Source organism: Mastigoproctus giganteus, chromosome 4 (assembly GCF_048544385.1).
Source record: "Mastigoproctus giganteus isolate SK-2022 chromosome 4, ASM4854438v1, whole genome shotgun sequence".
In the NCBI taxonomy this organism is placed as follows: Eukaryota; Metazoa; Arthropoda; class Arachnida; order Uropygi; family Thelyphonidae; genus Mastigoproctus; species Mastigoproctus giganteus.
Window position 1 is genome coordinate 135988702 of NC_143578.1, and position 72089 is coordinate 136060790.

The following is a 72089-nucleotide window of genomic DNA, read 5'->3' on the forward strand; positions in this document are numbered from 1 at the left end:
AGCGTCTGCTTTCTTCACCCTGTCCGTCCGCATGTAACAATGAGACTCTCAGCAGGCGGATTTTCATGAAATTTTATATTTACTTCTTTTAGGAAAGTTTGTCGAGCCATTCGAAATTTCCTAAAAGTCGTACAAATAGAAATCCGGCAATTGTTATCAGAAGAGGAAGAAACTTTAAAAAAACAATTATATAAAGTATAAATAATAAATATTATACAGGTTGTAATTAAACTGACCGGCTAAATTTAGTGGATGTAAGACTATAGAGTTTTATTAAGTGTTCTACAAAATTATAATCTTAATTTAAACGCGTGGGGACATTGCCTAACCAATATTATAACTGTAACAACATTTACATTATTTGCTACTATTTGTAATTTCTTGCCTCTAGTCCCAGCAAAGTTATATAGAGCTGGTCTCGTGAAGCATTTCAGATTTAAGGAACCAAAAGAACGCAAGTTTTATCGTATAAAGAAAAAAATTGAATGAGGGGCACACGTGAGGGGACTGTGTTTCAAAATAGCAGACGTTTATGAAGAGACATGGAGACGGAAAAACAGCAAAAACGTTTTACCAATACATGACTCTGCCTTGGCTATCATTCGCCCTAGGACAGAAAAGACAGGAAAATTGATATGGAAATCTTGAAATATTCGGTGTGACTGCGCCAAATACGGCAATAGTCGTGGTGTAGGGTGTCTTCGGTCACATCTGTCATGTGCTGTCGTTTTTCGCATCACTTCAGAATGCCGCGCCCTCTTTTGACAAAAATATGCTGCATCCTCTTCCCGCTAATCTCTACCCATCGTATAAACATTAAATTTTAATGGTGTTAAATTAGGCTACTGAGCTTGGATAATGGACATTCTTTATTGTCCATCAACAAAGGTGCTTGTTTCGCCTGTTAAAAGAGTAGGGGTTTCTTTAGACAATCCATCTTCGCCTCATTCTGCTTGTCTAAGATTGAGAGTGTAGTGGTTTTGTCACTTCTCACTCGTTTGGGGTGGTCCGGGTCCGATTCCCATATATGACTTGAGGAATTGCTCAAGTCTTCTTTAACAGATGCTGTAGTAAGCGATCTCAGGCAGGAGTGGGAGGTCCAACCCCCCTTGAGCTAATCCGGATGTTTTCCTGCCCGCGCAACATGCAAATTGGCACTTGAATACACACATACAGACATACCACACAACGGTGCAATATGGTCAAAATCACTGTTGTGCCTAAAATCCCACAGCAACTAATAGTTTGATTTTCTACAGTACAGAAAATATATTGATTAATTTCTTGTGCTTCCGTTCTAGGCTGCTCGGAAAAAATAACAGAATAAAACTTTTTTTCATGAATATTTGATAGAATAGGCATCCTGGCATGCGCATGTATGCATGGATTTTCATTCCGCTTTTCTAGGCGTTTTTTTTTTTTTTTTTTTTTATTTCATCTGGAGACAACGAGGAATGCGGTACCATCCTTCCAACATTAGAGAAAGGGACATTGATGATGGAGGCGGTGTTCTCGTGTGGGCAGAATAATGATTAATGGCCGTACTTCTCTTAGTTTTTGATAGTGGTATCCTAACTGCGTAGAAGTACCGAGAACAGATCCTCGAACCCTGTGTGACTTTTTAGGGGTGTAGTTGGCCCAGATTTTCTTTTTATGCACGGCAACATCACTGCACATGGAGCTCAAGTAGAGGAATATCCAGCGACTGCCGTGGCCAGCAGGATCAGCAGGCTTGAATCCGATCGAATGTGTGTGTGGTCGAAGCCCTTAGGCATTGCATTCCACACCGATAGCCAACTCCTCGGTCACTTGTTGAGCTAAGGTCTCCGCTGATAGAAGAATTGGATTTGTTGCCACAGAATCTTATTAACACCCTAATATCGAGCGTAATTCACCGCTGTTAGGCCTATATAGGGATCATACGCCATGCCGATGTCATGTGACCATATTTTCGAGACCATATATCGACCTTGTGTATTGTGAACTTTTTTGGTAATTATTATACAACCCCTAAAACTGTCCCTTTTACCTGTCTGACGTTTCTTGCTATCGCCTCATATCATCGTTGTTTTATGGTACATCGCCATACCATATTTTGTCCTACTTCATGGCAAGCTGCACGAATTTCACCACGTGTTCTGTTAATTTTGTCCAGCAGTGTACTACTTAAAAGGACTATTCCTGTTACTCCCCAGCATAGTCGTAATATGAGTTGTTTCCGAATTAGTTTAGGTGTTTCTTTGGTGGACATTTCCAGAGGATTTTAACGCTATGATATCATAGTTCATCCAGATCCATAGTCAGGGGATATAAACTTTGTTTAGACATGAGAAATGCTATAAGCCTGTCAACTCAGGCTTATAGCACTTGTAGCCACCGAATTATTTGCTAGACATTATACAAGTATTTTACACTACTGAATAGTTGTATAAGCCAAACTGGTATCCAATCTAATTATATTTTCTTAACACTGTTTTGCCTTTCTATCTTAAATCAGTGACTTATCCCACCTAAACCCCAACGTTGTTCTGGTAGCAATTTTGGCGTTTGAAGTTGAGTTAATGGATCACATAAAATTTCGCTCAGAATTTCGCTAAAACTTTAAAAGAACATCAAATAAGTTGCAGGAATTACATTTGGAAGTCTTCTTAGAATTTTGTAGCCAGTTCGATATTACAGGAATGGTGTGATTAGATCTGTTGTTGCTGTCCTGAAAAGAAATGAGTGTTCAATTGATCTCTGGATATCCTGTTGTCCAGAGAAGCAGGACCTATTTTTCCCCAGGTGCAAAGAAAAGAACCTGGGGCGAAAACCTGCCAACTGTTTGTTGCTAGAATTTCCAAGCAGTAGAATTTCTCCAGAGGTTGACATATTTAAATGAACGCAGTGATTGGAAATCGGTGAAGAAAGATTCAATCAAACACGTCGTTCTGAAAGCGCTCCAGAACTTTTCTGCGAGATTTAACTCTATAGAATAGCGCGACGAACAATTACAATCATTCAAAAAGAAGCTGCATTTCATTTAGTAGGAGTGGAATAGCTTATTTTCTCTGCTTGTATTGAAATTCGATTTAACCGTTGGCCCTCATAATCGAGTATATTTGGAACTATTTGTTTATTGTTGTACAATTTCAAACAACATCATTTGAAAACACAGCGCATCTACATCTGTCCACAAATGAGGAATTTTGCAGGAAAGAGGAGAACAGAAGCTTATTAAACTCCAACAGGTAGCTGAATGATTTTGTAATAACTGAGTGAAAAGCGGAGGAGAAATTGTTGAAGTTAAACATAGGAAAGACACCTGGGGTGGATGGGATCTATCCAGTTATATTAAAAGAGGCGGAAAAGGAAGTAAGCAAACCCTTAGCTATAATTATGAGAGCATCGTTGGACTTAGGGGAGGTCCCCACTAACTGGAATATGCAATTTTATCTCCAATTCAAAAAGGGTGACACGAGTAATTGCAGACCTGTTAGTTTGACTTCTGTTTCCGGGAAATAGAGTCACTGATTAAAGAAGCATTGTTGGATCATGTAGACAAGACTGCAGTAATAATTCAGCCATGATCCAACCACAGCATGGGTTTGGTAAGGGAGGAGTCTTGTCTAACCAGTTTGATTGGATACTATGATGTGGTCACAAAGGACCTGGATAGAAAAAATAATTTCGATATCATATTTTAGGAAAGCTTTTGATATTGTTGCACATGGAAGACTACTGTACAAAATGGAGCGGTATGGCATTACGGGCAAGTTTCTACAATGGATAAAAGGATGGTTGGGGGGGGGGGAGACAGAGTCGTAATCAATGGACACCGCTCTTCGTGGACCAATGTTATTAGTGGAGTCTCCTAGGGTTCGGTGTTCTTTTCTATATTTATCAATGATATTGATGAAGGTATATCAGATTCAATGTCCAAGTTTGCAGATGATACAAAGGTTGACAGGGTTGTTAATGGCAGTAATGACAGTATGCTACCGCAACAGGATCTAGAAAAGTTGGGCAGATGAGCTGAGAAGTGGCAACTGAAGTTTAATATTGACAAATGCAAAGTACTCCATATAGGTAGAAGCAACCCCAGAGCAATGTACCAACTGGGCAGTCAGATATGAAGTTTTCTGAACAGTGCAGACAGGCTGCCAGAGAAGCTCATGGGATCTTGTCAATGATACACAGGAATTTTGCTAGCAGGGATAAGGAGGTGATTATCCCCTGGTATAAGGAAACGGTCAGACCACACTTTGAGTACTGTGTACAGGTACTGGAAGCCTCATTTTAGGAAGGATGTAGAGTTGCTAGAACGGTTACAGAGAAGGACAACAAGACTGGTGACGGGAACAAAACGGGGCTCTTACCAAGAATGGCTTAAGTTCTGCAAATTGCAATGTCTGGAGATTAGACACCTGTGAGGTGATCTGATTGAGGTGTATAAGGCCTTGAATGGTTCGAACAGTCTCAATGCTAATAGGATTCTTCCTCCTGCTCAGTTTACAAACATGAAAGGGCATAAATTCAAATTGAGGAAAGACAGCTGTAGAATAGGTGTGAGAAAATTTGCTTTTAGCCAGCGGGTAGTTGATTGGTGGAACAAACTTCCATCTGTCGTGGAAGTTGATAGCTTAAATAAATTCAAGGAAGAAGTGAACAAACGTTTGGAGCGAATAGATTGGAGAAATGGGATCTTTTTTGGCTGATAATGTATCAGCTTATTTTCTTGCATCATATGCCAGCTAATGCGAACAGGACTATTCATGTTACTGCCCAGCATATTCGTAATATGAGTTGTTTGCGATTAAGATTAGATGGAGTTTTCAAGTGAATTTTAACGCTACGATATCATAGTTCATCCAGATCTCAGGCGCATTATAGCCTTAGTTGCTAATGCGCCAATAAAATCCAAACCAACCAACCAATCCAGATCCCTAGTCTGGGGATATAAACTTTGTTTAGACCTGAGAAATGTCACACGCCTGTGACCTCAGTGTCTCTTCTGGGGTGATTCTAGCCATCGAATTTGCTAGGCATTATACAAGTATTTTACAATGCTTAATAGTCATATAAGCCAAGCTGACAACCAATCTAATTATATTTTCTTAACACTGTGTTGCCTTTCTGTCCCAAACCAAGGCTTTATCGGTAACTTAACTCACCTAAACCCCAATATTGTTCTGGTTTCAATTTTGGCGTTTGAGGTTGAGTTATTGTTATTATTAGCCATATGGTGCAAGGAAGCCTGAGGCTTATGCTGCACCAGTCAAAAAAAAATTCTGAGTTACCCTGAGGAGAGCGAGAGCGCAAGAGTCAGAGGTAGAAGGGAATCACCAAGAAAGAGAAAAATGATGATATCCAGCTCAGGACCCTGGGTGTGCCAAGTCCATACTCACTAGATGTGAGCCCCTGGGGTTAAATTTACTGGAATTTCGGTAAAACTTTAAAAGAACGTCTAATAAGCTACAGGCATTACATTTGGAAGTCTTCTGAGAATTTTGTAGCCAGTTCGATATTACAGGAATGGTGTGATTAGATCTATCGTTGCTGCCCTGAAAAGAAATGAGTGTTCAATTGATCTCTGGAGATCCTGCTATCCAGAGAAGGTAAGATCTAGTTTTCCCCAGGTGCAACGAAAAGCACCTGGGGAGAAATCTGTCAACTCTTTGTCGCTAGAATTTTAGCCCAGTAGAAATTCTCCAGCAGTTTGACATATTTAAATGCGCATAGTGATTGGAAATCGGTGACGAAAGGTTCGATCAAACACACCGTTCTGAAAGTGCTCCAGAACTTTTCTGCGAGATTTAACTCCAACAGAATAGCGTGACAAACAAATACAATCATTCAATCGGAAGCTACATTTCATTTAGTAGGAGTGTAACAGCTAATTTTCTCTGCTTGTATTAAAATTTGAATTAACCGTTGGCTCTCATAATCGAGTATATTTTAACCTCTTTGTTTCTTATTGTACAATTTCAAATGCCCATCTACATCTGCTCGTGTACATTCTGTCCAAGGTTCTGGGAAAGGCTAGTTACCAAATCAGGTGCTTAGCAATATAAAGAGTGAATGCCTCTACCTGTTTTCGTATTCCCTTTATGTATTCGGAATTTCCTGATAGAATTCGTCACAGTAAATGTCTACAGAGATGTCATTTTCCACTACATATGCACGAATTATATTTAATGTCATTTGGGTCATTATGTGCTCTCTAAGATTAGAAGACCACCTCTACACCGCGTTGTTTTCAACAACCAGGTAGCCTGAGGTAGCAGAAGGTCTGTTCGAACATGACCGAGTTCATTGCATCATGGTAAAAACTTCATGAAACGCATATGCTCTGTTTATAAAATCTGACTTCATCAGGAAAATTCTACATAAGTAATACACATAATCGAAATGTCTAATTCATTTTTATAATGTCTAATTCATTTTTATAATGTCTAATTCATTTTTATCTCCTTCAATTTAATTAGATAAAAATGTATTCAATAGTTGTTAGTCCAAATTATTTCTTGTGCGTCAAGTCGAATTTGGTCGATAAATTTTATTTGCAGTTATCGAGTATTCGTAGCGATCTATTTCGATGAAACAATTCAAAGCAGATTCCTTTTGAGATTTTTTTGGACAAAATGAAGAAAAGTGACAAAAATAATTCCAAATTTCCTTCATTGCTATAATCCCTTACATTGCTGACTATAGATTCCCTGCAACTGTGTTTCTGTGACATTTATTGCTTCCACCATTGCGAGACAAACATTTGCCTGGCACCACGCATTTTTATAGTATTGAGATCTAAAGCTATTTTAGCAAAGTAAACACGCAGTCACCCATAAGTAATTCCCTTGAGCTTCTAGCGATTCATTTTCGAACGAAATAAAATACGCTATCCTCTCACGATCCCAATAAGAATGTTAGTTTCTGCGTTGGATATTGATTTTAGGCTTACATTTAGCCCTGTCCTTTCGAACTTGGAAGATTGGTAATTATTATAAATTGTCCTCTAGCTAAACTAAAATCTTATTTTTATATTGGACACTATTTTGTTAGTTTTTGATAGGCATAACTAAGTTCTTTCAAATATCGCCAGGAATAATTTTAATAAACAGACATATCTCAAAGGAATTCTATTTTTTTGGTGCCAATGTAACCAAGGTTATGAAGCCTGTGCGTATTGTGTCTGTAATAAGCCCATGCAAACGCAGAGGATGTTAATAATATCATCACTAGATGGGAAGATATTCCCTGGACTGTAGACGAGCTAACGTCTCCTCAATACACGAAAGGCGAGAGGGGGCAACTGTAGACCAGTGAGTTTGATTTCAGTAGTGGATAAGATCATGGAGTTTCTGATTAAGCGTACAATCCAGGCCCATCTGGAGAGGAATGGTATCTTACTGGATCACAGCATAGATTCGTGAGGGGGAGTTAGGAGTCTTGCATGACCTTTCTAGTTAATTGTTATGACGAAGTCATAAAACAGTTGGATGTAAGAATTGACTTTAGTAAAGCTTTCGGTGCAGATTCCAGTGAAAGGCTGCTATATAAACTGAAGCAAATCGGGATTGATAGCAAGATCTTTTGTTGTATCAAAGCTAACTAAAAACATAGGAGATAGAAAGTAGTAATAAATAGACATACCTTTTAGTTACCACTTGCCACACTAGCGGACCAATATAGGAAGTGGAGTCCGTCAAAGATCGGTATTCGGGCCACTTCTGTTTTATCTTCTTTAATAACATTGATAAGTTGGGTGCAGTGGAAGTAGAGAGCTTTTGCTGATGATCTAAAGGTAGGACGGTGGTTAACGACCAGAATTTATGCCATTTTGCTTCAAAATTATTTAAGTCCGTTGCAAAAATTGCCTGAAAAATGGAAATTGAATTTAATGATTCTAAATGTTTGCTGTTTGAAAACAGAAATTTTGGAGGCAGTTACATGCTGGGGAAAGGAGTAGAATTAAAAGTGGTCTATGGCAAAGAAGGCCGTCGTGGGTAGGGCACTTGGTAGAATCGCCATCCTCCTCACATCGGGTGGAAAAGACTTGAGTTCGTGTCCCGTTCGATGACGTGAGGGATTTTTATGGGCTTGTCGGTCTCAGTCGAGGGAGGCACGGTTTTTCTCCCGAAACTGGGGGGGTTTCGTCCAGCAAACAGAAAATCCACTACAGAACACAAAATTTACAGAGAGTAATAGCCTTAGTTGCTGATGCTCCTAAAGCCCTGTTACATCAATAACAAACTGTTGAAAAAGACAGGGTTACGATTCAGTCAGACCTGAAATGATTTCTCATATTTCCATTAATTACGCATTTTACCCTTTGGGAAGATATTTATGGCAATTAGGTTTATCAGATGGAGTCTTTTTATTGGATTTCATTCACAGAACTATATATCCCATCTAACAAATGCATTTCGAACGTTTCTGCAACCCACAATGCAGTGCAAAACACATTATTTGCAAAATTCACAAGTGATGCAGTTTTTTTGTCCGCCATTCTACTTATATATGCCAACAGATTCACGAAATGTTCAGGGAAAGCCCGACAGTAGGTTAGGCACGGTTGCTAAATAGTACAGTGGACACATCTTAGTGTCTTGTGAGGAAGCGTGATTTACAATTTGACCTCTGCGGCTCACTGATGTGGAAATAAAAGGTTGTAGCAGCTTTAGGAATCGAGAAATGAAGCTTCGGCTTCCCTACTTACGTATGCAAGCACATTGAATGTCACGCAAACTCATTATTGGGTTGTCTCCCCGTTGTCTAAACACGAAATTGATCTCTGGAACTAGCTTAATGATCATCTGGATCAAGCAGCTAATTGATTTTAATAATCCATAAAGAAAATTCTCGTTGCGACTTAAGCAAACACAACTCGAATCTTTCCGTCGTTATGGACATGCTCTTATTAGGATTACAAAGGGGAAAGTCTAATTATATGTGCATTGAAACGATCACTTATTAAGCAGCAATCCACGACATTATACTGCGCTAAGACTGGTTGGTCTACGCGGACAAAAGTTTCTAGGCAAGCCATTCATTTCGCAGTTATGCGAACTCGCCGGGCGCGCAGGAGGGAAGGGAAGGGAGAGGATGTGGAAGAAACTCGATACGTTACTTTTAATGTCGAAGGGACTTCGGTACAAAATTATGACTTAATTAAGCTCTCACGAAATATTTCTTTCATTAATCAGCAACAGCAAGAAGCGTATCTTCTTTGTCCTTCTGCTTTGGTTACTTTGACATTAGGTTGCTTAACGAGTTCCTTGTTAGTTTTATTAATACAGATGCTCCAGCCTTTATTAAGGTAAACTTGAAAGTTATCAGAAGGAGAAAATTTCCGCCAATTGTATGGATTTCTGCCGCTGAGACTTCATCACCCTGCGTCAGATCTGAAGTCGTTACAACATAATGAAGCTATCGTTATTATTAGCCCCAGGTACTCGAGTCTTTTAAGAGAGGACTTAACGAGAGCGAACCTCATTTGAATGCTTATTAAGCTTACAGTAGGACGTGTTCCTGTTTATTGTGTTCTCCCTTGTCAACCAGACTAAGCCTCATTTGAATGCTTATTATTGTTACAGCAAGACATGTTCCGGTTTACTCTATCCGCCCTTTTCATATAATGGGCCTATAAATGAAGTTGTATCAAACTGAATCTTCTACCTCCATCTACAACAATACCCATTTGGTGCTGACTTTACTACTTTATGTGATTTCCTATTGTTTCCTCAGTTCTCGCTGGTTCCCTTGTCACATTTACCATCCAGCTCTAGGTGTGTAGTTGGGTGTCATTGTTAAACTTAATTGCGTACCTAACTCTGTCCGGCATCTTTATATATCTGTGACAGCTACCTTATGCGCACGTTTCCCTGAATAATTATACACATACAAAGCTACTCATAACTAGGAATTGTGTTATTCATATCGAGGCACAAAAGCTGCTCGGTATTTAAACGTCGAAGACCGAGAAGTGAATTCTTTACAATAAATTCTGAGTGTAGAGTTTAAAATTCTTTCTTGTGAGGTTTTTAATTAATCAGGGTATTTTAAGTGATTAAAAGTATCCAATTTTCCCGAGAATTAATTAATGAAATCTGCAGATGAAATTCTAAAACCTGCATTCTACTATTAAATAAAATCCAACAATGAAGCCTTGTGGGTAAAAGACTTGAGTTTTGAGTCCCGTCGATGATGTGAGGAATTTCTATGGATCTTTTAAACAACGTGGCTGAGTTAGTTGGTCTCAGGAGAGGGTAGCGTGGTTTTTTGACGTTAAAAACGTTTTTACCGGCGTTATTTGGAAAAAAAGTGTTACGTTACCTAGAAATCATCACGAAAACCCGATGCACATGCGTTGTACTTTTTGCTGCAGTGTCGCAACAAGTACAATTGAGTAGTGACGCGCTACGTTATACCGTTATATCAGCATAATCATTAGAACGCGAGTGACTGTGCCAAAATCTACAGCCCAGCGTTCGAAGGAATATCCTGAAAGAAAGAAAGAAAGAAGGAAGTTGGACAGAAATGTGAATCCAGATGAAATTCAACAAGAGTGTTTTGTTATGCCTGGGCGTTCTCAGACTGCACCAAAAAAAAAAAAAAAAAAAAACTCCAGCTGTAATAATGAAGGAATATCGTGAACGGAAGAAAAAGAAATTAGAAATTCAAACTATTCCGAATCATCATGAAATTCAGCCACAGAGTTCTACTATGCCTGATACTTATCAGGAATCTAAAACTCCAGCAGAACGAATGAAAGAATATCGCGCACGAAAAAAAGCGAAATTAGAAATGGCTAATAATGAGATTCTTGATTACATCCCTATAGTGTCTGCACGAGCTGACAGTGAGTTTGAATAACTAGTGTACAAAAAACCCATTTGGATTTAGTTGTAATGTTTATGATCGTCTATGGTTTCAATTAGATTTGAAACCATTTCCAAAAACTTCATATGAATTACTTCAAAATGAATTTCATTTACAAGATGTGAGTACTTTCATGACGTGTAATACATGCCATACTTCATTAAAAGAGGGACGGATACCAACTATGGCCACGTCAAATGGATTTATATATCCAACTCATTTGTAATAATTATCCTACTCGTTTGCCTCCACTGGATGTTGTAACTGAGCGTTTGATATCACCAGGATTACCCTTTATGCAAATTCGTCGTTTACGTTATGAACATGGACATTATGGGATCATTGGACAAATAATAAATGTACCAGTTATGGTAAATACGATGGTTCATCAATTACCTAGAGAATTAGACGACGGTTATGCCATTAATGTACATATAAAACGAAGACTTGTACATTAATCATCATATCTACAAGGATGTGTGCAGAAGAAAATATGGTTACGGTATTTGATAAATTCACCTTTGTATAAAGTCTATGGCATAAAAGTGAGTGACGATTTCTTTGGGACAAATGATGATAGTGAACAGGAATATTGAGATGAAATTGTGGAACCTGTCAACAATGATGATGAACTATCGATAATTCAATAACAAACATTATTATGGTCTGAAGATAAATATTTATGTATAGCACAGGGTCAGAAATCATCTCCAACAAGTTTCATATTTGATATACATGCAGAAGAACTTTCTTTTCCAGCTATATATTTGAGACATGCACGAAAATTTTAAAATCGATTGAAAATTATGATGGCATCGAGTGAAATTCGTAGATCTGATCGTCGTGGAGTAACTCCCCAACATTTGCTCTTTATGGCAATGAAAATTATGCGAAGGCGTACCGCAGAAATTTTGCTCGTTCTATAGTGGAATCTAAAGAATTTATAAACAAGTCATTAGAGATTGCTCCAGAATTATGGTATTCACTACAATTTCATGAATTAGTACAACTTGTTCGACAGTCCGATAGTACATTTTCTAAAATGGGCAATGGAGAAGCGTTATTACCAGATGAACTTAAAATTATAGAATCGAGATTTGTTACCAAAGAAGATGCTACTAATTTATGTCCGAAGCGATTCGACTATTTTTAAGAAATAGTGATTTAAATGGCTATAATACAGATGCTTTAGTTGCAGATGAAACCCATGAAGTGGTTGCCCAAGAGTTATACCACGAATATCATTCTGAAAAACAATTAGCAAGTATGCGAAATAAAATTCATAAAATGTCAGTGACTGAAACTTCAGGACTTCCGTACATTCAACCATTATTGATTTCTACATGATTTCTACAAATATATATGTGGTCGATGGATTGGTAAGCGGTGCAATCGGTACTTTTGTATATTTCGAATTTGAAGACAACAAAACAGTTAAACGAGAGATGAAATTTCCTGAGTCAAAAAATAGGACATAATTTTAAGTCTTTATAAACAATATGTGAAAGATAAACATTTACCCAGTCAATCTGTACCTATCATAAAACGATCAACTACGATTCCATTCAAGAACAATAGGAAATTAACATGTAGACGTACGCAATTTCTTTTAGTATGTGTTTGTGCTTTGACTGTACATAAATCTCGAGGAAGAACCTTCGACAAAGTTGTATATAATTATGAGAAAGATCATCAACAGCAACTTGTATACGTAGCGTTATCTCCAGTGACCTCATTGCAAGGTTTATATATTACAAATCCTCACGATGATTTCACCACTGCAAAGCTACTAGTAATATAGAACTTCGTGCTGAACTAGATCGCTTGAAAAATAATAAGTTACTCTCTCTACAGGATGAACTGCAAGATTTCATACAAAATGGTATATCTACATCGTCAATAAACGTACAAAGTTTACGAACCCATGCTCGAGATATCGAAACGGACGCAATCTTACAGCAATCCAAAATATTGACATTAAGTGAAACGTGGTTGGATAATGATGAACGTATATTACTTAAACCATTCCAGTGTGTGACTCAGTTTAAAAGGTTGGATGTTCGTAATGGTGGTGTTGCGATATACCAACGTGAAGGGTCAACTATCATCATATATACCACATATCTTTGCACAACATAATAGCAGCAATGCGACAGCGGTATCAGATGAAATTGGAGACATTTGGGGATCTTTGTGCGAATTCAATAGTGAATCTATTTTCATCGTTGCCATATACATCACTCCAGGGATGTCGTTAATATAATTCAAAAATTCATAAACAAGAATTTGATGCCGTATTCCATTAAAGGTAAAAAATTATTGGAAGAGCCACTGGATCGTATACCTATAGTTTTCGCTGGTGTTTCAATCTAGAATTAAATTCTGAGGCTGGAAAGAAGTTTTGTAAATTTATGAAAGATGTCTTCAATTAAATCTTCACTCGGGAATTAAAATCATTTGAGTGCCAAAATTATATATTTTATTTCAGTTACCATATACCAATAATTTTAGTGTTAATATAATATATTTTATACGAATTATTTCATTGTACCATGAGTAATAGCTACAATAATGCATTCATTTTAGTGTAGCTATTATGATGGTGCAAAATATTAGATATCCTGGTTAGCTAGCAGAGTACTTAAAATAAACTAGATGTAAAACATGGTGATACATTCACTCCCCACAACTGGTGTCATATTTTGTAGATACTACATGCATATTAACTTTTAAATACGATTTTTTAATTTAAATATATGAACAGTATTAATTTATGCACATAGTACTTTATTGACACTACTTGATTTTAAAATACATCGTAATTTATGTACTTACATTATTAGTTAGTTTAAAATGTATATAAATTCATATTAATTTTAATAATTAATGAATTTATATACATTTAAAATGTATATAAATTCATTAATTATTAAAATGTATTTATATACATTTTAATAATTATTAAAATGTATATAAATTCATTAATCTCGGAACATGCACTTCCAGCGATTTTGTTAGGACCATGATCTGATAGGACTGTGAATGATCTGAATCGTTGCTCTGCCACACCATAGACTGGGGAAAATATAAGAAGTGACAAGAGGAATATTGTACCATTCATGCAACAAAACTGTTCTCAATTCTTGTAGTGGCGCAGGCAGATAATATTGCTAAAAAAACATCTTTTCAATTCTTCCCACATATGCTCATTGAAACTGAGATCCGATAATTGGCCTAGCAAAGGCAGACGGATATCTGGATTCACCACAGTTTCAACCTTAGTTGTAGTCCACCTCCTCATGGCGGAGACAGCTACTAGGCAGGCTTTCCAGATTATCACCTTCCTGGTAGAAAAGCGAACAGAAACAGCTAAACAAAACATACGGCACAAACATAAAATTACACACATTTCTGGTTGTTTTACAGAGTCCTGTATCATCCCAATATACCATGGCGGAGTTGGACTAACGTTGGCGCCTCCCTACATAAGCTACTATACATGTCCACAAGCATGGCCAAGGCACTTGAATTCTTTCTCGTGTTCCTAAACCACTCTTTCACACATTTGGCCAGATGGATGGTGGCATGTCACCTTGAAAGCCACTGTCTATAGAGGTAACTATGCAATTTAACTCTATGCCTGTTCTCAACTCTGTGATTCCTGTTCTCACTGAGAGTACGTCAATCCCAGAGCATATTTAGATATGCTCTGGGATTGACGGTACCCTGAAGTGGGATCAGCGGGACCAAGAGTATACCACGAACACGTTGCCCTACAATGTTACGCCTCCTAGACTGTAGGCACACAACTGGATGGTTCCAGTTCCTCTTAAGAATTCCTCTGCACATATGCGCTTCTGTTGGTACTGCAAACTGTTGATTTGAGTCCATAGGACCACGTGACGCCTCCAATCCTCTTGTATCCTTCCTTTTGCTTTTCTGGCACCAACTGAAACATATCTTTCGGTTGGTACCCAAAATCAGTGACACGAAAGTCTCATACTAACATAATACATTCTTTGTAAGATTATACACATTATTCGAGTGCCTTGTGACGTTCTATCATTAAATGAGGTGGTAATTTTTCCATAATTGGATTATAAACCTCTTCAATGAGCGAGCTTTATAATTTACTCCAACCATTGAGTTCCTCTCTTCATCATCTACAAATTCGGCAGCACTTGCGTCCCTTGACGAAATTTTTCCATTGTTAAAGACTGGAATGACAATAGTGAACAAACGACAAGGGTAGCCCTCCTGTCTTGTAGCACCTAATTTGCATAGACGATCAAACCTCTTTGTGAGATCATGTCCATTCCTTGATTCAGTCCTACGGCTCTATAGGCTCTTTCCCACACATCTCACGCGATGTAACTTCAATTTACGTATTTCTGCATAGATCGTTGCCTATGACCTGAACTCCATAGTTTCAATAAGGTAGCTAGAAAGTGTATATCGTAAAGATCTCATGTCATACAGTCTTCTAAGTTATATTAGCAGCCTGATAGAACTGGATCTGCGATTCGGCATAAGAAACTACGGTGCTTACGTCAGGTGCATTCATCTTGGGTATGTTAATGTAGTGGTGTTTCTCAGTACCGCCTTAGTACTCGATATTTCAAGCCATAGAACTTATTTAGGTGGGAAAGAGGCGTCGATGACCAACTCTCAGCAGCACATAACACGATAGGCAACACCATCGATGATCTTCTTTAGCAGTGTTCTTGGTGTTTGAGATCCCGCTAAATCTGTCCAATTAAGCCTGGTGGTATTGAATGTCATCACCTATATTTATCCTTGGCATTCCTGAATTTTGATTATTTTGATAACCTCACCTTTGATGGATACTTTGTCAACGTTCGGTTGTTTTCCCCATGGTTATGTCGCTTGTCTCCACATAGTTTACTTCTCGAAGCGAGTTGACTTCACGTATACTTCCAAACTGAATATTTTCTGGGCTGTGCCATTGTTTATTACCATGATATGCCTGGATTTTTCTTTTCTGACTTAATTCCGTCAGCAGAAAAGACAAATCTAGGTTGGGAGCAAAGAAATAGCTCTGCAGGCGTTGAATAAAGGGTCAGATACAAGACTTCCTCCTATTTATGGCAAACCCTTCGTTACGCTGAAATACAATTTATATTCTTGGTGAATGGCTGTATGGTAGTTTTCTTGTGGAATAGATTTCAATTAGTGTAAACGACCTCAACATGAGAGTCAAAAATACCTAATCTATCTCATAGTGAATCAATATCTCATAAACGTAGAATGGCAAACAAATCTAGGTTTGACCTGATACTACCTTAGGACTTAAAAAGGAATAACCTTTAAAGGGCATCCAGCATCGTGAAAATGAAAACGCTCAGTCATGTGATCTTCCATAAGGAATTTGCTGGAATAGTTACCAGAGCCTTAATTAGTAGTTCAATATGTGTATCGGAACCTAATACCAATTCCTTTATGTATAGGAGATCTGGACATCTGTGCTCTGCTGCTTAGCAAAATAACTTTCTTAAGAGGTGGTTCAAAAAAGATTTGTATTCACCCAGTAGTAGTTTTGATAAAAGGTTGAAACAAACAGCGTGTATTACTTTTTCAACGTACAAAATGACGCATTTTTTCCACTTCCCAATACACTTCTTCAGGCCAGTTTTGTAGAAGTCCTCTGACTGTCCTTCAAACCAAGGCTCGGCAGCAGAAATCACTTCGTCATCAGTAGCAAAATGTTTTCCATGAAAAGGGGACTTCAAGGCAGGAAAGAAGAAGAAATCCTAGGGTGAAGGATGTGAGAATAAGCAGGATGCAGCAATATTTCAAATCCACATTTGTGGACACACCTCACCCTCACTGCAGCATGCGAGGAATGCGCACAGTTTTATCGTGGAGAAGGCACACACCTTTTTGAGTTTTTGTTGTATTTTTCCTTTTATAGCATCACGTAGCATTATGACCAGGTTGGAATAAAACTTCGCTGTCACAGTACAGCCGTTTTGAAGGTAATCTGTTGGTATTATACCATTCTGATCCCTAAAAACTGACAGAATCACCTTACCAGCACTTGGTTGCACTTTTGCCTTTTTTGGGGGTTGGTGCTTCCACATCTTCCATTATTTTGACATCTGTTTAGTTTCGAGATAGTAGTAATGAATCTACGTTTCATCCATGTTAAACCTAGCCGTGAAAAAACTCCTCTTGATTTTCCTTTCACATCCACAACATTTCATGTGCATATTGTTCCCGTTCCTCCTTCTGATAAGGAGTCAGAAGTCTGGGAACCTATCTAGCGGTCACTTTACACATATGCAACTATTGCGAGATGATGTTCTCCGCAGACCCAAACTAATTTGAAACTCCGCGTCTAGTTCTTTGGCGCTAATACCGCAATCTTCCACAATTAATGTGTCAGATTTTGTAACACTCTTCTGTTACAGAGGTTGCTGGTTCTTGGATTTGCTCATCATGTACAGTACTAAGGTTCTTCCATATTTGAACTGTTTATGCCGATATGCAACAACACTGTAATCTGGGCAGTTCTCTCCATAAACACCAACCATTTCTTCGTGGATTATTTTGGGTGTTTTCCCTTGGAGAAAGTGGAACCGAATCACTGATCTGTACAGTATTTCACTTTATCTATTGTGACACTCCGCTTTATTCAGCACTGAATTCAGAAAAGAAAAAATTGTCAAATCGAAACCAAAACGCACCATTAGGCATATGGTGCGTGGAAATCCGAGGAGCGTTCTGCACCAGTCTAAAATAAAAATTAATAAGTTCCTCAAGTAGATACTATCCAGTTGACCTTTTAACTACTCATGGAAGCAACTTATACCAGTAATTAATAACTCACTGGGTAAAATAAATCTTCCTGCTATCCAGTTTAAACCTCTTTATCGTAATTTGATTTTATGGCTCCTAGTTCTGGAATCATTTATAACAGTGAAAATTTAACCCTCATTTACTTTACTTGCGCTTCTTAACGTCTTATACAGCTGAATAAAATCTCCTTTAAGGTTCCAATTCCCAAGATCTTTAGCTTACATATTCGAAACCTTTCCTCGTATCGACACTCCTTTTGCCTAACTCCTAAACGAGTTGCCCGTTTTAGGAGCGGTCTCCATACTTGGATACAACATCTCCCAGGAGGAGTCTTAAATTTTTCTTACAAAATGTAATTATAATTTCCCTCTCTCTGCAAGAAAATGTTCGATATATTATCTATAGGAAACCATGGACCTTCCTTATCGCCTGTGTACACTGCTTGGTGAACTACATGTCTGACCACACCGTAACCCCTAAATCCTTCCTCCACTGCCTTTAGTTCAATCACACCAAGTGTATATGTGATTTTTTGGGGTTGCTCTTCCCCATTACTCAAGGGAACAGCAACCCCATTTTGCTGAATTGAAACATAACTGCCACTTTTCTGATCACTGAAGTCTAAGTCGTTCTGAAGAAGCGCTGTTTGGCACCAATCGATTCTACTATGCGATAAATATAATTGACACAGATGAGAGAGAAAATGTAGCTGAAAAATTTTGAAATAAAGGCTGTCCATATAAAAAGAAGCGGATAAACAGGAAAAGAAGCAAAACACCAAAAATCAGTGGAATGGCACTTCTTGCAGGCTTAAAGGTTTCCAAAAATGAAAAACAAGAGTAAGTGGAAGATCAGTCACATTTCCTGACTGGTCTGTGTCGGCAGAAATATTTCTCGAATTTTAAAAGTGCCATTCGATAAAATTTAAAAGCCATTACAATTTACTCTACCGACTTTGATATTATCTGCAAATTTTGACTTTATGATCTGTGCTCCTTATCCTATGCCGTTTTAGAAAATCAAAAGCAACAGCGGTACCAGTATTGTTCCTTGAGGTTCCCCAAAACGATACTGGTACCACATTGTTAGTCCAACGTGAAGAGTAACCATTAATCACAATCCTCTGCTTCCTAGCCTGCAGGAGGCAGGGATTGTGATTAATGGTCGAAATCGCTGGAAAAATCCTTAGATGGATCGCAAGATCCATCTAAGGATTTTTCCTGCGATTTCAACATGTTCCAGCTTATACAAGCCCCTCTCTTGCTGGACTGAATTAAATTGGTTGCTGAAATCGAAATAAACAGAGTTTATATTATTTTTCTAACAATTGGGTCTTGAGATGGCGCAACAGGTTGTAGGGTAATCCCTTCACCATCTCAAGTAGAATTCTATGGCAACTGTAGTTTGTAGACAGAAGCACTCGTCTGCTGACATCACTGCTTATGCGAAAAATGGGCGCATTTGAGTTTGACAGGTGATTTCTCGACCTCAGTCCACCTGGAGGGACTGAATAGAACTCCCATACTGCAGCTCCGGTTTTTGGATGCAAAACATCGCATTCTTAATATGGAAAACATCAGAAAATAATATAATTCCGTATGTTTTTCGGAAAATATTATTGAGATATTCAACAGATTGAAAATTAATTTATACCGTTAGGACCTACCTGTAACACCGGTGACATCGTGCTAGGATGCGACTTCAATAGAAGAGGAATGACCTACCGACACTTGAAAAATTGAAATTAAGGGGATGAATGCAAACAGTACCGGTAGGACTCGGTTGATGAAACCGCTCATTGATTTCAATTTAATTGCGTTGTAATGAACTGGTCAAACATTTAATTCGATTTCCCATGTCCAAACAATGGAGAACATGCTGTTGAAGTTGGGAGTACGGCTTGCGAGCTGAAGTTTCCGGTTTAGTGTCTTTTGTGAAGCGGATAATAAAACTAAAATTGCGAAAATGGTAGTATATATTGCAAATATTCTAGATCGAATATTTGCGTCCGTTACTTTGGGCTGTATTTTGGGTGGCCACTTAAGTGAAGGAATGCGGCATTCGGACGAAGAATAAGAATTGTGAAAAGATGCAGAAATAAAGAAGGGGAAATGGTCACAATATAGGGGGATGAAAAGCACTTTTCAACATTCTTGTGAATCAGTTAGAATTCCCATACTTATTTGTGTATGCTGCTTTATCCTTGTACCGCAGATACTTAAATGAAATGCAATGAATTGGATTTCTGTTCATAACTGAAAACTCTTGACCTTTCATCGAGTAGTTCATTACTATTTCAGCAAAGACTTAAGAGGCGCTCAGAGCAACAGCGGGACTTGGAGTGGGAGAGAGACGTATGGCGGTCGGATTAGCATCACTGCACTTTTGCTCATTTTGGTCACGTTTCAAATGAAGGTTAGTGACTGTCATAACTTTCACGACCGACTTACGATTCCTCACGTGTTTTTCGAAGCATTCAGCTGCACTCTTCCGAAGGGACACTCTTGGGGCACGTTCTCAGCTTGCCGACTTTAGGGAACAGTACTCGATCACATCCTACTTTGACAAAAATCCCTCGCAAAAAGGGCAGTTTCAAGAAGCTGGTAGCACATCTTTCTTAGCAAGGTTTCCAGTAATTTCTTTAACATTCAGAACTTCTTATATGAAGCTGGCCCAACAATTAGCTGAACTGATGAAGTTCCAAACTTTAAATTCACTAATATATTAGATAAACCGATCAATAAATCTAAAATAACCTGATACAAATGAGCTAGTTAATAAATATATCTCAGAGGAGACGGCACAGGAGTCTCATTATTTATAACGGATAATGCATTGCCATGCTTATGAAATAATTCGCCCACTGAGGTACATATTGAATTACCATGGCCATTTGCCAACATTGGTAAAATAGTAAATATTAATAATTTATATCCTGTGTAATTTTATAAGTTTTTAATCAACTGACCTTCATTACTAATTTATTAAATCAATTTCTTGAGGATTTTTAGCGCAGTACATTTTATTTAATGGCAATTTTTGCCTTTTTTTAATATTTGAAGTTATGCTGGAAAACGATATTTGTTTTATGGGAGTGTGTCTCTGTGTAAGTCAGATAAAAGGGGCGTATTTAATGATCTCTCTCTATACAGACAAAAAAATAAGAAAAAAAAGTTCCTACAAACATAATATCGAAATCAAATTCTAGATGGAAAACATCTACATATTCAGTGACATCCGTTTTGTTCAGTGCAGCATTTAGAACAACCAATCCATGATTTCCCTGGCAAGTTTTATGATTTTAGTGCCAATCTTAGTGGTTTCAACAGGTTCCAGACAATCTACGATTTCGCAGGTTGTCTAAGAAGATGCTAAAATAGATGGACGATAGATGTAGTAGAAGATGCTAAAATAGATGGACGATAGATGTAGTAGAAGATGCTAAAATAGATGGACGATACTGCAGTTCGCATCTTAAGGACTGATTGAAATGTGCAAAATATGATTAAAGTTGAGAAACGATTGACAGTTGACTGCTCGGTAGTTTGCAGAAGAATAGAGAAGCAATTAGATTGCTTTTGATCAAGATCTGAATTTTAAGAAACCTTTTTGGAAGGATCATGTCGAGAAACCTCAGCATTTAGCCAAAAGGTCCATACCAAAGTTGAAAGACTCTTAATTGCAAGAAGTCTTTCAATCTCTATCAAGACTCAGTTTTATACAATTTAGGACATTCATAATAACTGCATATCAATCTAGTTACATTATTGTCACTTCGTATAAAGCTAACGATGAAATCGCGACTGTCTGATATGTTTCTTTGCTGTAAAGGACTACAGATTATTAAAATTAAAAAATTATCTGTAATAGCTAGCGAAATAGATGAAATTGAATGTCAACAGTTATCTTCCATTAAAAAAACTTGGTTAGAGGTTTATGAAATGAAAGCGATTGTTGAACTAAAATATTATTCATTTTAAAATCTTCAATGACTTGGACGATAACGGCTCACGAATGTAATCCTTTATAATTCCCAATGGTAGCTATAAAATTGTAAATTGAAACGTATATATTAATTCCCAGTGCCTGTGAAACCCTTTGCGTCGAATTACACTTCACTTGCATGAAACCAAATCGATGTTTGGCGAGATACTTTCTTTACTTAAGGATAGAAAAAAATGTAACTTTGTCACGAATTTCTTTAAATAACTTATTTATTCATCGTATTTCTTATACGTACGTACAGTATATTTCTGCACCAAGATAGAATTTTCTTCATAAGTGCAGAATAAATGATAGTAGCAAATGAAAAGGTTGAATCTCTGGACTTCGGTATTTCTGTCGTATAAGGACATGAATATAAAATGCTATTCTTTTCTTTGCTTAAAGTATGAGTCAGGGGGTACCATTATTCCTACTTTTTATATATATAGAAAGCTTTCGTTCGGGTTTCTTCTTAAGCTATCTCAACGTCTTAGTTCCATCCGGCAGTACGAGACGAGGTGTTTCCGAAGTGGCATCTGCATTTCAAATGTCGAAATAGGCAAGAGCACGCCATTCTTCATCTCCCACATAAATAGTGTAGGCAGTATTTCATGACCTGTCATCATACGGTACAGTGTCGGCCGTCACTGCCACATTCATGTTCCCCCGTCTCGGTTTCAGGTTCCTGCTGCAGTCAGGAAAAATAAATAAGGAGGGCGAGATGGCGCTCGCTCTTCCATCGTGTGATCTTTCGATTTCAGCCAGCAAACACAATGATGCTTCTTGGGTGGGCGACCTCCTAATCTCACAGGTGGCTTTAGATTTCTTGATGCCGTTTCTGCTGATAAGGCGTGTAATAGATATTTGACATAAGGTATTTTTCAAAGGAGAGAAGCGAATCAATCGTCCATTCGCCAACGTACTCCCAAGAAACGTATATTGCTTACAATTCCATCTGGCAGGTACCTACAAAACTCAGTTATTGAATCCACCTGACATATAGCTGAACTAAATCCATAGTATAGAAGTTTATTGCGCTTTGGTACTTACCAATCGGGCTTTAACTCCGTTTCAATCAGAGATCGTTCATTTGGGAGTTTCATTAAGTTAGATGAAAGACTTGGAGAATAAACGTAATTCAACCTTAAATTAATTAATCTGTGATCAATTTTTGATGTGTTTACGCATCTCTCACTCTGAACATTAAGGCAGTTCTTTTTGTTCCTTTTAAAGTGGTAATAGATAAGAAAAATCGCCTTCCTTATCTATATCGTAGATATAAAATTGCAGATACTTACAACTCAGATTATCTGCCTACACAACATACTGGCGATCGATCACCTTTAAGCTGTACCGTGCGGATTAAAAGATTTAAGAAGACGAGTGGGAAACAAAATAGCTTACGAGGAGAGAAAGGCATTAGACAAATGACCATTTCTCCCAATATCAATTACATTACACGGCCTTTACAAATAGTTGTTAATGGTTTTGTCCCTTCTTTCTTCGCTATCTCGAAGAGAGTGTGTGTCCATTCTTGCCTATCATTACCTCTCCAGTTCATTTTTTCCCGAGCAAATAATCCCTATTATCGCACACTTTCCAGATGTATTTTCAACTTATCTTCGCTGCCGACTGAAAAGAGGAGATGATAGTGCCATTCTTATCCGATTCCACATTATCCCTTGGGTATATGTACCTTCTGTAATTGCTGCGCAGCTAAATTAACCGTAAAAACTGTTAGCTTTCTTTCCGAATGTGGTAGCCCATTCGTGGTAATCAGGTATCTCGCTTCAAGGAAAACGAAAGCCAAATTACACTGTTCGAATCCCTTCAGACAATCACCTCACTGTTTATTCATGGTTGTGGGCTTCAGAGATATGATCTCGACCGATTGCAGCTCATTACTTATTACAAGGATGCAGGCATTTTCATTTGTATGGTGGGTTACCTAACATCTGTAATTTCTTCTTTTTTTTTTACATTTTACAGAGGTGCACTGCGAGCAATTATTGTGGTAACAATCCGATTATCTTCAATTATATACCTCTTTACCAGGAGTGCCACTTTGTTGAAAGTATGGAGAGGGATGTTTTTCATTCGCCACAGTGGTAGCGGCACTAATTTTATCCTTTTTATTGGACTCTATCTGATATCACATTTCTCAACTGTATTTGGTCCTCAGTTTCGTAAGGGCTTCAGGGTTCATTCACCTGGAAACTGAGAAAATTTCATCTGAAGAAACAGAGAAACCTCCCATAGAATACTACAATTTATAGACAGGGTGTATTGACGGTTTATTGTCTTAGTGTTCCTTGGCGCGCAGCACTAAACATTCTTTAGTGTAACTACCAATGAATTTTACTTTTCTTTCGGTATCAAACAGTTACAACGTAAAACTTTCAAATAACGTTTTCGTCTAGTTCTGAAGAGTCAGTGAAAACTATACTCATTCATTTGTCCATCAACACTTGCAATGTGTGATTATACGAGGAGGTCGAAAAATCTACTTAACGTGGGTGTTCAAAGGCATCTTTTTCTGCCCTATATCTGCACAAAGAAGTGTGGATGAAAGAAGCCAGTTTACTAGGAATACAAAATTGTCTGTTCGGGTGGTTCTTTCATAAATTTTGACTCCACTGCAAACTATGATACCTCGCAAAACTGGTTTTGTACAGTGATCGCGATTACTGTGCAAACAGGTAGTCAGCAAATTTTACAAAGGAGTGGTTTGCATTATTTGTTTCGTTCTCTTAGCAATAGGCCCTCGTGGATATCACAATTGTTATAAATGTTGTCCTCCCCGCACCGAGTGTAAAAGACCTGAGTCTCGTAGATGACGCGAGGAATTTTTATGGACCTTTTTCACAACGTGGCAGAGCAATCGGTCTCAGACGAAGTTAGTATGGTATTCCTCCCAGAAACTTCATCCAACAAGCAGAAAATCGATCACAGAACACCCGCAATTTACAGACATATATGGCGCAATATGGCCTTAAGTTGCTGATGTACCTAAAACCCGACAACAAACCCTACAATAGAAAAAGTGGGATGCAATGTTCCCTCACTGGTGCGGATTAGGGACACAGGGTAAGGGGATATACTAAGAACTCTACGAATTAGACATCTCCTCCAATTTAGTTATCCTTATGCAAATTATTGGTATATCCGTGTACTTCAAACTTTGGAAGGTAGCGCTATCCGATCATGGATGAGCAATATGTGCCCACGCGTCATAAACTAGATAGGGTCTAGAACCTTTGGTAGTATTGGCATCTTGGTCAAGAAAGTTCATAGTTGTAGAGGGTGGGAAGTACCCTGCATTTGATAAAGTGTGAAATATATCCGAGTAGACAAACGTGAGTATACAGTAGTACAAACGTTTGGAATTACCGTATTTCAAGCTCATTACGCTGCTGAAAAAGGCGATGTCTTGAATTCACTAGGTTTGTGACTCTTTTGACCCATTTGTGTCCATCCTGGGATGTAAACGGGAAATTTACTTTATTTAACTGGCTAAGCGGTGGAAAAGTACTGCACTGGATGATAAACTTAAAGAAAGGTAATCTATTTTGTGCTTTAATTCAGTTAGAAATTAAACCTGATGTGCGAGTGATGTTATTTATGATTACATAACTATTATACCTTACTGATTCTGCAAAAATAATTAATCCCAGCTCAAGGCGGGGGAGGGGATTGTTAGTATTAGTAGAGAGGCAAGGAATAGTCTGTCTCCTGTGAGTATATAGTGGATTCAAAACTTGTCACTCATTTGAGAGGCCTGGGTTCCTATAGAGCCATATAGACACGACACATGATGATTCAAATAATATGGCGCACTGTGATCAAATTAATTAAAACTAAAAACCATCAACGTAACGTGCCATTAAGGACCGAACAGAGCTGCCTTTTTTAAAGAGATTTGACCATCGTACAATGAAGAATTCAAAAATTTGAAGATGTAAAATGTATACAGTGGTTCATAAGTTATTATGTCGCTAAATTAATAGGTAGGGTATTAATTGAAATAATGAATGAGGTATTAAAATATCGCGTTCAACTTAAAAGAAATAGGAACTTATAATGAAGAAACATTCATATATCAATTTATCTATCAGGGCTAAAAGGCCAAGGGATTTTACATGCAATTCAAAAAACGGAAATGACATGGAGTAGGATTAGAGAGGGCATAATAATAATAACACTAAGTAAACAATATGATTATTATTTTAGCCCAATTGGGGTTTAATATTTCTGAGCAGTGACTGGAATTAAAAGAAAGAAACAATCTCTGATTGTAAACGCTTCTCTTTAACAAGACAAACTAAAATTCACCCAGACTGAGACAAAAGTTTCAGTAGGACTAATTTTCACACCACCATCTCTCGATACATCACTTGCACGGGTTCTTTTGATAGCATTATATACACAAGATCACTAGAATAGAATAAAGTGAAGCAGCAGAAGCAAGACGAATATCAAGATGGGGTATTCTCTATTATCACTGCTGGTTAAGTTATTGCAAACAGCGTTTTTGATAAGCGCATTGGCTACGATTAGAACCCGTACTCTGCCGCGAAAAATGCACAGCCCTGATAGATTTGTCAGAGCCACACTTGGCTCTGACAAATCTATCTGCCTTTACTTCAATTTTGTGTATAGTCACAATGCATATTCAAATTCTTCTGACTTTATCAGTAATAAATGAAAATTCATAATTTATATAATTCTGTATATGTTTCTCTGTTTTTATGTAAACAAAATGATAAATTTTAAAGCAAATTTTGTGTATCCCTTACGACTTTTAATTGTCACCAGAGATAAGCGTGTACCCTCTTGGCAACCGCAGGCCTAATTTATTTTAATTCTCATAATTATCATTTTCCTATTATTGCATTTCCAATAAGAGAATATCATAAAAAACGAATGAAAAGTAATTACAGTGTATTTTTTCATCATTTTATACGAAAAACAGATCAGGCTTGAGGCATCCATCATTAAAATTGGCAAGTTTATCAGATCCCCCACTCCCTAAAAAATTCTATAGCAACGATTCACAATTATCCCAATTATTAGAATATTCTAATCGTTAATGGATGTCACGAAATTTGGAAAACCCCATTTTGATTAAGCCTAACTACTGTTATAAGGTGCTGCTAATATTCACTCAGAATCAAAGGATGCTTCGAGTGGATTACATTTGAGAAACACGGGTTCCTAATCGCAGCTCAAGATATTTGCATAAGTTTCATTGTTTATGCAGAACAGGTTTCGTTAAACCACAGAAAAGAGGACGGAGAACCACAATCAGTTTTCCATTAACTGCAATTTGGAGTTGCAGTTAATGGAAAAAGATGCTGATATATAAAAGGCAAATAGAGAAACAAGAACTGAACATTTTATTCCTCCAGGATCATCTGTTGTGAATCTGAAGATCTGTGGCCATTGAATGGCCACAGATAAAACTGGCCAATCAGGTGAAAAGGAAGAAGAGAGTCATAGGAGACCAAGAGGGCAGCTTTAAAATATTGAGAACGACAAGTGAATAGTTGGGTTTTATAGAGACGAGAACCGTAGGTTTGTTTTTATTGGGATGTCAACAAAATTGTAACTAATGAAAGTCAGAGTCTTCATAGCCAGTATGTTGTGATCTCAGTTAATAGGAGGAGAAGAAATGGCTATAACATTCGAAGTTGGCTGGGTTATTGGTGATGAAGTGTGATTGGGATTATCTGGTGTTTTCATGGGCGAACAACTTGGGATAAACCGTAGGTAATGAAAAAAAGTTGTTAATGGCTCGTAAAGTCAGAAGAATCAACTTTTAGTGGAATAAAATAGGCAACCGATAAATTTATTAAACTTGAGGTTAAAAAACAAAACAAAAACTGTCATATTAGGAACCCCCCCCAAGAACGATCTCATTTACCCATGTGTATTACTTCCATAAATTTCGCGTGTTCTCTGGTCGATTTGCCTTTTTTTTACTAGACGAAAAACCTGAGTCGTGGGATGGGGATGAACCTTGCTTTCTACCCCTGAGGTTGACTCTCAGGCGCGGAACCGATCAGTCAGTTTCAGCAACGGAATTAAAATGACCCATAAAGGTTCCTTTCTTCATTGACCGGATTCGAACCCAGGGCTATTCCAACCGGTTAAATGAGAACCGTGATTTATAATCACTGTGCTACTAGCGCTTGAAGTACAGAGATTGTAGCCAGGTGGGCAGGAGCAGCAGTGCGTAGCACACGCTTCTTGATTAGACCGGGGTTCGAACCCGTCACCACCAAATACGGAGGATGTGGAAAGGTCAGGGAATGACCACCGCATATCCCGGAGCAATATGGCCTTAGTTGCTAATGCTCCTAAAAACCAAATAAACAAACAAACAGTACAGAGATAATTAATCTGAACAGAAGGTCAAACTAACAATAGCGATCTTTGAAATGGAGGGGGGTGGAATTTTTTTTTGTACAAATGACAATTTTAAAATTGGCGTTTCTTGATAATTAATGAGACCGATAACTGCATTTATGAATAGTAATTGAGGTTCTGCATATTGAAAAATAAAAATGGAAAGTCCTGAGTTTGAAGTTGGCTTCTCACATATAAATAAATACTCATTTTTTTGTCAAGACAAACCCATCATGACTTTAGTTAAGGGCAACGAGAAACAAAATCGATTAATTTATGCGGGAAATATTTTATTTGTTCTTTAACCTACAAAATTCCTTGAAATTATGATATGCCAGTGAGAGAAACCCAGGAATATTTGTGAAAATAAGCAAGATGTTGTCTCCTAATCTGCATTCAGGAGGATGTTTTCAACAATCAGGGCTTCTTTGCCAAGAAGAGAGCGCATCCTGTTGAGCTGCAATTTGCCACCATAGACATCTTCGATTAGTACTGTGGGATATTCTGCCGCCGGATATGTCTTTTATTGAACATTATATATGTATTGATATGAAGCTATTTTTTTTCATGAGTACTTTTATTGTTTGGTAAATCATTTTAAGACATGGTAGTTGATAACAACTCTTTGTCAATTTTACCGGCTATCCAAAGCCTCAATCAGATCTCCTCGCAGGTGCTTAGTCTCCAGACGCTGCCATTTTTAAAACTGAAACCTTTCCTGATAAGACTAACTTTTTCATCCCCTCGCCAATCTTATTGCTCTTCTCTACATTCATTGCAACAGATTCACTTCCTTCCTAAAAGGAGTCCTCCAGACCTGTATGCAGTATTCAAAATGCGCCCTAACCATTGCCTTATACAAAGGGATAAACTTCTCCTTATACCTACTAACCAAATTCCTGAATATCATTGACAAAACCGTATGAGCTGTCCTGGCAGCCTGTCTGCACCACTCAGAGAACTTCATATCTGACTGCACGATTACTCCCAGGTTTTTTCATTCTCCATTACCTTGAGTAAGGCATCATATATCTGTTAAATCAAATGTATGAGTTTAACGAAAAAGATGGTTATATTATTGGTTTTATAATTTGTAATTATTTTTGTTTTTCTCTTGTTAACACAGAAATCTCCTAAAGCGTTATCGTTAGATTTGCTATTTGTTACCTTCCAACAGGAAGTCTTGCACCCAGTTTCGAGAACCGTTTTCCAATTGCATCTACAGTTGTGAAGAATGCCGAAATGTCATACATCATGGGAAGCATTTTGGCAACGAGAAACGAAGTGATAACATCACATCAGAAGATTAAGGTCACCCACCAAACTGTAAAATGCTTAAAGATGTATTATTAGAATAGAATGTCATATCCGGTAGATAGAGGGTTTTAGAGGGGGTATTCAGCCTTCGCCTAATCTCTTAAAATTAAGACGAAATGCCTATACACAGTATTGAGGAATGCAGTTATCCTATAGACATAATTAAACGTGGGATGCTTTGCGAATACTCTTGAGGAGTTCTTTGTTTAACTAAAAGAATTTCCTCCCATAACACGGAAGCATAGCATTTTCGCAATCATGCCTTGGGGAAATAAAAGCAGGCCGGTTGATAATTAAAGCAATTTTAAGGAAATTTCATGCAATAAAATCTGTGTCCTTTCAGTTGAGTTTCCATGCCGATTTTTCTCCCTTAGAATTCTTCGAGAATACAAGACTTTCGAGCCGCTGTGAAGTTAAGAAAAATGAGTTCATAAAATTGCTGGTTCCATAAATAGAGGAATGCGATGCACATTTTTATCTCTGGAGACTTCTTTCAAACTGTATTTGAATAGAATCTTATGTTATTTGCAATACATGAGATGCATCAACTTGATTCGTCTTTTCAAGCAATGCCAGGGAAGATATCTGAATCGAAGTAAAGTTTTCAAAATTTATTGGACATATCACAATGCTCGATTATATTTTAAGTAGCCATTAAAGTTGGCAGAGTTTCTTTTTTTTTATTATTTGCCTTTCTGCAGAACATCTTTCTCTCTAGTGGACAAGATTTTTATTGTTTCCCTATCAGCCAGGGACACTACACAATTCCTTTATCTCCTAGCTGCACATCACAGATCATGTTGGTAGAAGGAGAGTCAAGACATATGACAAATACTTCCTTATCGACATGTCGTTAGAGTGCAGTCACTGAACTAACTGTTCTTCAGGCAAACTAAAAGTACCTTCAGTGCAGTGATAAAAATAAAATCAGCTGATGTATACTGGCGTAATAAAACACTATGGATGATGGCCGTCCAAAATTTCTCCAGTCAGTGGTTGACCAAGGTCAGGTGGGAACTGTGGATATAATCTCTGTCTGCGCAGAGGTGGAGGGTAAATTGTAGACAAGCTGTCGGCTTAATACCGGCAAAGAAAGATGGATAGCACATAAGCTGTAAGCTTGGACCTGTATCTACTAGCTGTAAGTTGGTGTGTGTGTAGTGCGTCAGAACTTTCGTGGCGAGGCAAATATTGTCTTCGGATATGGCATCTAACGTGGCTGAAAAAGATTTATTTTCTTATCTAGGAATTATTTCTTGGTAAGATAAGTTTCCTTTTTATCGCCCATCTCCTTAAATAAAATGAAAATAACAGGACATACGTAATACGCATCTTATACACGTATCAGCTTATTTAATAACGATGGCAAAAACTTTTAAACTCTTGTTGATGTTCATCAGTACGGACTTACATATACGCACAAAATTAAAGACAATTTAATATGTGCAGAAATTATAGACAAAATTACAATTTTATAGTTTAAGAATCATTCAGAATAACTGAAAAATTTTCACTGAAACTTTGTTTTGGTGAGTAATGACGTTTGTACTCATTCACTGTGTTCCTCTCAAAAGTATTCTCAACCTCTACGAAGAAAAGTGAACGATCCGAGTTGTCTTTATGTGTGTAGATAAAGAAAAGGTATAAAATGTTTCACTGATAACGCAGGGCAAGTATGCACGCTGTTGATAAGGCAATATTTTACAGAAAACCCGATCCTTCAAACGGAAAATCCTCCCTACATGCTTTAATGGCCCAATTTGTCTTCTTTATATGTTCCAGTATCAAAATTTCGTCGAAAGGAGGAGACTGTTGTTGTTATAGGGTTATATGCGCATCAGCAACTTAGGCCACATTGCGCTGTATATGTCCATAAATGTGTGTGTTCTGTGGTCGATTTGATGTTTTTTCTACGAAAAACACTAGAATCTGGGATAAAATAAACATGCTACGCTCACATGACACCGACTAACTCAACAACGATGTGAAAAAGATCAAAATTTCCTTGGTCTTCTTAGGTCTTTTCCACCCGGCTTGGGGAGGATGATGGTTGTATCAAATGACCTAACCATGAGGAACGCTGAAGGAAAACGTTTTGGGTTTTAGAAGAACCTGTAAGTCTAGCAGCCTACTAAGAGGTCACAAATTGTTATCAGCAATGCTTGGAATCACAGCAGAAGAGAATGCTTTCATATAGAGCTGGAAAAGGAAAATGCAGTTCTTTGAAGAGGATAAAGGCAAATAACTGGTAAGTCCAATTTTAACTTGTAAGTCATTGATGGAACTTTATAGCCATACATTAAAGGCAACGGCCTAAACCTTGAAGGCAGAAAGTCGGTCTCAGTCGCTAGAGGGAACTAAGCATCCCCAAGACATAAATTAAACAAATAGATGTGTGTATGATTTTCAGAGTATCCCTTTCATCCATTTTCCATGTAAAAATCCCGCGCATAATCTATATTTGCGTCTTCAGGAATTATGCGATGGGTCTGCTTTCAAAGTTTGAGCAACGAATACTATTTTATGTATAAATAGATTTCATAATAGTATGTCGATTATATGTTTACTTTCACTCTAATTTAATTTAATTTTATTTATTTATTTAAACACGTGGTCTGAGAGCGGTAGGTTCTCTAATGGACAATAAGCATACCACAAGGCCGTCATCGTGAACTGGTCGAAATTCTTCAGCAATGTATCATTGCTGTCATTCAAGCTAGAGGTGGATCCATTTGCTTCTCAGACTCTTGACTTTTGTTCGTTTGTTGTGCCGATGTTTTTTTGATAAAGACATCACCTATTTTATATGTTTTTATATATTTTCAAATATTTGGAATTAAAGTTAATTTGTTATAGCTGTGAACACAACCTGTAAATTCCAAAAATAAATAAATAAATAATATTTAAAAAAGTAAATAAAAGAAAGATGGCCGGCTATATTTAGGTCCGTGGTATCCACTTCGATTACCATTGTGGCATGTTTTTGTTGTTTATTTATCCTGCATTGTTTTAATCTTGTATTTCCCCATCTTCAAATTACGTTTATTTTAATTTTAATCAATGATATGTGAACTCAGTAATGTAGCAGAGATATTTTGCGTCAGAAATTTTAAATTGTGACAATAATTCTTGTGAAATTGCTGCAGTATCATCAACACAAGCTTAAATAGTCAGCAATCCCTCCTAATACGCGAACATAATTCACAGCAAGTACACATCTTTAAAATGGTGTTTTGCACCTCGTATTAGAACTATCAGCTGAAAAAACTTCAAGATTACATCATATCGCGTTGTTAAGCTTTGGAGCCTAGAACAAGGATTTGGAAGAGTGCATGTAAAATCCCGTGTTTTGTTCTGGCTTTATTTCTCTTGAGATTGCCGTATTAGTTGCCAGAGGTTGCTTCCAGAAAACTGATGTTATTGATGGACATTTTAATCCTTTTGTTGATAAAGTTTTCTAGTGAAGATTGCGCAAAATGTAAACATTGTTTTTATTTCATAAACACAAAATAATATTGTTATACGCACCATCACATGAATTTTTTATCAAAACAATTCTCGGTCCATGAAAAATTATTTAGAATTATAACGATAAACGAAATTCCGACTTCTTAGTTCTTAGCTTATTAACAGAAACAAAGAAGCCTACAGATATGAGAAAAAGACATTCATTTCGCCCTTTGAAATTTTAAATTTGTCAAAAAGACGAGTGACATAGAGCGAAGCATTTTCAAGTATCTTAAAAAGTGAGCTGGGTTCTTAGATTTTGGGCTTACTTTTTAGTGTACGTGGTAAAGATACGAATGTATAATGTCACTAATTCTAGGCTAATAAAAGGCCCGTGGGGAAGATTGATTGCAAAGTAGCAACACATACGACATACCCAATATTCTTCCTGATGAGGTAGAACATGCATTGAAGAAAATGAAGAATCAGAAAGCCCCGGGGGAAGAAGAAGTTACTGTAGAGTTGTTAAAATTGGGAGGAAGAGACATAACACAAAAACTGGCAAGACTCTTCACAAAGTGCATTAGAAAAGGTGTGACGCCTAAGCAGTGGAATAATGCAATCATAGTTTTGCTGCATAAGAAAGGAGATAAATCAGAAATTGGAAATTATAGACCAATTAGCTTGTTATCCCATATCTACAAGTTGTTCACAAGGGTCATTACTAACAGATTAGAAAGAATACTTGATGAGAATCAACCGAAAGAGCAAGCTGGCTTTAGGACAGGATTCTCAACTATGGATCACCTTCACATAATATCACAGCTAATGGAGAAAGCAAATGAATATAAAACACCATTATGCCTGGCATTTGTGGATTATGAAAAGGCATTTGACTCCATACAGCATAAGGCAATGTTTCGGGCACTGGAAAGACAAGGCATAGATACTCCATATATTATGATGTTGAAGAAAATATATGAGAGTGCTACATCCTTTATTAGACTAGACAAAGACAGTAGCAAATTTAAAATCGAGAAAGGAGTTCGACAAGGAGACACAATATCTCCGAAGCTGTTTACTGCTGCCCTTGAGGAAGCTTTCAGAAGATTAGACTGGTCGCAGAAAGGAGTCAATGTGAACGGAGAGTACCTAAACCATTTACGATTTGCAGATGACATTGTGGTCATAAGCCACGATCCCAAATAATTAGAGGAAAATCTTAATCACTTATGCACAGTTAGTAAGGATTTTGGACTAAAGATGAATATGGCTAAAACAAAAGTAATGATGAACAAGTATGCCACAGAAAGGGAAATAATGATTGAAGGAGCAGTAATTGAACAGGTCATATATTTATCTGGGAGAGTTATTAGCTGTAATAATGATAAATGGCTGGAAGTCAAGAGAAGAATAAATTTTGGATGGATAGCATTCAGGAAATATAGTCACATACTGAAGAGCAATATCCCAGTTTGTCTGAAACGTAAAATAATGAATCAATGTATACTCCCCACCATGACTTATGGAAGTGAAACTTGGGCACTCACCAAGAGAATGGAAGAGAAGCTGAGAACTACACAGCGAAGAATGGAACGAATTATATTGGGAATCAGACTGTTAGATAAGAAGATAAACACATGGATTAGGCAGCAAACTCAAAGGACATTCGTATCAAAACTAAAGAACTAAAATGGTCTTGGGCAGGACACATAGCTCGAAGACATGATGACAGATGGACTAAGAAAATAACAGAATGGTATCCAAGAGGAGCTAGAAGAAAACCTGGAAGACAAAGGCGGAGATGGATAGATGAAATTCATGAGTTTTTGGGTAGTAAATGGTTGGCCAGTGCTCAAAAAAGAAGGAACTGGAAAATTGCTGGAGAGGCCTTCGTCCTGCAGTGGATTGAAAATGTCTGATGATGATGATGAAAAGGCCCGTTGAGTGTACGAGATCTGCATCATAAACATACCCTTCGAATCTTATTGGATATGACCTCTAATTTTATATTTATCTGGGCTTTAAAAAAGGCGAGGTCTTTTGGTATTTAAACTCTCTACAGTCTTTTGGTATTTAAACATCGATGGATTCGATCCCACTAGTGAGGAAGAATATCAAGGAATTCCAGCTTATAAGGTTACTCTTCACAAAAAGTAAAGATGACTTAAGAATTTGTACTATGTTTTGTTGAAGGAGTCTAAACGGAGATAAGAATTTTTTTGTAAGCAAAACAGGTCAGAATTGAAAATAATTCAGCTTGAGATATGATGTCTTAGTTCTCGTAAATCTCTAACAGGAATGGGTTTGCTTTTTTTGAAGGTGGGACTGGGCAATATTTTAATCAATAAGACTACATGTAGAGGGACGGTTCAGATTGCTATCATGTCATTTTCCTTTCCTGTCTGTCCTTTTTGTCCATATTGTACTCCACCTATTCAAATTCTGCACTCCTTATATTTGTGTGGCACTCCATCCCTGCTATTTCAAATTCATTAAATTTATTTACCGTGCTTCTACTGATGTACATGCACCTGTTCTTACCCTTGGTTACCCTAACACAGCCCATGTATTTGCCTGTTCCACTATGATGAGTCCCAATAGTCTTGGAAATTTCCATTACCTTGCTTTCCAGGCTGCTATTTGCATTTTTTCCATTCCAATAGAAGTAGTGCAAGAATCATTTTCACCTCTGCCTGCGGCTGCTGTTAATCTTTTAGTCTGCGTATCCCCTCAAGCTAGGAATTTTCCGACCTACCTGACTACTGCCTCGATAGCATTAGCAAATATTCTTGCCCCCTTTCTATTTAAGTGCATCCCATCCCTGTAGAAGCAGCCTCTCTTGTTAATAAACACAGCCCACTGTGAGAAAATTTAGGCCCTTGCCACTGAAATCTTTGGAAACTAGGTGGCAGGGCCTGCCAGAGTACAAAAATCTACTGGTTACCTGACCTGCCTCCCCGGGGCCAAGTGCGGTAACGGTGGGTCCCAACAGGGGTCCAACGGTCAGTAGAATAACGGTACACAACACTACACATCCGTCCACTCCCCACGCACTTTTTAAATCTCGGCCTTCACAGAGTTCTGTGCTACACAAACGGAGTACACAACGCGGAGATGGTGGGAAACCCCTGGTGCCGTCAGACAATTAACACTTTGCACTTTTGAGAAAATTTCTACTCCGCACAATATCTCCATGTCCGAAATGATTCATAAGTCTCTCATCATATACTCCTTCCTATCGTGTTTGGGCAGATGTCCGCACACAATTTTTAAAATGTAACCCTAACTCACGACTTTTTTTCAACATTCATCTGTATTTGTTAAATAACTCCTCAGATCTCCTACGCTTAATGCCATTGATGCCAACAGTATCGCCTTTTGCCCCCTTAAAAGATGATATCTGCTTTTGTCTCCTGGTGGAATTGCCCTGGTCCTATTCCTCCTATCCTTTTTGCACACAATATATTTCCGTTTCCCTGATAGTAGAGTCACCGACAACAACTAGCTAATGTGGTACCAGCGCATTCTGCCTTGCCTGTTGCAGCTTCGTTGTCAGATCATCGTGTGCACGCTTTGGCGTTGATGTGGGCAGCTAAGAGCTTGATGCCCTTCCCCCCAACTTAAATCATTCGAGGGCATCCACCATGTTCTTGAAGCTCTCATAAAGGCCCATAACAACTCTCAGTTGGCGCCGAATATCCTCACACTCTTTGAATCGAGCACACACAAAGACCCCTTGGTAATATCATGTTCATTTAAATAGCTAATATTCAGTCCACTGATTTTTGATGTGTAAGCATTGGCCAGGTATACGACCTACCTTTTGCACCATGGCTTGGAATTAAGCGGCTGAAATGTCTTTCATCAATAGTTATCAAGTTCAAGAAACTTATTTGGGACTTGAATATATTTATGGTTTCCGTTGCGAGATACTTGAATTTTTGAATAGAAAGGATGAAAAACAAGTTTTGACAACGGCCATAACAAATAAATTCTCCCACGTGACGTGGGAAACTGTAATAACCAGAAGATTCATGCAAAATCTTCCTCAGATGGAACTTCGGTATTACGCTGAAATAAAAGTTGGTAATGAGGCACGATATAACAGCTGAACTTCAGCTGTAGTGTATTCTAATCAACTTTTTTCTTTTTTTATGGGAACTAAGTTATATCTTGGCGTGCTGCATAGATATACCCCAAATTACGAAACATATTTCTAAACTACACCGCCAAATAAGTATCAAAATTATAATGAAACAACTAAGTGGGTTTAGGAAGCTTCAGTGATAGCGGTCACGTGTTCATCATTACTGGAAATGGGAGTGTATCCGGTGGGGTGGGGTGGGGTGGGGAGGCGAGGGGATTTTGTAGCAAAAATCTAGGTGTTAGACGTTCCCAAACGGGAAGCGGTTATTATATTTAGGTAATGTTTTTCTCATTGAACAATTCAAGTAGCGCGCATCGGCTGACATTATTAATATAATGACCACTTATCACAAAAATAGCTGTGGAAATAATGAGAACAGGACGGACGTATTTGCTTTCTGTTCGGAGAACTCCGCTCTGTGCTGGGAATGATTCACCACGGGGCTTCATTAATTCTTTATGAAGAAGAGTTGTTATACGAGATTTTATAGGATTCCGGTTATTTTTACGAAGCTGAAGTTAGTTTTGGTCAGTTTCTATCGTGCTGTTTGTTGCTTTGCCGAGTTCCTTTGTAGTTAAGGTGGTTGTTATTGGAGAAAATGCATTATTCCATTTTTAACAGCCTTTTTTTTTTTTTTGTTCATTGAAAGAAAGAATCCGATTTCAAGCTTTTGCCACCGATTGTTAAACGTACCAAAATGCTATTTACACTTCTGCAAATCCATCATACTTCTGCCAACAATCAGGTTACTATAGTAACCTTGGAAAAGTTCCTTCAATAATTGATGACAGTAATTGAATCACTATGGCAACGCAATAATTGAATAATACATAATGCGAGCGCGAATGCTTATTTGAAGATTGAAGTGGGAGGGATGGGGAATTAATCCTAACTGCAGAATACATTCAATATTTAAAATACCTTTGCCTTTTTACTGTGGCGTACATAAAGCGAATGTAAACTTGCTTTACTTATCTAGTGCGAATGTTTTTGTTTATTCGGTGATGACGAATTCACTCGGTGGCTTCCAAGAACGAGCAGGGGCATGTCTTATTGGAGAGTAAATTTGCAGTTCAAAAATCTTCGGTTACGTACAGTTATGAAATGGAATCCGCAGTACATTATTAAAGTTGTTCTTGAATATTATATTGTTTCAGAATCACATTAGTTCTCTCTCTCAGATGCTAACGAAAAGATCCGTGGAATTTCATGGAAATAATTTAAAACTATATAACATATCCTACTTACTTCAATTAAATCATTGAAGTTATAATATTTACTTAATATTTTCATATTTTGAGATATACTTTATGTTTTGAGGAAGTCAAAGAACAGCAACATCAAAGCTTACCGAGACAGAACCATTTCATTTCAATCCATGCGTATTTATTTCTCAGAAGCATTTATTCTTGTTAGCGGAGAGTTTATTTTTTTTTTTATTTGGTATTTGTTGGCGCATCGGCTTCTGTGGCCATAATGCACCTCCCAAGGTTTTTGCAGTACTTTGATCCAAGCCTGCGGAGGGATTCGAACCCGCGACCTTTGGGTTGCTAGGTAGGCACTTTACCCACCCGGCTAATGGCTGAATGATGCAAGGAAGATTCTTCCAAAAATGGTGAAAAATTCTTAAATATTCTCACATTAGATCATCGCCAAAAAGTTTTCTGAACGCCGCGAGAGGCAGTTTATTGCCGTGATATGCACATTATGCACAGTGTTAAACTTCAGGAGATCCAGCCTTCTGTTACTCCCTAAAATTTTGTTTGTGATTGCTACCTGCTCTCGTAGGTAGCAGAGTTAGTATAATCTCCATTTTCCCAACACCTAGTCGAAAAGACTTGAGTTCGAATCCCATCAGTAACGCGAGGAATGAGGAATTTTTCAGAACTTAGTTGAGTTAGTTGAGTCGGCCTCCCAGGCGGGGACAGCATTGTTTTTTGTACACAAATCGACCAGAAACCCCCCCCCCCCCCAACACCAATTTACAGACATATACGGCGCAATATGGCCTACGTTTCTGATGCGCCTTAAATCCCTACAACCAACTCTGACTACTGAACAATATACCTTCCTCATTAATTTCACCGATTTTCTCCAAGGCTTAATATATATCTCTATTGGGTCCCCTCCCTCCAAGATATCTAGTTGTCAAGCTTTGTAGTCCGCATCTTCTAAGCCGTTCTTCATGATGGATATTTGTTGCAATCAGCGAATAGATATAGAAATAAGGTTTTACACGGAGAACTGGTGCAATACCCATAACAGGAATAATGCTGGAGACATCGATTATCCTCCCCCTCGCTAATCTGGCTGCCCTTCTTTGAATCCTTTTTTTTAGCGGTTTCATGTCTTTCTTTCTATATAGCTTCTAGACTTGAACACAATGTTCAAATATGGTCTCGCTATCGTCTTCTATAAGGTTATAGTCGCATACCTTTCCCTACTTGCGAAGCTCCTATATATATATACATATAGACGGAACAGTATGTTCGTTCCGACTCGCCTGTTTAAGCGGCATAGTAAATTTCATATCTGATTGTACCAAGACCACTAAATATTTTAGGTCCTGAACTTCAGTGCTTCTAAATGGTTTTTCATCTGGGATAGTTCAGTTTTGTTTCCATTTTCCGAACCATATCAGCAACCGGTCTAATTTACTTTCAAGCAAAATGGCCTAATTCATTAATCAATTTTTCTACCTTAAAATCATCAGCAAATTTTTCCAACTTCACGTCACGCCCTCATTAAGAGAAAAAAAAAGAGGAGGCTCCCAGAATTGAACCGAGGGCATCACTTACGATGCCGGTCCATCCTGAAGAATGTCCATTGATGAATACCCTCCGTCTCCTTTCTTTTAACCAGCCCTTGAATCAAATAAGATCTTGCCAGTAATCCCAATTTGCTCCAGTTCATATAATAGCCGTTCATGGGGAATCGTGTCAAAAGCTTTAATGAAATAAACGTGAATATTATCAAAACTCTTCTTGCATCTCACTGTTCATGACATCGCCATAATTGACTAATTTGGCAAACAAGACTTCCCGTTCGCTAACCCATATTGTTATCCATTAAGGATACCAATCCTGTCGAGATAGTTCTGCAGCGTATCCTTAACCACAGACTATATAAAGAAATTAATATCCTTTATTGTTTGCAGTACAGACATATATATTAATACGTGGGACGTTTGTAAAGTTCGTGACTTCGGTATGAAAAGTTTGTAGTGCAGTGTTAAATTCTGTACTTAATATATAACACTTGAAATAATAACTCACCAAGTTTCATGCAATTTCAAGAATGTCTTTTTGTTAAGTTATGTCCTGAATTCATCACTGGATCACTGCGCAGTGATCCAGTATTTGGGGGGAAAGAGACAAACGCCAAAGGCAGTTCATGAAGATAGGGTTACAACAATGTGGGAGAATGGTAAGAAGTAGGCAGCACAATTTAAACGAAGAAGAGAGAGCCTAGAAATGACTCACGCTGTGGAAGGCATGCAAAGTCCATCACTGCAGAAGTCGTTGACAGTGTGCATAATCTGGTGGCCACTATCGGGTTCATTACCAGCATCTTGGACATCTCATCTGAACGTGTGCGCCACGTAATAACAGAAGTTGTCCCTCTGAAAAAGATGTCAGCACAATGGATCCCAAAATTGTTGACAACAGATCAAAAACTCGCAAGAGTTTTCAAGTCAAGCGAACATTTGCATCGTTTTCAAGCATATCCAGCAAATTTCTTTTCAAAGTTTGTTGCAGTCAATGAAGTGTGGGTCCATCACTTTTAGCCAGAGACAAAGAAGCAGTCCAAAAAGTGGAAACACAGCTCTTTTCTCTCTACAAAAGAAGCCAAGTCGATTCCTTCTGCTGGCAAGGTGGTGGAATTGGTTTTTGAGGATGCTAATAAAGTGTTGCTGGTAGATTACTTTCATGTAGGCCAGATAGCTATAGGGGCATTCACAGGGGCAGAAAAACTTCGAGGAAAAGTCAGCAGAGAACCCTTGTTCCACCAGGACAATGCGCTTGCTCACAAGTCTGTCATTGCCATTGCTGCACTGTATGAGTGCGGCTTGGACCATACTCAACATATCTAGTATCATTTCACCTATTTCCTAATTTAAAAAAAACATACCTAGTTTAAATTCATTTCCTTACTGACAGTGACGTCATTGCTGCAATGGATGCATTCCTGAAGACCCAAGAGAGAACTTTTTTTTCTCGGCTGGAAATAAACACGTTGAAGCATCGGTGGCTAAAGTGTATTGACTCCAAAGAGGACTATGTTGAAAGCAACTTGTTACCAGACGCTTCAAATAAACCCTTTATACTCAGGCCACGAACTTTTGAAATGTCCCCCACGTATTATGCAATATATGGAAGTTGCAACATACCCTATACGGCACGCATGGCAGATGGATTTACAGGAAATGCATTAAGTTAAGAAAAGAAGGCAATATTTGACGATGTCCATTTACTAATCATTCGAATGGTTGTGTCTACAACTGAATGCTTTGCCATAATCGAATATAACATTGCTAGTTCTTATACTCTTACATTGGTAACAGCATCGAGCGATACAGCAATGCTGACAGAATCATAATCCAATCGAAAATTGCAGATATTCAGATAAGGGGACAGAGTACTATCTCGAGAAGTTACAACGTTTGTCTTATTGATGTTAGTGCCAACAAAGTTTTATATGAAAAATATTTCCAAACTTACCTACCCTTATACAGAATATTAAAAAAAAAAAAAAAACAAGCTATAAAATCTTATTCAATTATTTTTCAGTTCACTCTTATGGAAGTTACAACGTACCCTGTATGGCACGCATGGCAGATGATATTAGCCAATGAAACATAACGATGACAATTAATAGACATGTTATGCCAATTATTTTACTGTTTTCCTCGCTATCATTCGTTTTTAATTCGGTTTCCATCATGGGAGTTCGAATCTACAAAAATAATTTATTAAATAAAATCCAGTAGTAGCCAATTTACCGAATTTGATCTATCCAGCGTTATCCACTGTGCGGACTAACATTATGTTATTCTACAAACTGGCTGTAGTTTTCCTAAGCGAAATAATAAAGCTTTATCAAATAGCATGTCTATAAATCCCCCGAGCGAAGTGAACGATGGCTTCAGTGCATCAGACATTGAGATCCCAAATGGCAAACGATAGAAAATAGAATTACAAGAGAGAACTTTTAACATTCAATATGAACGATGTCTTTCTTAAAATAACAGAGTTTTGAGATAAATGAACTTAGCACAGAAATAAGAAAGTCGTCTGCTATCAAAATGACCATTTCGCCCATGGCAACAGAAGTACCTCGCTTGAAGCAATCGTTTGTATCTTCCAGAATGTCGTGTAGTAAAGCTTTAGACGCAATTTTTCTAATGCAATACTATGTATCAACTAGTTAGAACCTGTCTTAAAATATGTTCCAAGTCGAGTATCAGAGTGCCAAACGAAATCTAATCAAATCGTATTCAGTTATCCGAGTTAGAAAATAAAGATGCAACAATCATTCTACTCACAATTCAACTGGCAGGTCATTACTAACAATAAGAAATTGATATCGTCAGGTTTATGGACTGTCATAAAGGGTATGAAAAGACTAGATGAAGGCATATTGCGTTGCTTCAACTCAATTTTCCTCCCTTTTGTGTTAGAGAATCGTATCTCAAGATGCTGTCATATCGGTATAATAATGGAATAGGTCTGCTTGTCAAATCAGTTTAAAAGTGTTTTTATTCTGGTAAACATCTGCCAGTGCAAGTGAAGACCTAAATAATAACATTTATTGGCATGTTTTGGGTGTTGAGTTCTTCAGTTATCTTCTAGCATAATGTTTCTCTTGCGATAAGCATCCTTTGCGCCGAAGACGTTTTGACTGCGTGAAAAACATGCTTCATTATGCCTGATACTAAATGGGAAAGAACCAATCAGCTCTCAGAACTGAATTAAACATCAGTTTCAAATTATTATTCAAACTCCAGCCAATGCCGTGAGGGACTGCTACCCTTTATCGTAATTAAGGAATTGTTGAAAGTTAGCAGAATCCTGATTAGCTACAGGAAAACGGTTGTAATGGATGCGAATTTCCTGTTTTTCGACTTATCTCCCTAGCCAGATCAGAAAGTGACAGTTTCTTGGCATATGGGTTTGTAAGAATGTTTCCAAGTCCACCGCGGTCGGTTCGCGAGTGATTAACTTGCTCGTTCTTGTAACTTACACTCGCGCCATAAATGTTTCCGAACTAATTAACTGCCTTTATCTGGGCCGTTCGCTTAGCTACAAGAGTGATCATTCCTTGAATTATCTACCGTGGTAATAGTCCATTACCATATCACGCCACTCATACCGAATCCATTATGTAATCGACCCAAGTGACTTAAATTTAGAATTGCAAACCAGCGAGACGGATAAATTTCCATGTGTTTCACGTGTAATGTTTAGCAGACTCGTATTTTTCTCAAGCAAGAGCCATTAGCCTTATAGACCACACTAACATAAAATGGAATTGCTGTTCAAATGGGTATGGATTCTGGTAGATGCACGCCAACGAATTACACCGACTCTGGCCTCAACAACACTGTACGCACCATTGCTCCTAAAACTTTGTTTTTTTTGCTCTGTCTTTAACGACCAGACATTGTTATTGCAGGGGAGAAACAGGGACATTTTTATGTTCCACGGTGGGCATCTCGTTGCACATCGTACTTGTATACGACTGCATATCATTCATGCAGCTGTTGCTTCGAGCGCTTTAAATTGAAATCTCCCGCAGCTTAAAATATTAAGAAACGAATGGTTGCTGGTGTAAATTTCTTGTGAGTGATTTAATTTCATGGTGATAAATAGAGTTAACAAACTTTTATCATATTTCAGGTTAGCTTCGTAAGTGGGGTTTTATTTCAAACCCACTATGGCAACATTTCTTGTCCTTTCCTTGATTTATTAATTCAGCGACTGACTGCATTAAGATTTATTTATCCAATTAAGTTGTCGATTCTTTTTTTTCCGAGAAATGTCTGTTGGATTTATCATTCTGTCCCTCACGCAATACGGACAAAATATTAATAGCATAAATAATAATAAAAGAAAAAGGAATTAAATTCCTTTTAAGATTATCAAAGAGAAATATAAAACTTTTTTATGCTTTATTTAAGGAATTTCTGTTGAGTAGATTTCATCATTTTTGTTTACTCGCCATTAAATTTAATAATTTTTCCTGAGTGATGAATCTTAAGAGCTTTATTCTTTTTAGTATGTTTCTAAGGATTCGAAATATGTTTTCAGTTAGAGCATGTCCTCAGCTGTACCTGAAAACTGGCCTAGAATACATTTAAAGACGTCATGTGTGCCTACCTTAAACAAAAGGAAAATGCAATGGATGTGACCTCATTTTTTACAAATCAACCCAAAATGGACTTGGTGCTTCTTGGAATGCTGTTTATTGTTTTGCTGAAGTTTGAAATTTTAGAATTGTGATGAAATATAAGAGAATAAAAAGTAATGCTCCACAAAGCCGTATTTATTCTATGGCACCATTATTATAAGTAAATGTTGGGTGCATCCTTCCAGCCTCTTATGCCCTTCTTGCATGTCTTTTCTTTCCCAATGTTCAGTTGAAATGAGGGTTATCCAACATTTACTTATCTAATCTAGCTGGGATAATGATGCTGCTCATCTTTCTAACGTTGGCTTCTCGTTACAATCATGCTTGCCCAGCTGTGGTCGACTGCATCTTCCCCATATATTTTCTGTTGTTGCTTATGGAAAAGCCAGTTTTCTGGTGGAGTCAAGAACTTGCTCAACTCAGATCCCAAACTATGAAACTGAGAAGGCAATATCAGAGGCATCGATGGTATAGAAATTTAGATGCATGTAATGTCTATTTCGAATTGTATAGAGAGCAAAGGAAACAATATGTTAAGGCTGTCAATAGGGATAAGATTATGTTGTGGAGAAAATATGTTGAAGTGCAAGGATCCCGAGATTCGTGGAATATTGTTTTTAAAGTACTAACAAAAAAGAAAAATCTGTCTGAAGTTGTTAATGCCATTGGATTTGGCGAAAATCAAACTTTAGCCTGGTACGATTCTGTGGGCAGAATTCTGGAAGACCTCTTTCGTGATATTGGAAACTACAAATGACTATTTAAAATGCTTGGTTTCAATGCAATGAATGTGAAGCCAAAGTTCTCGATTGAAGAAGTTAGTGAAGCTATGAGCCGCGCAAAGGATGGCAGATCGCTGAGTCTAGATAAAATTGAAGTTGCTGTTATGAAAAAGTCATGCGAATTGAAACCTGAATTGTATGTTGAGTTGTTCAATAAGTGTTTAGAAGAAGGAGTCTTCCCCCAGCGCTGGAAGAATGCTCGGGTGAAATTAATTGTAAACGGTATGGACAGAATGCTTAATGAGACAGGGTCGTACCGACCTGTTGCTTTGCTCCCTGTTACAGGCAAAGTGTATGAGCGGCTGTTGATCAACCGCTTAATGATTATGTATGATGCAGAAAAATTGTCCTCCAGAAATCAGTTTGGTTTCAAAAAAGGATTATCCATAGAGGACGCTGTGTATCAATTGATACGCGCTGTGGAGTGAAGCGGTACTAGGTACGTCCTTGCTATATTTGTGGATTTCAGGGGAGCATTCGACCGGCAATAGTGGGAGGGTATCTTGAGTAGAACAAGAATTTCTAATTGTTCACAGAATTTATATTCTGTATTTAAGAGTTATTTTTGTTTTAGAGAAATAGTTGTTAAGACAAGGTATGCTCAAATTTTCAAGAAGGTTTCATGTGGATGTCCACAAGGCTCGGTGATTGGTCCATTTGCGTGGAATTATTGTATTAGATAAAGTTTTAAGAAATAGATTTTCGGAATAACGTTTATAAAGTACGCTGATGATTTAGCCGTGTTAGTACAAAGAAGTTCCCGTTCTTTGATTGAAAACAGAGAAGCCGAGGTTTTATGTATGTTAGAAAATTGTTGTTGAAATTACAAGTTGCAATTACAAATTTCCAAAGAAAAGACTGTTCAGATGTTCCTGAAGGGGCACCTTAGCATAAACTGTGTTCCTACTTTTAGGCTTTATCGGAATGCGGTTTGGTATGTTAGAGTCACGAGGTGTTATCCTTGAGGAGTATCTCTTTTTTTACCGAACATGTCAAGATATTGAAAACTAAGATTCGAACATTATATCCAATCTGCCAAGGATTGTTAGGACCCATTGGGGAATAAAAAGATGATCTTTAAATTTATTATATTACTATTTATTCCTCCCAATCGTGACCTATGCCTGTGGAGTTTGGGTTCATAAAATTAGTAATGTTATTATACAGAAATACTTGATCTAAACTCAGAGATATTAGGACTATTCTGGGCATTAACATCTTGCCCAGAGGACAATAGGAGTTCTTTTGCAAATAATGGACATGTGGCAAGATGATTGGGAAAATGGAGATACAGGCGGTCAGACCTTTGTTTTTTCCCGAATAATAAAATTGTAAATCGAAACTTAAAACCATGGGTTCAATTTGGTTTTCTTGCCACAAGCTTCATTACTGGAAATGGATTGGCACATAAATTGTCATTGTTAAGATTACGTGAGCAAAGGGCCATCATGTGTTTGTGGCGAACAGGAAACATCTAAACGTGTTATGCAGAATTGCCATTGCTAAATTGGAAAGATCAGTTGGGGTTTTAGAAAAAGAGCAACTTTGGGTTCCGTTCACAGATGGTCGTCTGTTTGCATATTTTAATGACTTCATGAGCGAACTATTTAGAAGATGGAATACTCTAATGGTAGAGAGCCGTGGAACACATCGTAGACGTTATGGGAACCCATCGTAGACGTTACGGGAACCCACCTGATTAAGATCTACAGATGTGAATTATCCAGGTAACTTCTTCTTAGTTGGGGTCTAGTGTCCAAATTGAAAGTTCAGAAAAAAAAAGGGGGGGGGGGGGGGGAGGGGGGGACAAGAAAGGAAAATATGCGTTGAGTTCTTTTTATCGTCTATACTCTATACCAACTTACTGTATACAACTCCGGCCCAGTTAATAGAAAAACACTGCAGTTGATAGCCACGGATAGGCTGCGGCCTAGGGAGTGGCCTTTAACCTTAATGGAATCCTAAATGTATGTCGCTTATGGAACTTTTCAATAGTCTCTTTGTAATCCAAAAAGGATCAAATTTCTAAGCACACAGTTTCTGAAGAACATTGATGGATGTAGCCATGTTTGAGGACTACTACGATGTCAAAGTTTGAAAAAATCCAAAAAAAAAAAAAGAAAAAAAAATCTATATTGAAATTGTTAAAAAGTGAATGAATGAAACAATTAAGCAGTGGCATTTTTCTCCCAGATTCTAACACTTCATCATGAAGAGCTTATTGCGAATGCAAAGCAAAATAAAGGACCAAATAATTCATTTTACCGATACTGCCAATATCTTTGATATAGTCGTAAACAACCGCCATTTCTGCTCTGCACTCTAATGGAATTACAATTGCTGTTTGGACTGCAAGAAGGTTGGAGACAGTTGATCTGTTGGGGAGAACATAATGGAGTTGCCTTGGTGGTTGTTGAAGAAGATGGATAGGTAAATCCATCTTCTTCAACTAATGCTTGGTGGAACATTAGTTGACTTAAGAAGATGGCATGTTATCTGCGGTAGAAGGGCTTTTTCCAGTGGATTGAGGAGGTGAATGCAGTGGGAATCGGTCTATAGTGCTTCAACCTGGTTGGTACTTGAACCTTTGGTAGAGAGGAGAGAGCATATTTGCTCCAGGACGCAGGAAACACTATGAGAGAGGACGGAGTTAAACACGTAGAGAAGAGAAACTGTAATTTAGCTCCGTAGACCACCAAACATTAGTTCTAGCAGAAATAAAGACCTGTTTAGTTGCTGAGAACATTGTAACAGTGTGCAACCATCTAGTTAATATGTCTAGGGGTCAGTTTCGGGTGGATTGATTAAAGAACCATCATCATCTCTCTCACCTTCCTTTTCACAGTCATGAATATTGGGCGTTGGGAGCTGCAATATAGAACTACAATGGGTTCACGATCGCATTCAACATAAGATTCAGGTTTGATGTCGAGGCTACAGGAAACACGACAATATGAGGTCGAGGCGATGAAGATCTGTAGTTGGGCCTTCATTTATGATCCTAAGGCCATGCAATATTAGTTATAAGTAACTCATGGAAATTTTGGAGGCTTTGTGGTAAATTAAAATCTCCACAGATGAGGTGAATGACAAATGTGTGGCTTGTATTTATTAGCCAAGACGCAAACTATCATTTACTGTCTGAGCATCAGGTGTTGGAGGTATATAGATTGCAAGAAGATCTAATAAGCAGACTGTGTGTCGGAACTTAAATCTGTTGGTATTTATGATAACAGCAGCATCCCCCACCGCAGTGTGAGATCAGGAGGTGATGAATGATTTGTAAATTGTTGCTGGGGCAGAGGCAATTGATTCTTGTTGTGGTTCCAGCCAGGTTTCAGACAAGCAAATGACATCAGCCATTTGGGATAGGAATATCTACTCAAGCTTATTCCGAATACTGCGAATGTTTTGATAGAAAATCTTTAGTGTAAGATGACAAAGGACCTTCAGTAGTGATGATTTGTAAGACAGGATTTTTTGCCTTTCTAGTGGCGCATTATAGCCTTAGTAGCTAATGCGCCAATAAAACCAAAACCAACCAACCAACCAAGCCTTTCTAGAACGATTGATTATTATGGTATCGGCTGAGGGTAGATTTCATTGGAGCTGTGACATTGCAGAGGCTAATCAGAGTAATATGCTCTCTTTTAAAAATGTGCGGTGTCTCTGGTCAATGTTTGACTCCGAAATGACTAAGTTCCTTCCACTTTTATGCTGTAATCCAGACTGAACCTTCTTTGTTATGTTGAAGTTCCGAAATCCGTCGTACGCTTGACTCTCGGGGATAGCACAGTCGGTTGAATCGCCGTCATTCCTATACCTGGTGGAAAAGGCCCGAGTTCGAATCCCGTCGATGACCTAAGGAAATTTTATGTGTCATATTCACAACAGGACTGAGTTAGTCAGTCGCAGGTGAGACTAGCATGGTTTTCCGTCCGGCAAACAGGATGTCGACCACAGAATTTACGTAATATTACTAAAACCCTACAAAATCAATCAGTCGTTGTGCGCTTGGTCTCATCGTGCACCATTCTGTCTGTGTATTAAAATTCTCAGCTCTGGTTTCTCTGTGGAATCTCAATTTGTTAAGTGAAAACTGTCTTCTGCTATTGTTCTAGAAGACAGTTTTCTCGCGCTTATTCTCGGTCTTCCAATACTTTTCTTAACATGGTGTACTTACTTTTCTCTATCAGCATAAAAATTAATTGCATTTAAGATAGTCTTGTCATAAAATTAGAGAAATTTTCATATATAAATCTAGGTTTCGTTACTTTGTTGTTACAGTGGGGATGTTGATACTTGTTGTCTTGTCATTTATTTATTAAAGAAAGAGAAATTTTCCTTTTAATGCGTGACATCGTGACAATATTAAATAAAGCCATTAAGAGGAAGAAAATAATTGAAGGTACATGATAAACAGCAGTGAATGACGTAAACAAAATTAATGAAAAATAAACCGAAGCCATTAAATATGTATGAATGAAACCATAAATTAAAGAACGGTATGTGCATGGTAGTGAAGTACTCATCGTGTTTTACAAGTTTTTTTTTTCTTCTACCGATGCAATTCAACGACAAAAGATAATGAATTATGAAAAAAAAAACAAGGGGGGCGAGGATTGGAATAATAATTAGGGAGGTTAAGAAAAGGCACGGAACAGTAATAAATTAATACACAATTTCTTGATTATCTCGGCTCACACGGCTAGTATACGCTTCCTTGTTAAGGCCTGAAATTGAGTTCTGTATTGTCAGGAGTTTTTGTGAGTTTCTTTTCACGTTAGTCGAGTTATTCAGTATCGGGTGCAAGTTATTTACATTTTTCACCCGCATAACAGGAAGCAAAATGCACGCAATTTGTAGACAATACTCTGTTGCCTCATGATCTTAGTCACCTCGGGGCCAATCGAAATAACCACCTTATTACCGTAAGAAGTAAATTTTAATAAACAAAATATTCAAAGCAGAACTTAGGCAGTCACCAGACCCCCCGCCCCCCCTCAGGGGCTCACCAGATGCTTGGTACACCCAGGGCCCTGAGTTGGATATCATCATTCTTCTCTTTCTTGGTAATTCCCTTCTACTATGACACACTCTCTCTCAGGGTAACTCAAGAATTGTTTTTTTTTTTTTTTTTGGCTGGTGCAGCATAAGCCTCAAGCTTCCTTGCACCATATAATAATTCGATCTGTGTAAAATGTAACGGGAAGGCTCATTTGACTTAGATATTTCTTTGGATCTAATCGTCGCACCCATGGATTCCGTTTTGTGAATTCTTATGTGCAATTTCTGAAAGTGGACAATATCAAGCAGTAGCGATCGCTCGTTTTCAGCATCCCCCTGTTATGAGGCATACCTCTTCCTTGAATAAGAGCTAATAGTCTTCCTCTGATCGGGGGGGGGGGTTCAGCGACGGGATAACGAATGGTAGAAGATTCATTCTGCAAGGTTATCAGTTGCGATGCTTTCGCTGTTGCACATTAGATGATTTTAATGGATGGCCTACGACCACGAAACTAGGCTACTATGTGAAATATTTTGCACGAGGTTTAGGATTTTCTCCATTTGCTACTGTAATTGCAGAGTGCGCGAGAGACTTGTCTGTTAATTGCCCAACCATGGGTCGAAAGCTACTGTGTTGTGTGGACATAGTGTTTGTACTGTTTATTTCTGGCAAATATATCTGCTGTCTTCTCGTAAACGTTGAGAAACAGATGCACGATCTTCGCAGAATCGGGTTCTGTTTCATTGAAGTCTAGTGATCAGCATTCTTTTATTACACAATCCACAATAAAGTAGACTGGCTAGTAAATAAAGTTCTCTTTTTACCACTAACTCACTCAGCAGAAGTTAAACAGAATGCATCCCGCCAGACTGTCGTGTCCTAGGAACCACGCAACCGCTTGAAATCTTAAGTCAGTAATTAGTTTTAGAATGATTCCATCTTTGGAAGATGTGTGGATTGATTTGATATTTATTACTTAAGGCTAGGGATTGTCTTTTTCCCGGATATCGGTGATCCGGGGATAAAAATGTTCTTTTCCCGGGATTATTGTAGGTGGAATTAAAACTGAAAATTTCACAGCATTTTATTTATTCACACAAACCACAAATTGAAACGAATTCAAAACTTACTTTTCAGAAACTTAACATGTTCTTTTTAAACATTGACAGACTAGTGACTACATTGTTAAACAAAAATTTATTTCACTTTAGTTTATTTTGAAACTGATTTGGCAATTGACATGTAATATGAACGTAAGAAACACAGGCAATTTACACTTTTATCGCTGAGTCTAGTTCTAAGTTTGGTTATAAATAGTCCTGCAGCCAAAAATTACCTTTCAGCTTCTACACTTGTTGGAGGTATGGATTCGAGAGCGTCCATTAATTTTAATACATTTGTTGTTTTTTCACCAGTTGCCTCAAAGATTTCGAACTCCTTGGATATAGTCTTTGGAAGTGATTGACCTTCAGCTTCACGTTGAGGGTCTTTAGAAACACATTCAGTTTGTTTTTTGATTTGACGCACCAATTTCTCACAAAGCGTCTGCTGTCTTTGCTCTCACTGTCACACTGTTTCTCGGAGTCGGAATGTGACGAATCAGATTGCGATGATTCAGAAGAGGAAAACCCAAGACGAGTTATTATTCGTTTTTCTGTAACCAACAAGGCTGACTTGCTTGGAAATGGTTGCAACTTGGTTTCTACTATTTTTCTGTTTCTTTTATAATACGTTTTTCCAGTTTTTACATACTTCAATAATCCAACCAAAGCTTTTTGCCTTCTCTCGTTTATCCTTAAAATTAGTGCTTCCTGAACTTTTCTCGAAAAGATAGAATTTTGCTCAGAAAGTTTTTGTATGATGAAAAAAAAAAACTCCCCCTGCAGTAAGAAGTGTCGCATCACGACTGCAAAGGTTTTGCGATCCGATTTCGACGGGTTTTAACGCACGCACAAGGTCATTAAGAGCTGTATACTCTGCTTCACATATTGGATTTTTCATGTTATATTCAATCATTGTTTTTTTTTTTAATTTGTGATTTTAACTGTAAGAATCGTTCTAACATGGCTACCAAACTGTTCCATCTAGTTTTAGAATCGAGTACTAGGCTTAAATTTTCTTACTTGAATGAAGATTTAACATAATTCTGAAGAGTATCATTTTTCAAGGGAGACTTTCGAACCATTCGCACAATCGTTCTGACTTTATTAATGATATTAGCTATGTTTAATGCACCGGAGAATAGGTCATCTCTGAAATCACATTTTTGTTCCTTATCAGGATTGTTTTCGAAGCTTAGATTTGAATCTTAATTTTCCGTTTCATCCTCTTCTAAATCTTCCTCGCTGTCTTCAGTTGTTTCTACCTCAATTCCACCTTCCGAATCATTCCGTCTCTTGTATAGAACGTCGCATATTGCAAGGTGTATACCGTGGGCATAGCAAAGCTGATGTTCACGATCTATCAACTCGCCCCATCCGTTACGCATGCAACTATATGATGCTCTATTGATAATTTAAACTCCAATAACTTCTGTTATACTTCTTCAACCATTTCTTCGGCGTTTATTCTACCATTAATAGCAATCATTCCTAGATTCCAAAATTTGTCTTTATTTTGATGAACATTGATATTTAAATAACGTTTGTTTTTAAGCGACGAATATTCGTCTAGAGAAAGGCTGAATCTCTTACTTTTTTAATAATTGTTCAGTTTCTTTTATTATATTTTCTTTTATAATATTATACTGTTTATACACTAATTGCATAACATGATTGGGATTTTTAGGAAGAAGCACACCTTTTTCACTGAATTCTTGCTGAATAAATTCACTTTTATATATGGCACTGATAGGAATTCCATCTACAGCTACAAGTTTTGCAATGATTTCTTCTTTTGTGCCTTTCTTTAAAAAACTAAACAATGTTGGCTGAGAATATACACTTTTAAACATTTCGAAGAGTTTTCTACAGATTCATCCCAGGTTACAATTATTTGCCGACGTACGCTTTTCAATAGAATGTTTAGTTTTTAAATTCCGAAGCAAGCCACTTGTAGAAAAACCTCCACATTTCAGTATTGCACCACAATGGCTACACTTTGCTTCTTCATTATTATAACATTTAATGAAGTACTGCCAGGCGAATGTTTTTGATCTCTCCATCGTCACAAAATATTAAAACAATAAAATATATATAAAGCGGCTTAACTGCAAGAGGATCTTTCTAGGACAAATGACATGTATAATCGAAAAGAGTCGAGACCCTACAAATGACGACGATGACATTACAGAGATATGTAAGAAAGTGCTCGCCTTTCGCTTTCTGCTTTATATATATATATATATATATATTGCAAATGTAATGTATGAAAATAAATATTTTTCTAAATTAAAATAATACACATCTTTATTGCTGACAATATCTCAAATTATGAAGAAACTATTTATCTTGCCAAAGAAACATTATATATATATATATATATATATATATATATACGTGTAAGATTGTTAGTATTGATTATTAAAGTTAGTAATTCAGACCTGGAAATTCCAAGATAAATCCCGCAGCAAAAATCAACCGTGATCCCGGGAAACAATCCCTACTTAAAGCGGTCCCAGCCAACCAATGGCAACCCCGCTGTCAGTTACACATAATTTAGCAGTACTCTTATATACTCCCTCTCCTGTTTACCCAAGTACAGGGAGGGAAAAAAATCTGCCATGACCAAAAAAGATTGATATGAACAATTTGAAAAATAATCAAATTACATAAAAAACATGGAAAGATCTGCATCTGTTCACAGTCTGTTGGAAAGCCAGCAGTGCTAGGCGCTGCCGAGAAGAGAAATACCAGCGCCAGGAGCTGCCGAAAGCAGAAATTCCAGCACAAGGAGCTGGAGTTGCAGTGGATATAGCAGACTCAAGTCTTCCACGATTTCACAGAACTTTAGGTAATTGAGCACAAGGAGCTGGAGTTGCAAGGTGGAGCAATAATTTATGGACATCTACAGCGGCTGTCTTTAACACGATCGCTATCTTCTATCTTGATATTTAGAATTATGAACTTTCGATGCCCTTACGTATTAATAACGCATAGTTCATTGTTTTCTTTCGTTACCATTTTAGTAACGACTTTTCAGGATAAGGTGTTTATTTTGTCTGTTTTATCATTTAGCATTTTATTTAAGCCGACATTTTAAGAATAAAAAAAGTAAAAATCAATGAATAGCAGGGAAATTACCACCACGTACACCAAATAACATGCATTCATTTGGAATTCCACATTTGGGTTACACACGTTAAGATGTAATTAGATTGAGCAATAGCGTGTAGTTCCGTTGGTATGTTTGCTGTAAATTTTTTTTCTGCTACTTCAGCTTGTTTCCGACAAAGTATCTTCATTCTTTTGTTTCAGAGTATTCCTTTAGCTGGAACTTCACCTCTGGTCAATATAACGATTTGGTGGTCTATCATTTCTTCCAATCACGCAGTCAGTGGGTATTCCGGATCAATTCCCAAGCGATGAACACCTGGTCTCTTAACATCCTCTAACTGTGAGTGGCCTACTACAACCAGAATCTATTGGGCAATTTCAGTTTCACTTCTTCGCAAGAAAACCTGGATAAGAGAGGATGCGCTCTCTTCTATTTTTTTTTCTAGTACATTAATGGACACACATCTTGACGTCTTACGTTATTTCTGAAATGATATTATTAAGGAGAACCATGCAATTTTAATGCTGCTCTAAGATCATCTGCTTGTCTGTATATGAGCAGGAATTTAAAATGAGAATTTTTATCCTTTTTTTTCGATCAATTTTTTTCAGAGGTGAAGGCAGTGTATATGAGCTCTCATACCAAATGAGAAACCCTTCAGTTGTTGATAAATGCACTTTAGTGTGTCGGTGCAATACTTTATGTGTAGGTATACACCGGCGGACAAAAAATTAAGTTACGTAAAACTCTTTTATTCTGTGAGGTATGCTGTTGACGATGAATATTTGTACACTCATACAATTTATATCCACTTTTTTTTTTAAGGTAACTAATAAAGCTACAGAAATTTTGGATTCATAATTAAATAGTTACTATAATTCATTTATTTAGTTAAAATAAAATCGCTTATTCCAGCAGGTGGACATGCATTGAATAATGGCGCACATTAGCCATAGAAGCTGATGCGCCAGTAAAATATCCAAACCAACCAAGCATTGAACAAGTCGGTGTTGATCGCCCTTTTTGTGCATGGTTACCACTCCGTGCTCAAATTGAGAAAGCTAAAGGCGAGGTAACAAATCTTATTCCTCATCCATAGCTAATTGCCCTCGCGGGTAGCACAGTTGGTAATATTTCCGTCCTCCCCACACACGGTGGAAAAGACCTGGGTTCAAATCTCAGTCCAGGCATTTTATAGGCATTTTTCACAATTTGTCTGTGTTAGTTGGTCTCAAGCGAGAGTATCATGTTTTTTTTCCCCAGAAACTAGGATTTTTCGTCCAGCAAAGAAGCAGATCAACCACAGAATGCACGCAACTTATAGACATACTATATACGGAACAGTATGGTCTAAGTCGCTGATGCGCCTATAAGACCCTACAACAAACAAACAGAGCCACTTTCAACTCATAATTCCAGGTAATCACTTGTTTTCATCACCTTATTCTTCAGCTAGCGCATTATGGTCTAAGATCCCGATGTGCCATGAAAGCAACAGCAGTAGCTTCCATTGTGGTTATGATTTTGTGACCTTCTGGTCCGCGTTAAAAAAAAAAAAAAAAAACGCCTAGGCTGGGATCCCGTCTCCCGATAAAAATAACTTTTACGGGCTTTATAAAAACCGCCGAATTTTGTCTCACGGGCGCCATCACTAGAAAATTCCTTCCAGAGGTCTCATTTACTGCAACGAAAACTGTTAAGTCCTGGCTGTCGCTGACCTTGGAATCCTCCTTGGTCACTGGACATGGCGCCCTCAACGAGAAGCTATTTCAGCTAGAACTGTCTACAGTAGATAGCTGTTTCTGCGAATTAAAGGAGAACTGGAAGCATCTACTATTTGAATGTCTGCTCAATGAAGACATCAGAAGAACTCTTACACAGGCAGTACCAAACATCACTAAGCATCAACCGGATCTCTTACTCCGAACACCAGAAAATCTCTCAGCGCTGCAGACTTATGCTGCACAAGTCTTCGAGCGTAGAAGGCAAACCCATGCTGAAGCAAGACGCATTAGAAATGCTCGTGCAGCGAACTGAAAGTCCACAGTGAAAAAAAAAATGTTTTGATTATTTATTTTTTATTTTTTCGTCGCATTCTGCCTGGAGTTATTCCGGTGCAGCTGTTTTTTTTATTTTTTCCCCCTCAAACGCACCAATTTTTTATTTATTTATTATTATCATTTATTTTTTCCTGCTTAATTTGCCATTTAGATACGGCCTTATTAAAATTTATTGTCTACTTATTTTTATTACTTTTTTTTCTTATTTATTTATTTTTCTTTATTTATTTTCTTTTTATTTAATTTTTTTTCTTCATAACCTGCACCACGGGTGACTTTTCCTTTTTTTTTTCCTCTCTCACCCTTCCCCCCTCTGGAATGGGCCCCACCAGAGGATTCTGGCCCACCTTCTGTCAAAACTAGATGGATCAGCGTCTCTTTTGAGACAGTACGTGCATTACTGGGACTGGCCCACCTTCCCGTGGTGTGGACGAGTACCCAGAATCATCTGTTCAGGTGACTGATGCTTCTGGGTAGCCAAACGGCCAGACACAACAACAGAACACACACAAACCTACGTCACACACATCTGGCCCAATTGTAGTGATACTGTTTTTCACAGAGATACATGGCGCCTCCGTAGCCAGGTGGGCAGGAGCAGCAGTGCGTAGCACACGCTTCTTGGTTAGACCGGGGTTCGAGCCCGTCACCACCAAATACGGAGGATGCGGAAAGGTCACGAAATGACCACCGCATATCCCCGGAGCAATATGACCTTAGTTGCTAATGCTCCTAAAAACCAAACAACAAACACAGAGATACGAGGCGGAGTTGAACAGACGTTCTAGGTGCCGCCCATTACATATACACATGTCCACATGTCACGGGAAGGTTATATATTGTGTTTTACCTCTCGAAATTTCAGTTCTTCATGCAGAAAACAGCCAAAGAACACACGAAGTTTATAAACCTAATATATTGCCATCCCATAGCTGGAAAACCAAACAAAAACACCAGCACATCACTTCCCTAAATCGTTTCGTAGTAAGTTTGATAGGATTTAGATATGGTGGCTTCTCTGGCTCTTCCATTATGTGATGGTCAAATTAACGGCCTTATTCTTCTCCTTCTTGCTTAATGGAGTCTGGCTTATTGTATAGAAAAACAAAAGAGATATTTGAGCCTCCTTATAGTGCTTAATGGCAGTATTCAGTTAATTAGACAACACTATAGAGTTATTCCACGTTAGGGCTCAGCCCAGTAAAATGTGACCTTTCGTTTCAAAATTGGTACAATAATCTAATACGCAAAGAGAATTTCTTATAGCTACCTGGCACTATAGAAACTGAATATTCAAATTATATTCTACTCAGATGGGACACAAAAGTAAAACCAGAGTGGGAATAGATGCAGTTTTTTTCGAATATCCCAAGAAATATAGAATGGATGCAGTATAGACACTTCAGAGCAGTCAGCAATACAAACGAAAATAGAATATAAATCACACCTATATTCCGAAAAGCATATTTACTCACTCTTTTGATTCGTTGCAAGCACCGATGAACTCTTGGATACCTCCATCCTTGCAACCGTGAAATTCTACATTTACTAACTGTCATAAGGATACATTCTTTTGCTGGATACTTGGATACAGGAATTGACCCAGAAGTCACAGACGCCCAGCTGGCCGAAGAGCTCTACCTGAAGAATCTGCAAAGGGAAATACCGGACAAGAAAACACGAAGTAATAACCCCAAATAAAGGCGAGAGGAGGAATAAACAACAACTGGAGTGTGGAGCTTATACCGGAAGCATGGCAAGTCTTAAAGGACATGACAATGATATATATTGAGTGGGGCAGTTACTGCTTTCGGGAGCGAGTAGTGGTTCCGAAATACTTTAGATGCTGCAAGTTCTGACACACTACGCATGTCTGCATCCAAGAGCGATTCCAACTTATGGACACTGCACAGAGAAGGGACACGCCTTTAAAGACTGTCCACACAAAGACGAGGAAGCTACCTGCGCTAACTGTAAGGCTATGAATATAGAACACGCGCATGCAATCAAGGACCCTAAGTGCCCAGTCTATCTTAAAGCCAAAAAAAGCATATACCAAAATAGAATTGATTATGGGGACAAGAAATAAAGAGTATAATACAGCAATGATTAAGATAATCCAGACTAACGCGCAACGAGCCAAAACAGTGGCAGACAAAATCCGAGTCAGGGCCGATGAGGAAGACACTGACGTAATCAAATTGCAAGAGCCATACGTCCACGAAAGCGGGTGGTGGGGTATCCGCTGCAATATAAGGCCGTCCACATGGAGGAGGACACCCCATGGGTGGCGGTCCTAGTCAGAAACATCAATATCACTGCAACAAAAATAACTCAACTGCGCACGATCTGGGCTGCCTGTGCCCAGCTCATTACAGCGCTGGGCTCTGTATGTAGTGGCCCTTTACAGCAGGCCAGGACAGAAAATTGAGACCACAATAAACTACCTGCGCCGTCTCCAAAACACTCTACCGAATGAAAAAATAATTATAGGAGAGGATGTAAACTGTCGCTGTCCAGTATGGCACAGCGCTACTGCCGACTCTCTTAAAACCTATTGACAACCAAGAAATTAAGTCTAGCGAGGAAGTCAAGAATACAGTTGTCAATAAACTGAAGGAGCACTTTAAAACTAAATCGATCAGGAAGACCCGAAATGTTGGGGTACTGATCGAAACTGAAACATCAAAAGAAATAGAAGACATCATAAAAAATCCTGCCATCTCGACACTTGGCCTTACTGCAGAACAACCGCAGAAAAAATGCTCCTCATTAGTCATATTTGATGTTAGCAAGGACTCCACACCTATGCAAATCATCGAGGAACTATATACTATCGTAACATTCAAGCGTCTCGCACTGACTCGGCCCCAAAAGAGCTTATGAAGCCAAAATTTCATAAATAGTCTAAGTCAGATAATAATGTCAACTGGGGTGGTGGAGTTAATACCTCCAGCTTGGAATGCAATAAAAAATGAAGACAGAATATATATATAGACTGCGGCAGCCAGCGTTTTAAAGAACACGTGACTGTCCGTAAGTGTTTCAAATGCTGCAGATTTGGCCACACCACACACACCTGCACTCAAGCTGAGTTAACCTGTGGGCACTGTGCCCAGAAGGGACATCACTATAAGGGATGCCCCAACAAAACCAGCGAGCCTGTCTGCGCAAACTGCAAAAGCTCAAAACTTCCTCATAATTAATCAATAAGAGACAACAGTTTCCAGTTTATCTAACCACAAAGCGATCACAACAAAATAGAACTGATTATGGGCCTACGCCTTAAACAGTTCAACACCCAACAGATCGAATTCATCCAACTTAATGCGCAGCGGACCAATACTGTTCCAGACAAGTTAAAGTAATTATAAATGAGGAAAATATCGACACCATGATCTTTCAAGAACCTTGTATCAATGCCAAGCAGGTGCGGGGTTACCTACTTGCATACAAAATAATCCAAGCAGATAATGAAACTCCCTGGGTGGAAATTGTAGTCAGGAGCACAGAACTCACCACCACCACCAAAATATCAAGTCTCTGCACATCCTGGGCAGTGTGCCTGCATGTCATAGGTCCCCTTGGAACCTTTTATGTGGTTTCTATATATAACAGACCTGGAAAGGATATTCTACCAACAATGAACTATCTGGAAAACATAGCGGCCCTCTTTCCAATGAGAAAATCATCGTGAGGACGGATGTAAACTGCCGCTCTCCTGCTTGGTTTGCGGGGTCTGATGACCATAGTAGCATCCGCAATGGGCAGCGATTGGAAGAGTTTATCTCCGGTTCACAGCTTACCATATTAAATAGGCCACCAATTTGCCAGCATTTTCATCCAATCTCTGGGAATCAAATATTGATATCACTCTGGATAGCAGACGGATGGCTGGCTACATTTCTGGCTAGTGTCTCCAGGAGGTCTGGACCACCTCGAACCACCGGGCCATAACCTTCTAAATGTCTAGAATCCAACAGCAACCATTGAATCTCAAACTCACACTGAACAGATTTAAAATAGAAAATGCTAACTGGGACAACTTCATAGCAGCTCTGGACATCTCTGTCATGCAACTCCCGACGGGGAACTGTAACTTGCTGGATACAGAAGTGCACCAGAGGACTGTTCTTACCAGGGTCATTACAAACGCCTGTACCACAACCTTTAAACGAAAAAATCCGCTCCCCAGCGCTGTTCCCTGTTAGTTCCCAGAGCTGCAGCGCCTCCGTAAAGAGGTAAATAGTAAAAGGAAAGCTTTCCAAAGAGCAAAGAGATCATGGCCGAGACAAAAATTTAGAATAGCCAGGAACACCTATACGGCTCTAATCTGCCAAAGGAAAAGGACATCTTGGGAGCATCTGGTGGCATCGACTGGGAATACCGACCCTTGGGGGTTGTATATAAAATTACCACCGATAAGCTCCCCAGGGGAGAAGTTCTGACCACCATCCTCACACCACAAGGCACAATAACCACTACCTGGGAGCAGTCAATTAATAATATACTGAATACCATTTTACAGTCGCCAATCTCTGACCTCACACTAATACAAGCCCAACTGTTTGCCTCCAATGAGTGCTACACGACTCAGGAAACCGAAGAGCCCTTCACCCTTGAGGAACTTCATCGAGCAGTATTGAAACTCAAGGACAGGAAATACCCAGGTCCTGACCTTCTGGAGCCCGAGATTGTCAGAAGAGTAGCAGACTACAAGCCAGGTAACTCGTTGTGAAGGATGATCAGGCTACGAATGTAGTGTAATCAACCTGTAATCAACGAGCTGCATGCGCGTAAATGCAGCAACAAGCTGAGTCAATTTATGCGCATGCTGCTTGTGTGAAAACGTAAACATAAAGTTGTTTGAAGACGTATGGAGTGAATTTAAGAAAATAAATAAATTGTTTGTAATCGGCACGAGCACATAGCTGACAGTTATAATTGACTGCTACAATGTTAAATATCATTATTTGTATTTCGTAGTGATGCGGATTCAAACCACGCCTAACACCTAAATAAGGAAGCTTCTCACCGAGTGCCATTCAGGTTAGCACCGGCCCTGAATTTCTAGCATTTCCTTTTCATTCAAATTTAACCGATGGCTTTATTTTTATTTGAATTTGTGCTTAATGAGATGAAATACTCTTGAACAACAAGAACCGTAAAATAAGCTTCAAGAGTAAATCGTTAAAACGATATTTCAAATTTAAAATGTATTGTTACTATGTTATTAAGAAAAATTGCTAAAGTAATATCTTTACGAAATTTTCTCTCTATAGCCAGCTACCGCAATTGCCTTTTTAAAGAAAATATTTTTAAGCTATGTAGCTTAAAAGCTATATCATCATTTAAGATGATATATATATATCAGAGGACCACGTTTTCACTTTTTTTTAAGTAATCCGTTCTCCGCGTTTCCAATTTGATTCGAAATTGTTCATGCTTTCGAAGCTGCTGATTAACTGCATTCTCTTTAAAAAAAATAAATAATTATGATTTTACAAAACCAAGTAACTCTCTTAACACCTGAAATAACTCTTTCCTCGGGCGTTTTTATTGTTTGAAGTGTGTTCCAGATCAGTTGCTTCATCATCTTAAATCCACAAATATCTCAATCCAGGCTGCCCTGTGGGAGTCTGCCAAAGATGGTTTAAACTCTATTTATGGCTGATCATTCACCATCTGTATATCCTGTGTAAAATTTCCAAATTTTCCTCTCTTCCTATTGAAGAAGACTTCGTCTGTAAAATTCAAAAGTGCAATGTATGGCCATAATTTGAACCGAACTTCATTTCTTAACGAAACTGCCTTCGCTGCCAGCATATTGGCTACGGCTTAATACTTGTGAATTCTGAAGAAGATGAGTCCCTCGAAGAATTTGCTGAGAACAGTTAGGAGGGCGATTGGCCTGTAAGATGTTGGCTGTGTGGCGGTTTATTCGGATTCTTGAGGAGAAGTCGAAGATTAGCTGTCTTCCAATGAAGTGGAAAGGATCCTTTTGACAGACAGTGGTTGAAAAGGTTCAGCAGTAAGTATGGATTGCAGCCACTGAAATACTCAGAATATCCAGCCCATTAGTCTTTTGCCAGATAGTATTTTCATACGCTGTTTCTATGTCGATAAACACCGCATCCAGCTGTACTTCATTATACAGTTGAATCTATACATTCTTCAGTTGTGAGTTATGTAATCACGGACATACCTTCAATAACAATTAATCGGTCTCAGGTTGATTTACATCGGGAATTACCTCATGTGTTGTATACTGCCTGCAGTGATCAGACTTCTGAACACATGCTATTGATAGACATGACACGCCGATGGCACATGGCTTGAATTACCTTGACACGAATTCAGAGCAGCTCAAACCATTATCATTAAATTTTTTTCTTCCATCATAATGAATGCCTCATTAGGCATTCATTATGATGAAGATAGGAATAGGATAGGACGAATTAATTTATTAAAGATAGAAATATAAATTTTTCTATCGTTCCCTTCCACTAATCCATAACAGCGGTGTGCGCAGTGGTTCTACGCCATCATTAATTTTCCTAACAATAATCTTTTTTGTCTTAGATTTCCCATTCTGCTTTCGGTCTCAGAGCAGCAATATTCGCAAGGTCATATCTATTCTCGATATATAACTTGCATAGGGCCTATTTGGACATATCTTTATCATTTATAACAATACCACCAATCCCACAATGAATGAAGATTATACTACAGCAGGAAATGATGGATAACGATAAGGAAGGAAATCCGTGGCACGGTCCGATTGAACACGAGAGCGATCATGCTACTAATAATCAGAAATGGAGAAAAGGAGCGCGTCTAAGCTCTGGCCTCAAGGCATTAATAGCCTCAACCAAGAAAATGTCCACCCCCCCTATTATTTCAATACATATCTTGTATTAACAGAAAATCTAGTTTCGAGTAGTATTTAGGATTCAAATCAATAATTACATCCATACAAAGAACTTTGTGCTTATTCCAAGAATCAAGGGGATCAGCGAAAATACCTGTTGAAATCCACACGTATTTAATAATGCAAAAAGCTTCCCAAACCTAAAATCATGGATTTGAGGGTTCGGTTTGAACTGCGAATGAATGCTGTCCAGTAAGACAGCATCTGCTGACGGAGATAGTGGGAGCCAGACGTGTTCAAAGCCGCTAAGTGGATTTTATTGATTTGAAATTATTCTTTTTTCTAAAACTTTTGATTTAAATTTAGTAGTATAGCATTATTTTGTGTTTTTTCTCATTAATCTGGTGTATTTATTCTTTACTCGGGCTTGTAATTGCATAAAGGTATCCGTAAGGTTATCAAATCCTCGTGTTACAAGTTGCAGCTCCGCTGAACGAGAAGTTTCTTAGCCATATTTAGCCGCTTTATTGACAAATTGTTACATCAAATTATTTTCTGTAAGTAGCTTATAGATCTAGTCAGGATCCTCAGTTTATTAGAAATTGAGACAGCGAAATTTGGAAGTTAATTAATACTTAAGTGTCCGCAGATTTACCGTTCGTAACTTGCCGCCATTGTTATACGACACAACGTTATAGTATAATATAGTATACAATATAATATTGTCAATTAATCAGTAAAATCTATTAATCTTGTTAAACTTCATTGTCAATTAAATTGTACTTTTAATTAAATACATATAACGACTAAGATTACAAACGTAACATAATTAATTAATTAATACATAACTTCATACGGAAGTTATGTAAACGGAACTCGTAGATAATTAATACTTGACACTGAAAAATATATATACCGTTATAACTGTGTTGGGATACAAGTTAAGGGTTATAATTTTCTACTGAAATTGAAATTTTATTGAAATTAAATCGAAATCATGACTCAGACCAAAGCAAAAGGCTCAAGCTAATGGGAGTGCTGTGGCTCAGGGGAGAACTGAGGGGGGCAGTTGCCCTCTGAATCACAGCCTTTTAAAATGCACTGCTTGCATGATGTTTGTGGAACATCGGGTACGGGATATGATATTGCCATGGGGTATGTCTTTGTGTTGGCGCCATGCAAGGAGTGTAACGAAATCAGGCGACAACTCAGCGTTGTTATGGGTCTATATGAGAGCTTGAAAGACAGGGTGGATGCACTCGAAGGATCTAAATTGTGGGGCCCATCGAGCTCTCAGCTGCCCACATCAATGGCAGAGCTTGCACTTGGTCATCACGCAACACAGTGGCAACCCCCAAGGCAGAATGCGCTAGTCCCACAGGAACTAGTAGTTGTTGTTGACTCTATTGTCAGGAAACGGGAACATGCTGTGTAAAAAGGATAGGTGGAACAGGACCAGGGTATGTCTGCCAGGGGCAAAGGTTGATTGTAGAGCGAATATCATCTTTTAACGGCACAAAAGGTGATATAGTTGTACAGATTAGGGTTGAATTTTAAAGAAAGTTTCTGCAATTCTGTCCAGATCAATTCGGCCCTGGAAAGATTGTGCAAGGCTCAAAGGGTAGAATTTTTTTCAACCTAGTCTGTACTTGTTAACACAAGGGACTGCTTCTACAGGGATGGGACACACTTAAATAGAAAGGGTGCAAGAATATTTGTTGATGCTATCGAGGCAGTGTTAGGTGGCTAGCTTGGGGGGGTGGTTACAACAACTAATAGATTAACAGTAGCCACTGGCAGAGGTGTAAGTGATTCTTGCACTGCTTCTATTGGAATGAGCAGAAGCCTAGAAAACAAGATGCAGGATATTTCAGAGACTGCTGGGAATCATTGCGGTACAAGTAAACACATGGGTTGTGTTATGGTAGCTAAGAAAAAGAACAGGTGCATGTATACTTGCGTGTACACCAATGCTAGGAGTTTGGTAAATAAATTTGATGAATTTGAGGTATTGCTCAAAACATCAAAGGCGGATATTGTTGGGATATCAGAGACGTGGTGTCACACAGATATAAGGATTGCAGAACTGGAATTTGGGGAGTACAACGTCTACAGAAAGGATAGACAGGATAGGGAGGAGGGGTTATGCTATTAGTTAAGAAACACATAAAATCCAAGGAAGTGAAGCCAGTCGACATCGCTGGACAGTGCAGTGTCGAGTCAGTTTGGTGTGACATAAGAATTGGGAGATCAAAATTGAAAATAGGAGTGTGCTATAAGCCGAATGACTCTGATGAGTACAATAAGAAACTGTACAGGAAAATAGAGTGGGCCCGTAAATCAGAGAGTCTTATAATGGGGGATTTTAATTTCCCAGATATTGACTGGAATTTGTTGGTTGGTCACTCACACACTAGCAAGGCTTTTGTGGATTTATTGGATGATTGTTTTCTACATCAGCATGTTCGGGAGGCAACTAGAGGAAGTAATACTCTTGATCTGATTATCAGTAGTGATTCTTCATGCATTAAGTATCTGCAGATTGAGGAACCACTAGGTGGCATTGATCACAATGTGCTGAAGTGGGATTTACTCAAAGAGGTAACTACCATCAGGGGTAAAGGGAAGGGTTATTGCTTTCGTAAAGGCGACTACGATGGTCTGAGACAGTATTTAACTTCTATACAGTGGGACCAACTGATGATGTTACCAACAGCAAATTCAAAATGGGAAGCATTCAAAGAATTTATCTTGGAAGCTACTAGGCTTTACATACCAACTAAGAAATATTGTTCAAGGTTTAGGCCTAAATGGATGTCAGATGAACTAATGAGACATATGGCAGAGAAGAAAAATGCATGGGATAAATATAAATTAACACGTGACACAGAAGCCTATGATAGATACAAGTTGATCTGTAACCAAGTTACAACGGAGGTTAGGCAGGCGAAGGCAGATTACGAGAAATCTTTGACAAGGGATGCAAAGAAAAACAGCAAAGAGTTCTTTACTTATGTAAAATCTAGAAGGAAGGGGATGAATCAGATTGGTCCACTTGATATCGATGGTTCAACTGTTGATGATCCTGCTCAGGTAGCTAAGAAACTAAATGAATATTTTGCATCGACATTCAAACATGAAGAATTATTCAGCGAGGGGAATGAAAGAGGTGTATTCAATTCTGGAAGTAAGCTAGATAATCTTGTAATAACTGAGAGTAAAGTGGAGGAGAAATTGCTGAAGGTAAACACACCGGTATTGCACTATCTCCGGTGGGTGCGGGATTTGTTCCCAAGGCACTAAAGGCAATAGTAGACCCAGGCTTGGCTGCTTGTGCCTGGGGGCAGGCAGCGGCTGCCTAGGTGTTGGCTGCTCCCCCAAGCGATAAAAAGCTTTGCAGAGTTTCTGCACCAACACAGACGTGCAAGGTGGAGATGGGCTAAGGCCTAGGAGCCATCCTTGATACAGGTAAAATACACACACAAACACGTGTTCGTATACAATATAGTATACAGTATATATATTTATATATGTATAATGAGAATGCTAATGTATATAAAAGTGTATATATATCTTCTCTGTAAGTTTTTTTTTGTATATAAACTGTAAAGAATTGTGTGTACAAATAAATGGAAAAAAAAAAATGAAGGTAAACACGAGAAAGGCACCTGGGATGGATGGGATCTATCCAGTTATATTAAAGGAGGCGGCAAAGGAAGTAAGCAAACCCTTAGCCATAATTATGAGAGCTTCCTTGGACTCAGGGGAGGTACCCATAGACTGGAGATGTGCAAATGTGACCCCAATTCACAAAGGGGGAACAAAGGCCGACAAGTGATTATAGACTTGTGAGTTTAACTTCCGTTCCAGAAAAAATAATGGAGGCACTGGTTAAAGAAACACTGAAGGATCATTTAGACAAGACGTCAGTTATAGCTCGGACACAGCATGATTTTGTTTAGGGGAAGTCTTGCCTGACCAATTTGATTGGATACTATGATGCAGTCACAACTTTGATATTATATATTTAGATCTTAGAAAGGCTTTTGATACTGTTGTACATGGATGACTGCTGCACAAATTGGAGCAGTGTGTGTGGCATTGGTGGCAAATTGCTGCTATGGATAAAGGGGTGGTTGAGGGGGAGGAGAACGGAGAATGGTAATCAATGGACACTGCTCATCGTGGACTAATGTTATTAGTGGAGTCCCTCAGGGTTCAGTGTTGGATTCATTATTGTTTTCTGTATTTATAAATGATATTGTTGATGGTATATCAATCTGAATGTCAAAGTTTGCAGACGATACAAAGGTTGGCAGGGTTGTTAAGGACACTACTGACGCTATGCTGCTCCAACAGGATCGGGAAAGGTTGAGCAGATGTGCTGAGAGGTGGCAAATGAAGTTTAACATTGACAAATGTAATGTACTACATATGGGAAACAGCAACCCCAGAGCAACGTCAACTCTGTGGTACTACACTAACATGGTAGGGAATGGAAAGGACCTGGGGGTAATTGTGCAGGCAGATATGAAGTTCTCTGAGCAGTGCAAACGGGCTGCAAGAGTAGCTCATGGTGTCTTATAAATGATATACAGGAATATTTCTAGCAGGGATAAGGAGGTGATTATTCCCTTGTATAAGGCAATGGTCAGGCCACACCTAGAGTACTGTACAAAATTTGTATACAGTTCTGGAGGCCTCATGTCAAGAAGAGCTGCTGGAATGACTACAGAGAAGGGCAACAAGATTAGTGAATGGAACAAAGGCTTAAGTTTTGCAAATTACAGTGTCTGGAGACTAGGCACCAGCGAGGTGATCTGATAGAGGTGTATAAAGCCTTGAATGGTTTGAGCATGCTTAATGCTGATGGGATTCTTCCTCTTGCTCAGAATAATCACCTGAGAGGGCATAAATTCAAATTGAGAAAAGACAGATGTAGGATAGATGTGCGGAAATTTGCTTTTAGCCAGCAGGTAGTTGGTTGGTGGAACAGACTTCCATCCCTTGTAGTGGAGGTTGATAGCCTAAATAAATTTAAGGCTCAGCTGGACAGGTATTTCGAACGAACGGAGGGGTGAAGTGGAAGTTTTTTTTTTTTTTTTTTGACTGATGCTGCATAAGCTTGCTTTCTTGCATCATATGCTTCTACTAATGCAAATCTAATCACGATAATCGTGTTCAGACTGGTTTGAAAGGAAGGGAAAGTTCTCTACTGGAATTTTTCAAATCCAGTTCAGAAGAGCGATGTTCATGAAAATATCTGTTATTGTATTCGACAGAAATTGAACATCTGTGTTGTGAAGAGCTGTGTGATAAGTGAAAGTATTATTGATCAATCTGAATATCCTCATCTGGAAGTTTTGAATATGCCAGTCCCATAATTATAGTCATACAAATATTCTAAAGAAAGGTGGACAGCCGAAGACAGTAATGTTTTAAATGTAGAGAAAGAATGACATTTGTGTTTATACTAAAAAATTTTGAAATTGATTAATTCAAGTAAAGAAATGTGTTCTTGAAATCTGGTTGTTGAAATTGAAGGTGTAACATTGTGAAAGCAATTCTTTTTCAGGGAGATAAACCAGGATTGTAAACATCTCTGAATTGGTGTCGTCCCGGAGTATAAACAACAACAATATAGAAGAATCCCATAAGTTAAAATCCATGGCTAGCAATTACCATTTGTCTCTGAGCTAAAACATCTGGGAGTTATGATCGCTTGAGCTTTTTTTCTCATGTAGAACATGGTTCTAGCAGTGTAGTGTTAATAAATTCTCTGTTGCTGTAGTTTGAGTTGCAAAAAGAGATTTGGGTCTGTCTAGAAAGATATTTTTCTTACACTACAAGGCTGGTTTCATTCGGTGGTTAACTTCGCTGCTAGCTCCATCGGATATCTACTAGAAAGATTCAGCTCAAGCTTCAGGCTATCCACAGAAGAGCGAGTGTGCTGTACAGTGTCTACTATTGCATTTCAGGTATTGCCAGGTACTTTACCTCTCGACTTGCACGTTGTGTACCGTGGTCTCTTCTATTGGATTTAGAGGCAGAGTTCCTTCCGATTTCTTCAGCATCTAAATCAATATCCGCAATGACGTGAAAAAGGAAAAAAATGCAATTGTTGGCAAGAACTTATTGTGTGGCAGACCAGATGGTACACCTTTCCTACTCGTCTGTCACGCATCTTTTTCTATCAGACGTGACTAATCTTACCTCCAAGAAAATTTGAAAATGGTTTATGCTTCATACTTTGTAACAGGACGTGGGTCGTTGAATTCAAAGCTTTTCTCTTTAGGCCTAAGCAATACTGATCTGTGGACAGGCAGAAGACTGGATACATGTGCTCTTCCACTGTGCTGTATATATTGATCTGCGACACACTTTACTATCATCTGTTCCACACGTTGGCCCTCAGAATATTACTCCTCATATGTACAATTGTTTTAATCTGCAGATTCTCCAGGACTTTGCTGCTGAAGAAATCATTCGTCGGAATTCATGCGATTTCCACTGTTGTCAGTGGGTCAGATTGATTTCTTATTGCTGTCAGTTCAGAACCTGCATACTTCTGTTAAATTATTAACTTTATTTTAATTTGTATGTTAGGGTCTCTCTGGATGACTTGTTATAGGCGAACAGTGTTTGGTAAATTTAAAGGGTTCAGATTGTTTTTCGGATACTGGTGTATTTCTTTGCTGATTGGTAACGTAGTATTTGTATTTTCTGTGCAAAGACACAAGAGCAAAGTCTATACACTTTGCTCTTGTGTAGGGTTTGTATAGTTTTTTTTTTTTTTTTGATTGTGGTGCGTATAAAGATTGTGTACTTTGATTTACCTCATATATGATTAAAATAATTTTATGTCATTTTGTTAAGGTGTGGACCATTTTGTAAAAATGGCCCATAACCCAAATCAAACCTTACTTCGTTGGTTTGATTTGGGTTGCAGGCCATTTTTCTGTTTTTCCACAGCCTTTTGCGTTATTTGATCCACTTTTTTTTCGAGTTCCGTCGGGCAGGTTTTTTTCTGGTTACTAGATTTCTCAAGGGACGGAATTTTTCTACCTGCCCACTTACTTTGGGTAAGAGATTTTTCTGCTGGTGCAATTGGCTTGTGTCGTCAGTGGCGCAGGATTGCACCCACCAATAATGCATTTCCATGGGTGGTTGCTTAAGAAAGATGACTTCTTTCTTTTTCTTTTTTTTCTCTAGTATGGGCAACCAGAGATATCTGCTGGCACTCACGGATTTAGCACTGCCTTCGGTGGGTGCAGGATCTGTTCCTTTTGGGGCAATTGGTGCTGCAGATGGGTACCGCCTTGTTGCTGCCCGGTTAAGATGGCACATACAAACCACATGTGATTTACATTTGGCCAAACTATAGCATTCTATAAACAATACGATGATAACTGACGGAGTTGAACTCTGTTCCAGGTGCAGCTGCTACACTGAACAGTGGCATGTACATGTATACACGCATACATGTTTCTCTTTAGAGTCTTTGAGTGTTTAATTGTTATTTATGGATTTCTATTAAATGGTCTGTAATCAGGAGTTTCCCTGCTGAACCGGATGATTGTATAAGAAAAGTGTTTTTATATATGTTAATAAAAAAAGGAAGAAAAAAAATCCACAGATCTATCGGACGCAATTCTGACGACATGGTACAGCAAACCTCCTGCAGCGTTCAGAGGCCTTACGTCCATGCCTCTCCTTGTGGCGGCGGTGGTTCTGGTGGCAAGGGGAAGACATACCCACTAGATAGGTGGTCATAATGTTTTGACTGGGCAATGTACAATTGCGAAAAGTAGATAAACGAAGACAACCTTTACGGTTTTCTACCAGTAGTTGATTCGTTTGAAGACAGTCATATACTGTCACAAGTATCGAGCGGACAAAGATCCAAAAACTGACCATATATTTCCAAAAGACAGAAATGCGAGCTTACTTGTGAATGTCTTAGATAGAAATGTTTAAATTGCTTGTTTTTTTTCAAAATGTTTTCATCAAGAGTGAGTGGCATAAGCCCTGAGATACGTTAGGTTTGTTGGTTGGTTGCTCCCTGTTTTAGTTTATAAAAAGTTGATATATGAGCAAAAAGACAGCATATATTTCAATGCCTTCTTAAGAATAGACGGAAGATTAGCAAATTTCTATATAATGAAAAACATCAGTCATTAATAAGTAGAATAATTTAACATGGACCTCGCGGTTGGCACATGCATATAAGCTCCTATCTCTCCACACTGGATGGAAACGCACAGATTCGAATCCAGTCAATGAATTCTTAGCTGAGTTAGTCGGTTTCAAGGTAGTGTTTCATGGTTTTTTCTCGTGAAAACCCGGGTTTTTGGTCGAATTTTAGTCCATTAGTCAGCTTTATCCATACAAATATCAAAAATTATATAACTGCAATATTTCCCGCAGCCAGGTAGAGCCACAAAATATAATTTGATTACCACACACCCAAGAAGATGGATGATATATCTGTAGAACTAGTAGGTTCCTAACTTAAATAAAGATAATGTTAAATTTCTCTCACATTTACATCATTCTTTAGACGCTTTTTTCATGCATTAATTATTCAAATAACTATTACTAATATTTGATTGAAGGTTATTTTGTGTTTTTACGCTCTTACATGAAGAAATGTTTCGTTATTTTTGGATTTATTTAATGCACTGACTGGCAGAGGAAATATCAAATCCCAGCCCTTACTTGCGGAAAATATTTAGCGAAGAAAAAAAAAACTATATTA